A 60,948-nucleotide genomic window follows, 5' to 3' on the forward strand; every position below is an offset into this window, starting at 1 on the left:
AAAAAAAGTATTTACAAACTTCTTTAGGTGCCGATAAATCATCCAAGGTCATTTTTAAAATACTTTTTGACCTCAGGCTGGTTTACATCGAGTTAAACCATGACTGTGTTAAAATGGGCAGGGAGAAATTGATACACAGTCTGCATAAGGAACTGAAAACATCCAGTGTCAACTGCCTGTATTCTTTTTCCATGAAGTAAGAAAAAGTTGATAAATAAACAATCCATCCATATGCAGAAATACTTTCCCTGGCAGCTATTGTTTGCACTTCAGTTTTAATTTTTCAACTTCAAGATCCAGGTAGAAATTCATAATTCTAAAAGTCTTTAATGTTGTAGCAGGATCTTTTTTTTCTTATAACTAAAATAAAGCCATTTTTATGACCACAATAAATTTTCAGCCTACGTAAATTTCGAATTTATTTTTCTTCAAAAGTTCACATTTTTTACAGGACGTCGTTGCTTTTCTATATTTCATCAACTAAGACATCTTGTTGTGTTAGTGGAATTGTTCAGTTTATCTGCTTGAACCTCACCCTGGGTGGTTCCAGTACACCCACTTTCATAGTTATGGTTATTACCCTGCTATATTTCTAAAATGAACTGATCTATCATTCAATTTGGGCAATACCATTTATCATTTGAAGGGGAGTTCATTGAAAATTTCCTGACTGAATAGCAAACATGGATGTGCAGGCTGATCTTGGTCTGTGCTGATCGCAAAGGCAGAACACTTGCCGCCAGCAGCCTAAAGGTTAATTTAGTTCTGCCCATTGTTTTCTGGTTTAGGGCTAGTGGGGACCATACACCCCTATTTTGGAATTTTTGGCATCACTGAAGAACACCATTGTATGAACTCATCTACAAACACATCTCTAAGTTGTATTTTGGTACTTGTTACAAATGTTGAGTCCTGTTCAACCAGGGGCTAGAGGGCGTAACGGTAGCAAGAATTTGTGCTACCAACCATGAACTGGCGGAATCAAACCATGCTTTCAACACTTTCATTTTTGTAACGTTGGGCCACCGGTAGTTTTCACTTTTTCTATTTTACCACAGCAACTCTAGTCCATGAGTTGAACTTGCCTAAAGAGTGTACAAATTGTACAATGTCTGTGAAGAGAGTAATAAACAGGTTGATTTATGTATAGAGCTGCTTTGAAAAAGGAGTGTATACCTCAACAACATATTTTATTGCTTGCAGTGTGCCAATGACCAGTTATTGTGTATGATCCCAGTTATTGGCATGGGTTAGAACAAGGGATGGCAATGAATATCTGAATATTCAAATATCCATTCATTACTGTGTTACTATTCTGATATTTGAAAAATATATAGATTTATGACAAAATTTCTTCACTATACCCTACATAGTGAAATTAACAAAGGGCCATAACACTGGTCAAAATGGTCACAGCCTATCATTTATAGTCATATTCAGATAAGGTTGTGCATCTGTGCAACTTTGAATCCATTCCTTCAAAACTGTATGTGTCAAATTTCTTCACTTTGGCCTATATTGTGAAATTAAGAAAGGGTTATAATTCCAGATAAAATAGCCACAGAAAAAAGTCCATTATTTATGGTCATCTTCAAATCAAGGTCCTTTATCTGTGAAACTATCAAGCACAAATGTGGGGGGGGGGGGGGGGGGCATAAATCTCAATGCCAGAGAAAAGAAACAAACAATTTTTTTGAGGAAATTTCACTTGATGAAAGTCCTAGAATATTTATATGACCGAGCTTTCTTCCCCGATTTATCTCAAAACTGACCTGCTGATAGCTAAATAATCTACCAAATGTTTTCATGACAGCTACGATTCTCAAGGCAATACATGTCTGACACATAGATTTTTTCTGCCTACAATGATGAATAAACATAGCCTTTCCACTACATATGACTTATGATATTGAATTTTATATAATTATTAGTAGAACAAAATCAATGCAGTTTTATTGCTTCTGGCTTTCCAGCCGGCCATTACAAAATAGTAGGAGAAAAGTAGGAATAAATATGGCAAAAAAGTAGGACTTTATGTAACCAGCAAACTTTGAAAAAAAAAGAGCTTTTGGAACAAAAAAAAAGGGCTTTTGGAACTAAACAAGGGCTTTTGCACTGGAATCAACGACATTTCACTGTTCACAATTGAGTGCACTAAAGACACACTTACTGAATCCAAACTACTTTCATAAACCACAGTATATACTTTTCTGAACATTGACAAAAATATTCCAAGGTGTTAATTTACATTCATTTGGAATAGGAGGGGTATCCTCTCCCGCAGGGAGAAAATTTTGATTCTGGGGTTCAAAAAATGCATTTTTACTACTTCTGATATGAAAAAGTAGGAGTAGTAGGAGGTTTCATAGAAAAGTAGGAAAAAATAGCACTTTCAAAAAAGTAGGAACGCTGGAAAGTCTGTTGCTTATTAGCTATGCCCCAGTTCTGCATGGGGAGTTGTTTCGCAGCATTATTAAGTGGCAAAAAAGTAGAGCATGTCTGCTGATGCATGAATTACATAATTATTTCAACTTTTAGACTGTGTAACACTGAAAAGCAGAATCAATGCAAGACATTCATTTTGTTCATATTCTTCTCTTCTCAGTTTATTGAGCCTCCATTGCTGAGTGGTTAGGGTTACTGACTTCGAATCACTTGCCCCTCACTGACGTGGGTTCAAGCCTCACTCAGGGCATAGAACTCTTCATCTGAGGAAGCCATCCAGCTGGCTTATGGAAAGTCAGTGGTTCTATCAGTGTACCTGCCTGTGATGAAATAATGCACTGAGGGTGCGCCTGGGGTCTTCCTCCACCTTGAAAAGCTGGGAAATCGCCATATGACCTATAATTGTGTTGGTGTGACGTTAAGCCCAACAAAAACAAAAACAAGAGGACCATGATGGTCCTGAATCGCCCACCTCTTTCCACATGACCCAGTTTTGAGTATGACGTCGTTTTTTCTATTATTTGACATAGTGACCTAGTTTTTGAGCTCATGTGACCCAGTTTTGAACTTGACCTAGATATTATCAAGATAAAAATTCTGACCGATTTTCATGAAGATCCATTGAAAAATATGGTCTCTAGAGAGGTCAAAAGATTTTAACAATTTTAGACCTACTGACCTAGTTTTTGACCGCAGTTGACCCAGTTTCAAACTTGACCTAGATATCATCAAGATGAACATTCAGACCAACTTTCATACAGATCCCATGAAAAATATGGCCTCTAGAGAGGTCACAAGGTTTTTCTGTTATTTGACCTACTGACCTAGTTTTTGACCGCACGTGACCCTGTTTCGAACTTGACCTAGATATCATCAAGGTGAACATTCTGACCAATTTTCATGAAGATCTCATGAAATATATGGCCTCTAGAGAGGTCACAAGGTTTTTCTATTTTTAGACCTACTGACCTAGTTTTTGACCACACATGACCCAGTTTCGAACTTGACCTAGATATCATCAAGATGAACATTCAGACCAACTTTCATACAGATTCCATGAAAAATATGGCCTCTAGAGAGGTCACAAGGTTTTTCTATTATTTGACCTACTGACCTAGTTTTTGATGGTACGTGACCCAGTTTCAAACATGACCTAGATATTATCAAGGTGAATATTCTGACCAATTTTCATGAAGATCTTGTGAAATATATGGCCTCTAGAGAGGTCACAAGGTTTTTCTATTTTTAGATCTACTGACCTAGTTTTTTATGGCACGTGACCCAGTTTCGAACTTGACCTAGATATCATCAAGGTGAACATTCTGACCAAGTTTCATGAAGATCTTGTGAAATATATGGCCTCTAGAGAGGTCACAAGGTTTTTCTATTTTTAGACCTACTTACCTAGTTTTTGAAGGCACGTGACCCAGTTTCGAACTTGACCTAGATATCATCAAGATGAACATTCTGACCAACTTTCATAAAGATCCCATGAAAAATGTGACCTCTAGAGTGGTCAAAAGCAAAAGTTTACGGACGGACGCACGGACGGACGACGGACACTGCGCGATCACAAAAGCTCACCTTGTCACTTTGTGACAGGTGAGCTAAAAATCTCTTCTCAGTTTGACAACTGTTCCCACCGTAAGCGGTTATTCAAAGAATTGTACATGGACATGACCATTACACAGGAGACTGCTTATGAAGGGTAAGTGTCAGTATAGGTAGGAATCATCATTCAGTACTTTTTTTTTTTGCAAGCTCATTTGTTATAAATTCAAAGCCATCAAACATTTTGCCAAGATGTAAGTCAAGAGTAATTTGACCTGCAATGTGAAATCAACTCCTGATACCAAACATGTGTGTAGACTTTTAACACATTTGGTTAAGTAGTTTCTGAGAAACATGCTTACAGGTAAAACTTTCACAAAAAATAATTGTTAAACAAGCAAATTCGATGAATTGGTATCCCCCACCGAAAGGGTTTGTGGTGAGGAAAGGCAAAAATATATATCCGGCAAAAAGTTAAGGATGTTACTAAGAATACTAAGAAGCAAATAATTTCATTTCTCAAAATCAATTTAACAGAAAATGAATGCTATTTATTTATTTTTTTTTTGGGGGGGGGGGGGGGGGGGTTCAAAACACAAAACATCACATGCTGATTATAAATATTGATTTGGGGGGGGGTGGCCATGACTGGATGGATGTTGATAAATATTCATGGAAGGTTTGAAAAATAAAAAATAAAAAGGAATGATTTTTTTATTTTTGTGTGTGTGGGGGGGGGGGGGGGGGGGGTGACCAAGGCAAGGTGGTGACCAGGTGTGGGTACACAACTTCACATGTTTATAATAAATGTTCATGGAAAAGAATGAAAAAAGTTTAATGAAATTCTACCAATTGGTTGGTTTGTTATGTACAAATCTATAGATTTTTAAACAATTAAAGGGCAATAACTCTAAGGAAAGTTGACCAATTGAAAAAAAAATGACAGGCATCATCAAAGTATGTTGGTTCATATTTATTTCAAGTTTCATGAAATTCTACCAGCTTGTTACTAAGAAATGGCTGCAGACGTGGATTTTTCATTAAATCAAGGGCAATAACTCCAATGGAAATTGACCAATCCAAAAAAAAACTTGACGGGCATCATCTCAGTATGTTGGTGCATGTTTATTTCAAGTTTTATGAAATTCTACCTTATAGTTACTGAGAAATGGCTGCGGATGGACATTTTTGGGCATTTTTCATTAAATCAAGGGCAATAACTCTAAGGGAAATTGACCAATCAAAAAAAAAAACTTGACGGGCATCATGGCAGTATGTTGGTTCATGTTTATTTCAAGTTTCATGAAATTCTACCTACTAGTTACTGAGAAATGGCTGCGGACGGACAGACAAAGCCATTTCAATACCCCCCTCCCGATTTCATCGGCGGGGGATAAAAAGCATAATTTTAACAAAATAAAAAGTAAAAGTTATATAACATATCCTCTGTGGTCATCTCATGATGTCAAAGATTTCAATGGGGTTTGAAAAGCATTTAGACCAGCCCATAGAAAAAACCCAAACATTTATCAAAATACTGTTTTGTGGGATCAAATTTTTGTAGTTTGGGAGAAAAAAAACAGTTATTTCATGGAAATGAAGTTTTGAAAATACAAATGGAAATTTACTTGTTCACAGTGATTAAATTTCATAAAGTGCCGCAACTTAGAGATATAAAATAATTAGTTAAGAATAGAGGAAAATACCTTATTTCGGGCCCTGTAAGGCATCTTTGTAAAACCACTGGGCTCCTATGAAAGAATTGTACACATATTCGAGGTTTAGAAACCTACAGCGGTGAGTAGCAAAGTACTTCCAAGTCAGTGACCTTAACCACTAGGCCACATAAACCACTTGTGTGTCATATTACAAAGAATAAACCTTGCATAGATATTACCTGTCTGCAATATTTCAGTGCATGTCTTTGCAATCAAGAGATTGCTCAGTCAAATTAACCCAAAATGGAGATTCAGAATATCCGAGTTTGGAGACCGGTTTAAAAATACAACCAAACCATTCAGCCAGTCAGCTGCTGGTATCTGTAACTGGTCTACAAACTGGACCAAGGGGAATTATAACATTGATTCTGTAACATGTGAAATGAGATATGTGGTAAAATAACTGCTACGTGAATAATAAACAGTGATTAATTTCCTAATTCTTTCCATTTAGGTAGTGGAATAAAAAATCCCCTCTCCTAGATTTGACCAGTGATCACAAAACTTGTTATAAACGTTAAGATAACTGAGTAACAATTCAGTAATCAAAAGTTTGCAGCAGTGCTTGTTTGATATGTCAGCTTGAGCAGTGAGACTAAACAGCCATTAATGCCTCAATCACAAAACAGTACGATGTCCGTTAAAAAATCGTAGGAGTCAACCAATTTTAAAATCCTTATAGTCTCTGTACAATCGTAGCATCTAGTCACAGTACCTACAGGTCCTGTACGATCTTTAGAGGAAGCAATCGTAGGATATCAGTACGTCTCCACATGGTGTCCTTAATATTGTACGGTAACCATGCGAGTCCCCTGCGATAGCCATGCGTGCATCCGCAAGTCTTGCAGTTTTTCAAAACAGAGCTCTTCTGGGGCCATGTGGTTCCCGTACGAGGCTCATGCAAGCTGCTCCAGACTTCGAAAATCTCTACGAGCTCGTAGAGAACTCGGGAGCTCGGTGAACCATTTTCAACGACTCCCCGAGTCCTCTGCGAGTTCAAAAAATCCATATGACGCTCTAACAAGTCAAAGATGTCCGTACGAGTTTGACAAAAATTCAACTGAAAACCTACACGTAATTTTTTTGTGACCGGGGTATAAGCCTGAATGGACAAACAATATGTCAGTATACAGGTAAAGCAGGTGTCATTAAGGTCAGTTTTAATTTACTGTCAGATTCAGAAAGAGGTTGTGATGGAATAAATGTGATGGGACTTACAGCTGATGTCACTTCCATTATGTGTCTACTCTGACTACATACAATCAACAATTAGTACAAAAACATTTGAGCCGTGCCATGAGAAAACCAACATAGTGGGTTTGCGACCAGCATGGATCCAGACCAGCCTGCGCATCCGTGCAGTCTGGTCAGGATCCATGCTGTTCGCTAACAGTTTCTCTAATTCCAATAGGCTTTGAAAGCGAACAGCATGGATCCTGACCAGACTGCGCGGATGCGCAGGCTGGTCTGGATCCATGCTGGTCGCAAAGCCACTATGTTGGTTTTCCCATGGCGCGGCTCATTTTCATTTTACAACATGAAATAAATTCTCGTCTCAAATACAGTTCTCCAAACATACTACAACTACAACTTTAAAACAATACTCACCAATGCAGATCATTTGGTAAGGTTTGTCCAGTGGCCCCACCAAAAACATACAGATGCCTGTCAAAGGCTACCATAGTGTGACCATACCTCTTCTCTGGAGGGGGTGGGGAACCCCTGAGTATATGTTCAGTTGAGATTCTAGTCCATCTGTCCAATACAAAACAAAATGACTTTTGAGTATGTAATGCATACTTTGTTTTTCCTTACAATTTAAATAAGATTCCTGCTTTCCCAATCTTTTCAAATATGACCGATGCTTTCCTAAACTTTAAATATGACATTAAATATGATATATTTTCCCAAACCTTTGTACATATCCAACGCTTTCCAAACTTTTCAAATATGAATCAAGCTTTTTCTTTCATATATAACCAATGCTTTCCCAAACTTCTCAAACATGGCACATGCTTAATTTACCAACTTCTCAAATATGAACCCTGCCTTTCAAACTTTTCCTATATGACCAATGCTTGCTTAAACTCTCTAAGCACTTCTCAGTATTCAGAAACCATTTGGCTTTAGCAGTCAGACTGACTTTTTGTGTTTTAATTTAACCTGTCTTAAGCAGCCAGAAAAATATCACTTCCTTGGCTTGCTGCTTATATCAGACATGGCTGTAAGATTGTAGATGCTTTCACTACATTTTTAAATATGGCACATACTTTTCTAAAACTTTCTAAATATGGCTCAAGATGCTTTTGCCCAACTTTTCAATTATGACCTGTACTTTCCATAACTTTTGTGAATATTTCGACATATTTTGATCTGAAAGTAGTTACTGTTTATATGAATTTTCCAGGTTAAGTATTCTGTACAGAGGAACACGTTAGAGGTGCGCGGTATTACCGGTATACCGGTAACCGTGGTACCATCTTCCCGTGGTACGATACCGCGGTACCATCTGGGAATACCGGTATTTTATCAACATTATCCCTACTTCTGTTTATTTTTAATTTACATTGTCTATGTAGCCTTCCGTAACAGCAATTGACACCATGCATGATTTTCCGATTTATATCTCTGGAATTCCCATGCTACTATTATTAGTTTCCAAAAATAACCACCCAATGGTGCAATTGAACATGTATGATCGACCGCGTGATCCCCAATCAAAACCTTCGAAAACCTCCAGATTATTCCGTATAGATGGATGACGTCATGGGCGCACTTGTTTTTTTACTTTGAGTCTGGTAAATTCAGCGAGTCCCGACTTCTTGTTTAAATGATGATAGTTTAAAATATCCCAGTATGTACTTGCACATGTTAAAAAAGAAATAAGTAGTATGGAAAATGTTGAGCCGAAATTTATTATTTTTTGTTTGAAAATGATCTGATGAAGCCTTCATAAACGTTACTGGTTTATCAAATGGGTGCACGAATCGAACTTCAAACAAGCGCGTCCTATATACATGTGAACCAGTGCTTCCCTAGAGACAATATGGCGTCTTCCGACGAATACACGCTGGTAAAAAATACTAAGGGTCATTAATCTAACTAGTCATTTATCAAGTTAATATTCCAGTGTATTTTTTTCTTTAATTCTAGTCAAGTAACTAGTCTTCGTTGTTGCTCATAATAAATTAATATTTCCGAGAGTTTTTCAATATTTTTATGACCACTGCCATAGCTGTAAGTCTTACGATAAATATGGTGGTATACCGTGGTATATACCGCGGTAATTAGGAAAAAACCGTGGTATACCGCGGTATTTTTTTCAAGGCGGTACCTAGTCCTAGAACACGTTAAACCTGAGTACTTAGTAGTGGAACCTCTCTAATCTGAGAAAGTGTCTATGTACAGATTAAGTTCCTTCTAAAGCTGAATCTGTCTTAATGACCTCCTGTACTAAGCAGCAATTTGCCTTAATATGGCCACATTTAAAAAAAAAAGTCTTTGTTTGCTGTCTTCCGGGTAAGTAAGTAGGCATTTTATTTTTATTTTTTTTTTTTTTCTTGGTGAGGGGATTATACTTTTACCAGTAGATATATGATCATTTCTTACAGAATATTTCTTCTGTAGAAATAAGACAAATCTGTATTATGAAATTAAATAATACAATTTAAACTTTCTTACAAAATTATTTTGCTTACTTGAAATATATGTGGCACTTGTCATATCGCAACTTAAAACAAGAGCTGTCACAGGAGACAGCGCGCTTGACTATTTCGATGCTGGATAGTGAAACTGGGCACATCTGAGAAAACTAGAGCTGTCACTGGAGTGTTTTAATGACTCCAATTGTGGATGAAGATATTGCACAATAGCCTGAGTCTATGTCAAAAATATCAACTTAAAGTAATAAGAGAGGTAAAGATAAAATGTATCAAAACACTATATAAGTATATCCTAAGCAAAAAGGGGCATAATTCATTAAATATTGGTGCCAGAGTTATGCAGCTTGTGTCATATAGTGTGGGTGATGATGTTGAACAACTATTTTAAGTCTGAATCAAATCCATTCAGTAATAACAGAGACAGAGTGAAAGTGCATCAAAACTTTAACTTAAAATTCTAAGTAAAAAGGGGGAATGATTAATGAAAAATTGGTGCCAGAGTTATGCACCTTGCGTCATATGGTGTGGGTGATGATGTTGAACAACTATTTTAAGTTTGAATCAAATCCATTCAGTAATAACAGTGACAGAGTGAAAGTGCATCAAAACTTTAACCTAAAATTCTAAGTAAAAAGGGGAAATAATTCATGAAAAATTGGTCCCAGAGTTATGCACCTTGTGTCATATGATAAGGGTAATGATGTTGAACAATTGTTTAAGTTTGAATCAGATCCATTCATTAACAGAGATAGAGTGAAAGTGCATAAAACTTTAACCTGAAATTCTAAGTAAAAAGGGGAATAATTCTTGAAAAATTGTGCCAGAGTTAGGCATCTTGTGTCATATGATGTGGGTGATGATGCTGAACAACTGTTTCAAGTTTGAATCAAATCCATTCAGTAATAACAGAGACAGAGTGAAAGTGCACCAAAACTTTAACCTGAAATTCTAAGTAAAAAGGGGAATAATTCTTGAAAAATTGTGCCAGAGTTATGCATCTTGTGTCAAATGATGTGGGTGATGATGCTGAACAACTGTTTCAAGTTTGAATCAAATCCATTCAGTAATAACAGAGACAGAGTGAAAGTGCACCAAAACTTTAACCTGAAATTCTAAGTAAAAAGAGGGAATTATTCATGAAAAAATGGTGCCAGAGTTATGCACCTTGTGTCATGTGATGTGGGTGATGATGTTGAACAACTATTTTAAGTTTGAATCAAATCAATTCAGTAATAACAGAGATAGAGTGAAAGTGCATCAAAACTTTAACCTGAAAATCTAAGTGAAAAGGGGGGATAATTCATAAAATATTGGTGCCAGAGTTATGGCCCTTATGTCAGATGATGTGGATGATGATGAGGAATAAGTATTTCAAGTTTGAATCAAATCCATCAAGTAATTACAAAGATAAGTTGAAAAAAGAGAAAGTGCACCAAAACTTTAACCAAGGTGGGGACGCGGAAAGACGCTGACGCCGGGGCGAGTAGGATAGCTCTCCTTATACTTCGTATAGTCGAGCTAAAAAAATTGACCAGCACTGTCCAATAAAAACTTTTGGGGCGCAGCATTTTCAGCGGGTAGGTAGGAAGACAGCAAACAAACATATTTTTAATTTTGGCCTAAGTATATTAACTTCCAAATATGAATTTTTGTTGTAATTACAAATGAAGCAGTCACCTGTCTTAAGCAGTCAGACAGTGTCATTACCTTGGCTGTTAAATACCTATTTTACTGTAATGTTCCCCTTAACACAGAACCCTTCAAACTGAACATTTCCTTTGGTTCCGGGGCTATTTCATTTGAAGAGTTTCCAGAGTACATAATTATAATCTCTTTTCTGATAAGTTCAAAACTATTTTTAACTCTTCGAAAGAATTACAGTAACCAAGTTTTTACTGACACCAGGAGATAATCATTTGCATTACAAAGTACAATGAGAGATTAAATCCACGCAGTCATTACGAAAAAAATTTATTACTTAGCTTAGAGACTACGTACAGGTTTTCCTTGAAATTAAACTGGAAGAGGTTATTGGTTATTTTGGCGCCACTTTGTCCTGAGAACACAAACATTGCATCTCTTGCAACAGCCAGAGCAAAATTACAGCAAGTAGGTGGAATATCTCCTGTCTGATCAACCTGGAAGCAAAACAAAACAATCATTTAATTTAAACATCAACTCTGCAGGAATAGTAGAAACTTGAAAATACAAATTAAAAGTAACACCAGAATAACTGCAAAATATGGTGGGTTTTTTTGTTGTTTTTTTTTAAGATTGATAATATACATAACAAGGAGCTGCGTTCAATAAAAGCTTGATGCCCCCAGTGGCATCCTTGTCGATAGATTTTGCACCAAAATGAGGTCAAGGTCAAACTGAGGTCAGGTGATGTTTGAAGATGAGGAATGGTCACAGTTTACATCTGTATTAGTATCAATTCATTCTTGTAAGGGGTATTGATGCTGGACGAAACGGTCCCATTTGGTTAACCAAGAGATGGCCCATATAAAGCGACCTAAGTCCAAAATGAGGTCAAGGTCAAACTGAGGTCAGGTGATGTCTGAAGATGAGGAATGGTCACAGGTTACATCTGCATTAGTATCAAGTCATTCTAGTAAGGGGTATTGATGCTAGACGAAACGGTCCCATTTGGTTAACCTCGTACGGACGGACGGACGAATGGACAGGACAATCACTATATGTCTCCCGCATCAGTAGATGCTGGGGGCATAAAAATTATAAATTTATCTTTATTACTTAATCCTATCACATGACATGTTTAAAATTTAGAAACTAGATTACATACTCACTCCCACCCCCTCTGCTTTCCAGTTATAACATATAATAAATTATGATCATGAACATAAACTTTCAAAAGTAGTATGATTTATTTAACAAATAATCATGGCCTTCGAGTGGTATGTCATCTAATTCATCACAGTTCAGATGCACAGGAACTGAACCGTCAGGGTGTTAGCCAAAGTGGTTTGATATCTAAGCATCTGAATGGTAAATAAGATAACAAACCACCAGAAGGCATTGACTTTCATTCTTACATGTTAAATGAAATATTTCTGTAAAAATTATGCTAGGCCTCATTTATTTAAGTAGAAGTGAACACGACATTATGTGGCAATTTGTCGTCATAACTGATGTCATAATGTTCTCTTACCAGGTGCGTGTCAAAAGTTGTTTATCGCAGAATATACAGAGGCTGACTTTTTTCTATGTTTAACTGGCAAATTGCATTTCTACTGTAGCCATTAAGTCCAGCCCATCAAGCAAAGCCTATCAAGCCCTACTTCCAGCCCCTCCCGAAACCCCCTTCCTCTACGATATGTCTTACCTATTCCCATGTTCAAACATCAGCAGATCTAGTAAGAGTTATGGCCCACAAGTCATTTAATCTTGCATTTCCAGTGTAAACACCTAGTCCCACCTCCAGCCCCACCCCCCAAAACCCCTCCTTCTATGACATATCTTACCTCCTCCCATGTTCTAACTTCAGCAGATCCAGTAAGAGGTATTGTCCACATATCATTCAATCTTGCATTTCCATCATACCCAGCAAATATCCACAATTTGTTGTCATATACCGCTGCCCCATGTGCTGCTCTTGCTACTGGACGCCTAGTGTCAGAATGAATATAACAAACATTACATGCTCATTATTAACTTAATAGTTCTTTATCAATATAAAGGGAGTCTTTGGAACAGACATTAGGACAAAGTGGCGCTATTTCAATTCATTTAGTAAAATCCAATATGTTTTATGTTGTAAACTCCATTGTGTATCAACAGACTGTTTCATCAAAACAAACTATTCAAGGAAAATTCATAATTGTCAGTACACATCTTTAGCAGAACTACAAACAAATATATGAATATAATCTTGAAATCATAGGTCAGTTAAGTCATCATAAAAAATGCATTGTTAAATATTTTCTCACATGCACTTCTGCTTGCTTACTTTGGCTGTTCTTGCTTGTATACGTTTTAATAAGGAAAAAACACTAACAAACCCAATAACTGATTTGTTTTATAAACCACTTATTTTAGCCTAACCCACCACTGACCCTCAAAAGAAATATAGGGAGTCTCCAAGTGACCACCTTTAACCAGTGAAAATGATACAAATTTGTGGGAGGTAACACAATGGATATTGGCATGAGTGTTCCAGTAATGTCCACATGCTAAAATAAGTTTAGTTGTGCCAATAACCATCTCACAAACTGCCATTCAATGTATATTACATACTGAAAGCTAACTCGGGTACTTTTGACAAACCATGCTGCTTACCTTCCTTCAAACTTCCACTGTACCCACTGTCCTGTTGCAAATTTGTACTCATATAGATCGTTCTTGTTTGTCAGGTTTGAATTGGAGTGTATATCACCTGTGTATCCACCTTAAATAATACATTAATGAACAATGGTACTAGAGCTACATCCAAAACTTGTGAAAGAAAAAATTATCTATTGTATTTATAGACAAGGAAGTGACAAATGTTTAGTTTTTAACAGCAGGTTTATACTCCTTTTAGTTTATACCGATTTGCTTTAGCTTGGCCATGAAGTACCAGTAATATTCAAAGCAAGAGGAAAGTAATAAATGGTAAGACATCAAAAGTTTTAAGAACTTTTTGTAGTTGTTGTTGGGTTTAATGTGGAATCGACACAATTATAGGTCACATGGCGACTTTCCAGCTTTGTCGGTGAAGGAAAACCCCAGGTGCCCCTCTGTGCTTTATCTCATTTGAGGTGAGCACCTAGATAGAACTAACAACCATAAGCTAGCTTGATGGATTCCCCACACTAAGAGTTCAATGCCACAAGTGAGGCTCAAACCCATATCGGTGGGGGGCAAGTGATTTGAAGTCAGTTACCTTAACCACTCAGCCATGGAGGTCCTTGTTTTTAAAAGTATATAGAGCAACTTACCAAAGACAAACATGCTGCCTTCATGAACAACTGCTGAATGGTGATATCTTGGTGCTGGTGGTAAACCCATTGTAAATGCCCTGAAATTATCCACATAAAATTTGTAGAAAAGAAATTTCCTATTAAACTTTAATTGTTATAACAATTTCCAATGGAATACACTGGTTTCATAGACACACATGGCTGTCAATGAGCTGGATTTGTTTGATTTGGGTTTAAAACCTTCTTTTATAACAGTATTTCTGATACACACTGGCAGTCAAGTTAACCAAACCAAAGCTCTTCTATTCTTTACAATTACTAATTTGTTCTCCACAGGAAACAGATTACTTCTCTATGTGAATACAAAGACTTTAGACACGTTTTCTGTCAAACTGTCCAGCAGAACACTTGCTTTGTCTGGGGATCAAACTAACAACCTTATTATTCATATGAGCCACGCCAAGAGAAAACCAACATAGTGCATTTGCGACCAGCATGGATCCTGACCAGGCTGGATCCATGCTGTTCGCTAACGGTTCCTCTAATTACGATAGGCTTTGAGAGCGGACAGCATGGAACCTGACCAGACTGCGCGGATGTGCAGGCTGGTCTGAATCCATTCTGGTCGCAAAGCCACAATGTTGGTTTTCTCATGACGCGGCTCATATTATTATGTTTTCTTCCTACTAAGCTACCTGGAAGGGCTGATCAACCAATGAGAAAATAGTATCCACTTACTGAATGGTTAGCAGTCAATAGTCAAAACTATTTACCCAAAGCCCAAATAACCAAAAAAGTGTGTTTCATTAAATAACAGCAGTAACTGTTCTGATATAAATTTTTACAGACTTTTTTTTTCAAATCTTGACTTCAGACCAGCAAATGTAAGTTGAATATAGATCAGTCTACAGACCTGAAATTGATATGTCATGAATGGCTTGCCAACACTGCGAAAAATATGTGCATATACGGGAGTATACGGTCCCGTATATGTCTAATATAAGAATATCATATAAAAGGTATCTTTCCTGAAAGTATGATCAAAACCTACGCCTTAAACATACTTTTGGACTTTGACAATCCCTAACTTTGAATACTGACATAAACTGTTGAAACGTATTTATGCTAAGTATGAATGAACGGATCCATGTGAGAAAAACATGAATGTCCAATTAAAGAATATGGGATTCCCGTATATGGAATGTTCCATATACGGGAAAAATGTTTCCGTATACGCCCGTATATTAGGAGTATACGGAATGCGTACACTCCCGTATACGGAACCATTTTCCGCAGTGCAATCAATAGTCAAAGTTTGTAAAAACAAGAACATTTACAAATGGTTAACAAAAATTTAATGACGACAAGAGTTACCTACCTTCCCCATGATTTGTCCTTCACATCAAATCTTAACAAGTCATTCAGCATGTTTTTCCTGCAAAATAAAAGAAATGAGATCTTACTGGACAGGACAGCACCTGCACACTTGACTATGTCAATATTAGACAGTGAAAAGGTGTACTGGGAATAAAACATCAAAATATGAAGACAATGAATTAATTACTTGTATCTTTGTTTCTAACAGTTGTTTCTTTTATTTTTTTTTGTTGGGTTTAACATCGCACTGACATATTATAGGTCACATGGCAACTTTCCAGCTTTGATCATGGAGGAAGACTCCAGGTGGCCTTCCGTGCATTATTTCATCATGTGTATTGTCTCACACGAAGAATTCAATGCCCCCCGAGTGAAACTCGAACCCACATCCATGAGTGGCAAATGTTTTGAAGTCAGCACCCTTAACCACTCAGCCATGGAGGCGACCCCTGTTTCTTTAATACGTAAATCAAAGGCGTAAGATATTGATGAAAGTATAAAGAAACTTCTCACCAATGATGTAGGCGATGATATAGAACAATTTTTTAAAGAATGTAACTATGTGGAAAATCTGCCAAGTACTTTCAAAGATCGAGTGAAAAATGGAAAGTGCACCAAACTTTAAAATACCTAACATGAGACACAGACAATAGGGCCAAAACTTAGGCAGGTATTTTCAACGCTATTAAAATATTTTTCATTACTGTACATGTAGACTGGATATTACTTTTTAGTTCAATAATACATTTATGAACAAAGCGATCTACAAATTCAAAACTGGCAGATATCTTAATTAAGCTAAGCAATACAATCCTAAAGTGATTAAGGCCACTGATGATCAAATCAGGTTAAACCGTTACATAATATTTTACAATAAATGATTTACCATAATTTCATTTCATGAAAACCTGTTTCACCATTAGAAGGTACTCACCCATTATCACCACCAAAAACATAGACAGCTTCTTTGTAAGCCACCACAGTATGTTTACTTCTCCTGAAACATAAACGAGTGAATTTTTAGCAAAAGGTACAATATTTCCAGGGCGATTTCCTTTGAAATTTTACACATAGGAACTTCATTACATGTCAAAGCTACTTGGTGCATGTAAAACATGGAAGGACTACATTTTAATATATATTTACATTCCCCCTAAGGGTATTAAAAATTATGATGTTCATTTTGTACAAACAGCGTTGTCGTAACTTTGGCGCCATTCCTTTTGCTTATTTCAAACAAGTACTGGTAATTAAATACTGTGAAATCATTTAACTTCGTGGGCATGAAATTTCGTGGTTTTGGTCATAACGAAAATTTCATTGGGATATGAATTTGTGGATTTGAAGATAAAATGAATGGGAATTTTACTTGTTCATTGGGATTAATTTCGTTGATTGACTCAACCCTGAATAATTAGTCCCCCTTGAATATTAATGATTTTACGGTAGGTATGGGATATTCCGAATCATCATACTTTTTTCTGTTCTATTCTACATCATAGTAGTTGTTTCTAATTTACTACTTTTGTCTCTACTCCCTTTTATCACTCTTAACTTTTCACCAGTAAAATGTCTTGATCTCATGTCAGTAGGTAGTCTAGACCATTTTAAATGATACGATGTGTTACATTGAATAACTGATTGTTTCCATGTTGAAACTGTAACAATAAATATTCATAGCATTCATCATGGTTTTATTATTTTTTAATCTGAACACATTATTCTGAACGATTATGAAGTTTACACAGTATTCTGAAGCCTATTTCACTAAACTAGTGGTTAGGCGTAAAAAAAAAAAAAAAAAAAAAAACTGTTTTGTTTCCGGTATCCCGACCTACCCTAAATTTTTGGCCCGACCCTAAATGTTTTTATGGCATTGGAGAATATTTTTTTCAACTTTTTAACAAAAAGTTGCAAAACTGCACTTTTTATGCTTTAAACATGTTAAACATTGCCAGTGATGTTAGAAATCATCTTACTGATGCTCTTAAGGCATAACCTTCTTATTTGTATGCATTTTTTGACACAAAAATAATTTCCGAAAAGTCTCCCTTAATAAAAAAAAAATTCAAAAAAAAAAAAATTCCGACCTACCTAGATCTACCCTAATTTTTTTGAGCATGTTACCGGAAACAAAGAATTTTTTTTTTAGGCCTTATAGGTATCGACATCCACATGTAGTAATGACAAGAGTCTGTTACAGTGATTCTGAATACCCGGAAAGACTCAAAAATGCTCACATAGGATTGAAAAAAAACAAAATATCAAGCAAAGTAAGTGATATTACATTTAAGCATGTAAAGCAGATTAACATCTTTTTCAGATAGGGCTGTGGATCGTCAAACAAGTGGCGATCCGATCCGATCCGCGAGTCGGGGCTGACGATTTACAGATCGAACCACGGATCATCATCACCAGCAACAACTTATGGCCTAAAGCAAATAAGGGTACATTTTAGTGAAGCAAAAAATAAAGTTAGTAAGAAAGAACAATCTTTGCACAAATATAGATTAACAGTTGACTTTTGTGATAAGGCAGCCTGAAACCATTTATGTTTCAAATTTCAGGCAAATCGGATGATCGGTTGAAAATTAATTAACATTTGAAGTTACAGAATTTCTCAAAAAATAGCTATTTTCGTGTGACATAATCTTTTTTTGTTTTAATATTTTATTTAGAAAATATTCTGTATCAACTGTTTTACACATTTACCATGTTTATACAGTATGTTGACCATAAACCTATGAATGTAAACTACTAAAATATTCAGATTTAGTTTCCAAAAAAAATTTGAACATGTTTTGAAAAGTACCCAAATGAAGCCAAACATCTTAATTTATACCTTTCTCATATATTTATGTGTTAAAAGAAAATATGTTAACATATTAGAAAGTAAAATGTTCTTTTGGATAGCTAATACAATATACTTTAATACAAACATTTCAGTTTTTGCATACATTTGCATGTCATAGCACATTAAGTATCCTTTTATGCTTGTTTTTTGTCCCAACCCTAACGGTTTAACAGTCAACTTGTTCCTTTGCTTGCAGAATGTTGTTTTAATGAGTTTTGCATACCTATATTGTCTCATTATATTCCTTAAGACTTATTGTTTGCACTAATATTTCAGATATTGCTGTATTTCTACTCAACCCACCATCAGGGCATCCTTAATTTTGTCCCAACCCTAACGCTTTTTTGTCCCAACCCTAACATGCTTTTTTTTACTTGTTTACTGTAACAGGATTAATGATAAAATGTTTTAGAGACATTATTTACAACAGCATATTCAAGCTTTTTCATATAAAATTTCACTTCAGTGTTCTTGTACAAGTCCTTTTACTTTTTCGCATCATATAAGCTGAAAATTTCAGGAAACGAAAAGTCAAGTACATGGAATGACAAAAATAAGGAAAGTGTTTCTGAAATTAAACTAAATCTAGTTAATCCTAACTGTAACTTGTTAAAACAGTGCATTTCAATTCATTAATTTAACATATAGCTTTTAGTAAGTCACTTTAAGCCTTCTAGTCAGTACCGTTAGGGTTGGGACACTTTTTTGGCTTTAATGACAGTTGCTGAATTAATTATGTGTTTTCAAATGCAGGAAAAGAGTACATGACTCTATTAAAAATTAAAATTGAAATTAACAACAAAGTTAACATAAAAAAAGAAATCATTAAGCAAAGAAAGTAAAAGTAAAAGCAAATCAAAGGATGTAGCATACGTAAAATTTAAAGACAATGAAATTGAAATGAGCCGAAAATACGAACAGTAAACTCTGCTTATTACGAACTCCTTGGGGACCTTTCATAATTATGTGCTCCTTACATCCCGAGTTACTTTAGTTATATCCACATAAAATGATTTACTTATAAATGTATGATATAATTATGTAAACTCATTTGTTTTACTGAAGAAAAGGAATACAACAAACAAGAATTATCAAGTCAGATATGATAAAAGTGGTGACCATCAATTTCACATTTATTTTCTACTGTTGTAGTTTTATATTTCCCCTCCATATCTATTTTTTATTTATGAGCAAGTAACTGAACACAGTGACAGTCTTAATGATATTAATTCAAGAAAGTTGATTTTATCTTACATATTTTAGCTGGAAGAACCATATTATAAACTCAAAGACCATTTTACCTCTACAATCTATCTGTTTTCTGGTTACAATCATGGTAAGGCAGTTACATCCTTGAAAAGCGAGTTTATCTACATACATCAAATAAATGCTCACTTTTATTAAGAATCAAATTTAAATCACACAAATACGGTACTGCAGAAAATTACATGTATTTTCGATGTATTTTATTTGCCATACAGATATTAATGCAGGCTAAAATAGATATTCATTTATGCAAGTCTAGCAGGGAAAAATATGATGCAGATGACAAAAGAAAAATCCAAAAACAACATATCTTTTAAAATACTGATACTAAAGAATATGTAGATCTTTATGAATACATGTACAGTACCGACAGGAATACTAATATATTGTTCACTTTACCTAAAGATTTGTTTCAAGCATTTATATGTACATTAAATAAAAAAAATTTAGGACCAGGCCAAACAAATATGTTAGTTATATCCAAAGCTGTTATAACCAGTATTTACTGTAAAATCTAAGAGTGCTCAGTATTAGAACATTGTTTACATTGTGGAATTGACAATACCTTTGAGATCAGTGAATTATACCAGTCATTGCTACAGTTTGCAAGTTTTTAGTTCATATTTGTTGAACATACAGCACTATGTCCCAACCCTAACGCTACAAAGACAATTATCTTCATAAAAAAGTGTTAAAAATAAATTATGGGGGTACTATTAACTATATTAAAGTATGTTTTAAATGTTGCTTTGTTATGTTAGTAACTAGTTATGTTGATATATTTGTTCATTCTTGTGACAATTTTTAAAGCTAATGAAAACGTTTCATTTTAAAACTTCCTTGTAGTGTAAGATTCTTGACAAGAAAGATCATACTTAGCAATTTACTTTAAATAAGATTATTAAGGAACATTTAACAGTAAGTTGTGAAACAATATTACTGTACAAGGAATGTTTTAAATAAATCTAACCACTTAAAAGCAGCATTTTTATGTTACTGAAAATTGTCCCAACCCTAACATTTTTTGAAGATTCCCTCATTTTGTGATTTTTTCTTAGAAAGGTAAAGGGGAGAATATATTTTTATTGTTGTATTGATTAATTGTTCCCCCAAGGTTATGTTAGAGGCACTAAAATGTGAACAACAGTGTTTTAAGCCTTTTGTTATTAGTAAACTTAAAACATTTGATATTTTCTTGATAAATACATGTAGCAAAAATAAATCGAAATCAGGTTCAGACTGTAATATTCTTTCATGTTTGTTGACCTAAGTTTCCCTGTATTATATGAATACTTTCAGTTCTGAAGAAATATAATTATTAATAACACTAGTCATTTCATAAATTCACATGCATATAACATGTCCCAACCCTAACAGTCAAACTAAAACTACTGGCTAATATCAGAAGCTAATATCTTATGGGTGGTGCATATTAGAATAATGAAACTCGACACATACATAGATGTTGCATTGTTTTATGTGTTAAGCTTATAGTTTTTATTCTACATGTTCATAATTACTCAAAATAAAATTTCTATTTGTCATTATTGACTTTCTTCTATTCATTTTCTGAATTATTCTGAAAAAAAAATACTGAAAAGCAAATATGGCCCATGTAAAACACAGAAATCCATTTGTTCAAATCATGTGCACCCTAGAATAAGTTTATCTGCTGTCAATCATCATTTACTTTGTGACTTTTTCAATGTAACTTTAGCAATTTTTCTTTAATTTTTGTATTAATTAGACAACATCCTTGTAGCGTTTTTCAAAAACGGTCAATTACTTTTCTAAAACCTAACATTTTTTATAAACTTTGATGGTTATGCTGTCTAATGAAACTAAAAAAAGTTAATTCAAAGACAATATTTTTTTCGACAAAATGTCACACTTTATTTGCTCTAGGCCTTATAATAATACAAAAATGCAAGCCTGTTATTTTTTGTACTGTTTTCTTTATGGAATCTATGCTTTGCAGTTCTCATAGTGCCCAGTGTTATAGTTTTGACCTATGTTTAATGTTTTGCTCATTAACTAAAGTCAGGTTTCGCAGGTGGACTTCTTTAATGTTTGATGAACGACATGACGTCAGTCATTAATATCACAATATTTAGTAACAGTTCCGCGTTTTTTGATAAGAAAATTTTATTTATTGGACAGAAATTTTGTATCTAATTTTTTATTGAATTTTATTACTTAAATGATAAATGTTTATTCACTATTTTGACAGATTCCATATTAATTTTAGTTCGAAAATATGACCGATGCTAACTCTACCTAAGACATTTGTTTACATCCAGTTTAGAATCTAAAAACGCGTAATCGTCTTAGATGTGCTAGAAAATTTATTGAAGACGTTGAATGAGGCTTTAATTTAGTTTTATTGATAGAATTTTACAAATTGCATGTATTAATGAAAAAGATCGCAATCCAACGATCTTGACAATGACGAATATCCGTACTCGAACTTTTGGTCAAACTCGTGGATATCCGAGTACTCGGATACTCGTTACAGCCCTATTTTCAGAATTTCAACAAATTTATCTATATTCACAAAATTGAACATTGCTGAAGTATTAGTCCCACTATTATTTTATGAAAACTGAATTCATTCTGTGTATTTTATACTTTTTTGATTATTTCTATATTTAGTAAAAATTTCAAAACTATATCGAAACTATCGATTGTTGAATGCACTATCGGGGATTGTTATTGGATAGTGAATTTTCTATCGATGCATACTATCGGGACACTCAGGATCGCAATGCATCGATATTTCAATGTATCGTTACACCCCTAACAGGTACAAATTGTTGGAAATACTCACTTTATTATGTTTGAGAAATCAAATTTAGCTACACTTCTTTAATGTAAAATGTCAGAATATTAAATGTTGAACGTCAAATGACAACTTTTTCATGTCTAATTATTTGGACTAGGGGTAGGTCCCCTCGAGTAGGGCAAGTGTTCCTAACTGCAGGTGTCTGTGTATCTATCTATAGATATGGCCAGGAATGTGCACCTCTGCACAAAGACATTTGTATGTAGTATATGTAAATATGGCCACTCTTTTTTGGCCAAATATGTTTATCTTTTATTATTATTATACCGTTATAATTTATACATTTTATGGCCCTACCTAGCCCCCACGAATTCATCACATTCAGGCATACGTTTCCAACGATGAACGGTTTCAAATGGGCCAAAGTCAAGTGTAAGACATTCTGAACTCTCTGGCCAGTTATGGTCAAATTCCATGCCCCTGGGCCGTGCTATTGCCATTTTAAACGAATCGAAAATTTCAACAATTTTTGACCGGAAATGTCACTTTTCCCGAACTTTTATCTGATGGTTTTTTCTCGTACTATACCGTATTACTCCGTGCATTTCGCGTATATGATGCTATTTAATCATGTTTGGGTGCTTAAAGTAAAATTATAATATTCAATACGCTGGTACATATAACACATTACAATAAGCACACATATAACGAAGCTAATTTAAGGGGAAATGCCAAAGTTGTGTGGGTTTTTTTATGGAAGTGTCTAGGGGTACGGATCCGTACCTCTAGAATCAGATTCTAGAGATACGGATCCGTACCTCTAGACAAGCCTGTTAGGGGTTTTCTAGGGATACGGACCTCCTTTTTCTAGAGATTTAGGGTTATTTATATCTTAAATTGTGTATAAAATGAAATAACAAATAAGTCTTAACCAGTCTTCACTTAAAACTTGGATCTAATTGGTTTACAGATACCAGAGTTCACCCGATTGTTTACCTTCTCTTTCAAAACCTAAATAACCGAGGAACTCCAAATGAATACACTGTTATGTGCCGATTAGTTTGTTGTCAAATAAACTGTTGATAACAGCTAGATTAATGAATGAATCTATCCCTTAAATGAATGCTATTTGAAATTCGATCAGCAAATAAATAAATAAATAAATAAGCCATAATAATATGCACCAATTTATTTTGTTATTTAACAAGGTATAATGATAATTGGCACGGAACTGATTGTTTAATAATCAATTAAACGACATTAAGTAAAAGAAACTGTTTGTGAAAACGTCCCATGTATCTCGTAACGGCTTCCAAATGTGTGAAAAACATAGATACACTAAGGGTTAATTATCAATTAAAAATAGTTTTCCCTAACATATTTAACATTATTTTGTTTAATCTTTATATCTTTTTTTCTGCCAGTTCGAATCCTCGTGATTTATTTGCATGGTGTTCCTCGGTTATTTACGTTCCGAAAGAAAATGTAACAAATCGGATGAATGTTGATTTCTGTAAACCATTTAGATCCAAGTTTAAGGTGAATTCTGATGAAATGTTATTTGTTATTTCATTTTCAACAAAATTTGAAATGTATATGACCCTTAATCTCTAGAAAAACGGAGGTCCGTACCCCTAGAAAACCCCTAACAGGCTTGTCTAGAGGTACGGATCCGTACCTCTAGAATCAGATTCTAGAGGTACGGATCCGTACCCCTAGACACTTCCTTTTTTTATATAGGCAAAGAAGGAAAATTTTAACTAGCGGAGAGAATTTTCTTAAACTTTGCATGATCATAGAGCATCATATTAGAAACAAATTTATGCATAAAAACCTTGGGGTCCCGGTGCTACTTTTTGAGTTATCTGCACCTGAATGCGAGATTTTTGCTCTTTTAAGTCATTTTCAAGGGCAGATAACTCAAAATCTAGCATACGGATACCTTATTTCATTTCACATTATTTTCTGTTATTACGTTTCCAGTCATTATGCAAAGTTTTAAACCATCCTATCAAACAGAAATTTTGCTGTGTTTCAATGAGTAAACATACTGCATTTTTCTTGAAAAAAAGGGGCATAATTGGAAGAAATTTTCTATTTGTTTGCGTAAGCGACTATTGAATACAATCCGTCTCATAGAATTCCTGCAAAATTTGTACAGTTGCAGGAAATAAAGTAACAAACTCTAATCTGAAATCAAATCAAGTGTTACTAACCATTACCTTGAGTTATCTGCCCTTGAAAATGACATAAAAGAGCAAAAAAAAAATCGCATTCAGGGGCAGATAACTCAAAAAGTAACACCGGGACCCCCATTTTTTCCCATAAATTTGTTTCTAATATGATGCTCTATGATCATGCAAAGTTTAAGAAAATTCTCTCCGCTAGTTAAATTTTTCCTTCTTTGCCTATATAAAAAACCCACACAAATGTCCCATTTCCCCTTAAAGCCCTGCTCCGTGTGTATTCAAATTCTATTGTGTGTATGCAACCCATGATTACAATAGGTAACAGTTAACGGCCACGCGCCACACTTTAGCACGCAAAACCACAGGTATTTTATATAGAATTTTATTTAAAATAGACTCTGTTTTGACAGGCGTCACTGTTCATAGTCAGGATTTTCATGCTTTTTCAGTGACAATTTAAGGTTAAAAGGTAAAACTGGAGCAGGTCTTTAAGTGTGAAAAGTAAATGGGTTGGACCACAAGATTATCCAACATTAATGACGGCCCTCCCCTTTGCTATGATGCTAATGGAGCAGTTCTAGGTTTCAGATTCACGGTGGTTAAGCTACTCGGACTTTTTTGGATCAAATAAGCGTGCCCGACTATTCCAAACAAAATTTGTAGACGGTATTTATCAAAATTTTATATGTAATAAAGGGAGGTTATAATTAAGATGCATTTTTATTTTATGTAGAATGCCGCCGTAGAAATATTTATATTTACAAAAAATGAAAATATAAATATGTTTAAAATTCTAATTGAACAATTTTAATAGTGTTAAGAATATACAGAAAACTTACGTAACTGTATAAAACATGTAGTATATAGTTGTGAAAAATATTGTATCAATAAAATCAAATACCCATCATACACATGATGCGATCGAGACACATCTGTTCTCAAGTAAATTACTCTGAGCATTTATAAAGTGTATATTTGAAGAAAACTTTGATGAAGCACTGCGTGTCACGCTATTTCGCGACAACGATATGATCTGCCAATATCGGGCCGATGTCATTTTGATGTTGGCCAAATATCGTTTGCCAATGTCGGACCGATGTCATTATGATGTTGGCCCGATATCGTCTGACGACGTCGACCGACATCATTCCTATTTGCAGCCGATATTGAAGTCGATATCGGGCCGTTATAGACAACGACGTCGGTTTGATATCGGGTCGATATAGAATGCTGGCTGGGGTGTCGTATTCAAGACACAATGAAGAGTATTTGTGTACAGAGGAAAACAAACTCGCATTGTACCGGAAAATAACTCCATATAAATGTCTGACGGAATGCCACATGCATGTCTATAGGAATACACTGTCGTATTCAAGACACAATGAAGAGCTTTTGTATACAGAGGAAAACATACTTGCATTGTACCGGAAAAATATACACAAAAGATGCCCAACCTGTTAAATATTTGTTTTTAACGAACCCTGCACACTTTGAGATGGATATTATTAAACAATGCATAGCAAATTTGTATTGAAAAAAAATGTATTGATATTAAAACAGTTTAGTTAGCTCACGCTTACCACAAAATAATGAATACTAAAATTTCTGTGGCGAAGGACTGTCTATGACCCTGAAATAGGACTACGTATGATTCCAGTCTTGTCAGATGTAGTGAATTTTGATGAGAAGAGACATAAAATTGATTAAAGTCACGACTGAACTGGCATGATAATACTTAAGTACTTCTAAAAATTATTTATTCACATTTTGAATATAGTAGTATTATCGAATGAATTTTCATCTACAAGTGTATTCCGTAAGTGGTTTTGAAATTGAAAGAACAACGAAATAATAAAAGTATCAGCATCATTCTATAAATGATATCATTTTACTCGTTCATGTTTAAGTAAATGATATATAGATATGACATTGCTTGAAATTGTCAGCATGAGAAGGATATTGTCATGGGCCCGAGGTTGACAGTATTTCTCCAAATGTTGACAGTGTTACTATCCATCCAAAAGCAATGTCATACTTGATTTATTATACCTAAAATGGACAGGTTCAAACAATTCACAGACTTGTTTTTATAGCATTTTCCTCGACTATTCTGAACAATAGAGTTCTGCTTAAGCAGGTGCTGGTGTGCGAGGTAGTGTACGTTGTACATTTCACTACCTCTCATGAACAGATCGACTTAATCAAACCGAGTCTGCTATCTTGTTTTTGGCTGGTTCCGTTCTATTTGTTTATCTATCTGTTTGGGGTGCTCTGTGCTTCCGAGAAATCTACCACAACCTTTAATTTTTCTAAAGAATTTTCTTAAAGGATTTATTAACTGTCACAATAGCAGTCTCTGAGTGCTGTGTTGCGGCTGTTATTTTTTCCGCTTACGTGGACTCAGTGTTGTTATATTAACTCACCCTTTTGGATCACCAAGTTCATTCAATGTTTATACATTGATTCTCCGCTAAATATGCAAATTAGTGAAAAGTTTGTCCCACGTGTGTATATACTAATAAAACTGTAACAAAGTATGTTGAACCATTTATATATGCCAATCTATCGTAAAGTGAGTAGAATCAGATTGAAATATAACGTACTTGACACATCTGAGCATATCACATATTCATAATGTGCTTCATATGGGCGATTTTGCCTTGTCCTCAACTCGGATGCATACATTTTTTGTTGTTGTAACGTCACTTTACCCATATATACTTAATTTTCCTACCGACTAGTTTTAAAAACTTAATGGAAAGGCACTTTGCCTGGATAAAAAGGTTTTTGTTTTGCATAAAGTATGGCTATTAAATGTTTGTCCCTCGAACACCAAACTGATACGTTACCAAACTTCTGGGAAGACAAAGAACAACATATGAACCTAATGCGTTTTCACAATATGTTTTAAAATCCATAAGTAGTTATATTTCACTATGCAATAATTAATATTCATACCATGTTATTGCAAATGCAATGATATTATTTCATTGGTGACATAATATGAATAAGTCTTTAAATCTAAATAGATACGTTACCACTATTTCCAAAAATGTATCATTTACCATTACACACCGATATAAAAATTAATAAACATTAACACATTAAACATTCATATGTTTTCTATGTTACTGAACGTTTTTTTTTTCTCTAAATGTGACAATAATAACAGATTTATTTTTGTTTCTGCACAATAGATACGTTATTGACAGATACGTTATCGATTTGAATTAATCGAGTCTTTGGGATTTTGTTATGTGACGTAATGACCTTGTATGATTATTGTTCTGTCACAATATGACAGGGATGCTACATGTTAATTTTAAATTCATTTTAATGATTATTTTACTTAAAACCTGGAGATTTAACTTTATATGAATCTGGATGACATGGTAAATGTCTTGTTTGATACGTGTTTGTATAAAAAAAAAGAAAAAATAATGTTTTCTTTACCCTATGGTATTATGTTATGCATATATATTTTAATATTCAGACTTGATTACCAGGATTTGCAGTTAAATTGAAGAACTGTGCCAATGCCACTATAGGTAGCGTATCTATTATTTATTGTATCTATTCTATCTTATGTAATGTATTTTACAAAAGAATACGGCTGTCAGTATTTAGGTTTAACGTAGATGACACCGATCAATGTGAAAAAAGTCAACCTAAATACTGATTTTATCTACTAAAGCTATAAAGAAATTCTAGTAATTCGGTTTTATACAAGTATCAAATCATAAAATAATGTTCTTTAAAGTTACTTCGTGCAAAGTCCATTTTCCAGTATTTTGATTTGCATGTTTAGTGGAGAATCAATGTATGGATAATAGAGTTCCGCCTAAGCTATTGCTAACGGCATGAAGGGTTGTACATTTCATGACCTCTCATGAACAGATTCAGTCAAACCGAGCCTGCTGCTATGTTTGACTAGTTGCGTTCTTTGCTCTCGAAGAATCTTCTTATAGATTTCATTCATTGCATTTGTTGGTTTACTTAACTCACAAGGTATGTCTGTCTATAGATCTACTTGAAAATATGACAGTATTTTAATCATGAAATAGTTGCATTATAAATTTTGTTATCATAGAAAATGCGCCATATGCCACCGCAACTATTTCGGTGTCTCACATTAAATCAAATTTTAGCAGATTTTATTGTGAGTTAGACTGAAAATATTCTTCTTGCATCACGCAAGGCTCCAAATCTTATTTTGGTTTTTATTCAGCATTTATAACGTTGTTCATAAAATGCAATTCACAAATATCTAAAAAGGGCCACTGTATGTATGCTGCAGCCACTGGCAGTTTTTCAGCATTTTTGCAGAATAAAGAAGGCTAGCTATTTAGTGTGTTTATGCCTGTAAATACGGTGGCCAAGATAGTTCATATTTTCGGTCTGTGTCAGCATAAATTCGAGATTGATTTCCTTTTTGTTCTTCAGAAAATTAAATAAAATCATAAAAAGTCCGGTGACATTTGATCAAAATTAGTCCTGTGACCAAAAAATCAGCTAAAACTATTCATAACTAGTCCTTTTTCCACCAAAAACTTATGCGACGACAAAAAAACAATTATTTCAGACAGGAAGCTTACACAGTTACAGTGGCAAAATCATGAAACGTCAGTACATGTATTTCAGATAGCACAAGGTACCTAAAACTTGATAATCGTCGTAGTATCAATGCAAGGGAGGCAAATTTCGACACACTTGCCAAAAAATAATGAAACATCTCTTGCTTTTCAAAGAACCACACGTTAATTCTATAACTAAGACGGTATATCATGGCATGTATAAACGGCTAATATACTTCATTATTCCGTGGAATTACAAATTTGGCATAGTTACACTTGTTTAAGTTGATATTTCCTTTTTCGACACTTTGTCAATTGTTCTGCTTGATAAAATTCAAAAACAGTCCGTCGCTTGATCATAAACAGTCGGGGCACGCCGATTTGATAAAAAAAGTCCGAGTAGATTAATCACCGTGAGATTGGCTCGAGAGTGGGTATATATATAGGGAACACTTAATATTCATTATTCAATGAGACATCAGCTGACTAGTTAAAAAGGTGTTGCTCTTGATCATGAAAATAAAAACTATATCGGAAAGTAATTCGGAGTATTTATAGCTCTCTGTCTGAAATCAGCAGTCGAGTGAAAAAAGAACTAATATAATTTTCATCACTAAATTCCATGCACAGCTGAGGGTAGTTGTCTTTGAATGGAAATAAAATAAATACTGGATCGGCCATGACAACCTAAAAGGCATTTTTGCGTCTGGAAGGCTATTTGATCGAGAAAATGGCATATTATTGGTCAACGAATGTTTTGAGGGGATATTACACAGTCATTTCTCACAATGTTGTCGATAAAGCAATATTACTGTAACTTAAGGGTACTGCCCTATCTACATCTTCTTGACGCCTATATCTTTAAAAAAATGTAGGAAAACATAGTTATTCAGAATGAATGAGCTGTTACATAGTGAGGTTTTAACCGTTCCGTGGTGCAAAGGTGAACATTCCTGTTTTATTGTCCGTAAATTTTCTTGAACATTATCTTCAGCGTCAGAACCATACACGGGGTGGAGCATTCTTGTGTCATAGGATGCATGGGTCTGTCTCATGTTTTTCCAAATAGTTTTCGCTTGACCCAATTTTGGAGCCTCCAGAGATGAAAATATAAAAACAACTTTTTAATAACTTTTCACGAACTTCTCGATGTATCTTCACCAAACATGATATGTATCTTTATTCAAGTTGGCTTGACCCAGTTTGAGTGTCGATCACCATGCTAAAATAAACTTTTTAAAAAACCTATTCTTGGCCTGTACACAACATCATACATTCTCGTTTCCTAACAAAACAGCCGTCTGTGTATTTCTGTGACTTTCTAAGATGATTTGGCAGATTAGCCGTTTTGCTCAGTTTACATGCTTTCCTTGTAACACAAGTAAGTATGTGATAAACCAGTCAAAGTTTTGGGGCCCTGTATAACTGTGTATACATACGATTTTCCCCCCTGTCATTCCATATGTTACATTGCATTCTTTTGCATTAAACCAAATAAAACAACGTATTGGAAATTTTATTTCTTTTTTTAAACGGTTTATAGCCATATTATTTTAGTTTTACATCTATCTTACATTGATGGTGAAACAAGTTTTTTCTTGTTCCTTACAATAATAGTGTAAGTTGAAAAGTGGGCCTCAGAAATTATTTGTTACCTTTGTCATTTACTGTTCAAAAGTGTACAATTAGTAAATTGCAGGCCTGGGATTTTCAGGACTGGTCCTGATTTCAGGCTTTTGGCTGCCAGAATTTCCCTATATAACTCTATGGAAAAAACACTTTTCAGGCTTTAGAAAGCAGATTTTCAGGCTTTTGCCTCTTGACAGAATCACAGGCCTGAATCACAGGCCTGAAATTGCCATGAACTTCTAAAGAAGCATAAAAGGATTGCAGAAGCGTAGCGGATAGATGTCTAAAGGGCCAGTTTGTAATTCTATGGAGTTGGCCTGTTTACACTTAATAAAATACTAGTATATGACTTTGGAGTGTCAGAATCGAAGCAGCTACAGTTAGCTAATAAGCTGGAAAAAAGCCGTTAAGAACTTCAAGATGAGAAAGTGTACCAGAAGTACCAGAAGTCCTGAAACTAACCAGTCCTCAATTCAAGAGTCACTTAAATCTTCTGAGCGATTTATTGTGAAGGCTAGCCAGAACAAGTCATTAAGTAATTAAATAAGATGTTTTGCTGCTGGTAAACCAGTCTGTCATGAGGAGTTGACAAACCCGGTCTTATTGTCAGGAAAAAGCCATAAAGCTAGTTTGATTGTACGTCACTTTCGTGAAAATTGCAAACACCAAGTGAGATTACTTACAGCAGGATGTATCAGGACCAATGGATTTTGGACTGTAGGAGCAAAGACCCTTATATCCAAGATAATACACCTTTGTGTCATTTGTCGGAAACTAAGAGGTAAAACAGAACACCAGATCATGGCCGTCTTACCGGTTGGTCGACTTACACCAGGTCCGCCTTTCACATTTATTGGTTTAGACGTATTTGGACCCTGGGCAGTTGTATCACGCAGAACCAGAGTTGGTATGGCGTAGTCAAAACGGTGGGCTTTACTTTTGACGTGTATGACCACTCGTGCAATACATATTGAAGTTTTGGAAGAAATGTCAAGTTCCACCAATATGCACATGTTAATGAACACTTTTGACATTACTGACGAAAGTCCTACTAGAAAAACACATATCATCGTGAAATTGACACAAGAGCAACGCGCCCGGGCTGTCGAAATTATACATCAAAATTCAACTTCAATGAATTGTACTTTGGTTGAATTTCGCCAGAAGAGCGCGAGTGGTAGATAACCAACGTTTAAAGGTTCTTGTAAACGGAAATAAGGTTACAAATGGAAATAACCATCAAAGTAACAGCTACAAACAAATTACATCAATTTTTTTTTATGAAAATGCAAAAATAATTACACACGTGTCGTAAATGTGTCACAGCTAGCAACATTCCGACAGCTCGATCGCGTTTCTAATATGTCAATTTCACCATGATATGTGTTTTTCTATTTGGACTTTCGTCACAAATGCCAAAAGTGTAAACGAACACGTGCATGTTGGTGCACATACCCTGCACGTGCAAAATATCCAATATTAGGCAAAACGCCTAATGCGGTTACTTTATCGGTGAGTCGGTCAAAAATAAATTAATAATAAGCTACAGTACCTATTCAAATGTCGGTATGTGAAATTTCGTGTAAATACATGCATTATTAACAAAACAGTAATAGAAATATAAACTGACCGATTAAGAATTTTGTTGAGTGTATATTAAGATATATTACCTTTCTTTCGTGTGTTTTATACTGTCAGGAGTTTTGCAATAAGTTAAACTATTAAATTATATCTAGAAGAAAATATTTCTGAATCATAGAACACAACCAAGCAAAGTAACACCAGACTCGGTTTGATAAAGTCTGTTTATGAGAGGTAGTGAAATATCCAACGACTCTTGCGACTCCTAGAATCGGCTTAATGGCCAGACATTGCTATTGATTTTTCCATAGACTTACACCTTCAAAACATTCGTTGACCCATGAAATCTCATTTTTCATAACAAATTGCCTTTAATACACCAAAAATACCTTTTATATGGACATAGCCGATCCGATCCGATCCATTATTTTGCTATTTTTGTTCGAAGACTTCAATCCTCAATTGTGAATGAAATTTAGTACTCAATACCTTGCTAAATTGCAAATTTCAGAATTTAATCTATAGCTAGATAACCATAACATATTTCAAATATTGCACAGAAAACATTACATTTCAAGATTTTAAACCAAGTCAATACTTTTATATTTTAACAGTCTTATATCATACCTTTTTAACAAATCAGACGTGGCTCATTGAATCTTTCGGGTTTCACTACACGTTGTTTTCAGCCAATGCCAAAAGCAATCTCTGATCTAAGGGGATACTCAGATATTTTTTCAAAGAATAGATCCACGATTTATTTATTATACTAGTTTACTCAGTTAATCAAAGTGGGACCAAGTTATTAAAGTCGTAGACTTCAGATCCCTCACCCATGTGGGCTCGAGCCTCGCTTGGGTCGTAGAATTCTTCATGCGGGGAAGCTATCCAGCCGGCCTGGAAGGTCGTTGCTTCTACCCAGGTGCCCACCCGTGATGAAATGTAAAAGTCGCCATATGACCTATAACTGTTTTGGTGTGACGTTAAACCCATTATAAAAGTTAAACGAATCAGAAAGAGGCTGTTTTTTCTTAGCTCGCCTATCTGTTTATGTTATTATCTCGCAATGAGAAATATATAAACCACTGAAGGTAATATGATTAAACATGACACAATTATAGATGGTAATGAGGCTGTGTGCAGAGCGAAGTAACCATAACTCTATCTTGAATAAGTTTTGAATTATCTCTCTTTTTTTGCTCTTGCTTTTCTTTTTTTTCTGGACATTAACTTAAAAAAAGAGGAATGCCATACAACCAGACATAATGACATAATGGCAGCGAGGCGGAGTTTATGGCGACATGTTTTTACTTCGCTCTTGACGAACGGAGGGAATATCATGATTATAGACGACAATGAGACAGAGTGCAGAGTTCAAGAAATTGAACTCTATCTTGAAGAATTTTCGAATTATTTCACTTTTTATATAATTTTAATTATTTCCCTTTAAGTATTATAATATTTCTATATGTACTATGAAGCTTACATTTGTGAAGGGGATGAACTGGAAGTTAATGTAATGATATATGGTAATAAAAGAAAGTGTATAGGGCAAGTAATAAATCATTTAACTCTCTTCAATAATTGAAAAGGTTCTGTCCAATAATGGAGATAATTAAAAACAGTTATATTGTACAGATTTATGGGTTTGTGCTATTTTCAGTATGTCAGCGAGCTTAGGATTTCCTATTTGCGTTTATTGGTTCTTCTGAGGTTCCATATATGCAAAGGGGAGGAAGAGGACGAATTATTTCTGGGCTTTGTGTCTTTTGGTAGGTGACTGTAGTCACAGACAACTTTTGCCTGGAGTTTTTAGCCAATGGAGTGGGTATCATATTCGTAAGTCACTGAAAGATTTGTAAGACTATGTTTATTGGTTTCAAACATTTTTATTTCGCACAATTTATCTACAGAAAAACAAACTAATCATTGCGTTTTACAATCTTATATTGGCTTAAAATAAACACAATCTTTTGAAACAAGCTAATATATATATCATAAGAGATGTGCACATGGTTAGATAATAATTTACTACAGGCATTACTGGGCATTGCTCTGTTTTATCATATAGAAATGTTTGAAAAATAAACGAAAAATAGAGAGAGAAAATGATAAGCGGACGACAACTGCGGAAGATAAAGAAATCTTAAGACCCTACTACTTCTACTACTACAGAAGTGGGATTATTACACAATTTATCTTTCTTTATGTATGCATTATCATATAAGGCAACTTAATTAATATTAATTTAGATAATCATGTTTGATACGTTGAAATGTAAATAACCATGTCCGAAAGGGATTTGTTAAACCTTCACACAGTAAAAGAGGATATTGACAGAAAATGCAGTGTACGAGAAAATTTACTCAGTTTCGCTTACTTTGAACTATTTCCCTTTATTAGATTTACTCGTACCTCTTTTGTCCTGGGCATAGCTCCAAAAGTACTAAGTAAAAGTGGATTTTGTTAATGCTTCAAAACAGTGACTCAGAACATAGAGAGAAAGTGATGTGTATAATAACCGTAACTCTGTCTTGCTTAATTTTTTTATCTGCCCTTTCTATTTACTCATCACTTTTTTGTCCAGAGCATAACTCCAACATTTCATTGACTTTTGCTAATACTTTACTCACTGGCACAGGATGTAGGGAGAAAGAAAGTGTAAAGTACAAGAACCAAAACTCGATTTCGCTTACTTTTAAATATCTCAATCTGTTTGATTTACTCATCACACTTTTGTCCAAAGTATTGTTGCGAGCCGGGGAGCCCACCAGTTTGCGATTTGGTAGCGTCAAAATATCAGGTGAGTACAGACAACCAACCGATGATCACTGACGAAGGACCAGGAGGAGGCTACTTGGCAGATTAACAGACGATAATACGCGGTCTTTACATGCGCATGCTAATCTGCCAGTGCTCAACTGTAAATGCCTTCTCGGACTACAGTATTCTCGATTGCTTTTGGACATCCAGAAATTAAAAATACCTACCCACATGTGCCAGTGGGAAAAGAAATAAGATGCTCTAAAAAATTTACTGCTTTTATTTTCATATTGCCCTAACACGAATGACTTGAAAATTCGTAGGAATAAAGAATAATCAATCAAAAAAAAAAATATGCGATACTAGAATAATAAAACAGAAGGTTCCGTGACGAACCAAAATCAAAATGCGTGAACAGGGCTACCTGTGACCGACCCGGAAAATAAACGAGGAAATTCCCTACGTCAAAATGTGCTTTCTGGTGAAAGGAACAATTTAGAAAACAGCAAAATATCTCTGCTAAAGATACGGATTTATTGCTAAAAGAGGCACTTAGAAATTACTATAAAAGTCTATTATAAATTTTATCACAAAGGATTATAAGTGCGAAAAACTGATCAAATTGCTGCTTAAATTTACTAAAACAGCGATGAACGTACTAAATAGAATTTATCTACCTTTACTGGGTCCTTTTTTCCTATTAATATTAAAATAAATTAATAGAATTCAAAAATCAATGAAGCTAAAATTATGCAACTAAATGCTTTCAAAAACAAAGTGGAAGTCCCTCTACAGAGGTTAGTCATGGGTATATATACACGAACGCTTGTGTACATGCAAACAATGTGTGCAGGGCGCGCAAGGGTTGCCCGCCACTGCGTGCAGATGCTCACATTGACGTGTGCACAACAATACAGCAATAAAACACATGTACAATACTACGGCACACGGATGTTGCATTAATTATTTTTAACAATAAACTAGCATCCAAGCCTAAAAATGACGGCCCAAACACATTTTAACAAGTAACAACAATTTTGAATTTAGCGCCTAGAAAACTTCACGGTTAAAAGCGCCCCGTGTGCACCTGCTAGAAAAGTGATGTCATTCAAGGTAGAACGTCCACCGGAAATAAATGTCTGACACAAAACACTTCCTGATTTAACTTTGAAACAATTATCAAAAATGTACGATGCAGCAATGATCAGAAAAGGTTTTAGACTTATGAAGATGAAAATGGTAATTAATTACTTAAAATGAAGTATGATTTAAACAGATAACTTTACATGCAAAATATACAGCAATAAAAATAGAACAGGCGCTATGCAAAAAATAGGGGTTGGGTACCCGTTCACTATTACCCCCGCCTAAAGTGTCAAAATTCCAACTGCCACTAGATTACAACGAATGATTAACAAAAATGAAAATAACCCCCTTAATGACTATTGACATGCTTACTCGAGTACTCACGCGATATGCTGGTTAAAAATTGTAAAAATGCAATTTGTACATGAAAGTTTCTCAAAACCTAATACACATCAAATAATACTATTACTTTGTAACACCTATACATTCAATTATTACAAATGCAATACAGAGTAAATTGATGGTCCGTGTGCCGAAAAATACAAAGTTTAACGAAATACATATGGGACAAAGCTCCTTCTAATCCCTCTCGTTCCTCGTTCCTCGTCCTACTAAACCCGTGTCGTCCTTCGTCTCTGTTGTTTGGTCGTCTGTCTGTTCTGATCTCAACGCTACTCCGTCTGTCCGTGTCGCTCCTTTTGTCCTCTTGTCTGCCGTCCGTCCCACTCCTGTCTGTCCTCCGTCTGTCCGTCCTACTTCTGTCTGTGCTACGCCTGTTCGTCCTGTCCCTGTCTGTATTCCGCATGTCCGTCCTACTTCTATCTCGTCTGTAGTCACTCCTAATCCTGTCTTGTCTAACCTGTCTGTCTCTACCCTGTTCCGTTTTCCTATCCTCACACTCATCCGTGTGTATTTCCGTATCCCTCGTGGCCTTAGTCCTGTCCATCCTATCTAACCTTTCCGCAAACCATCCAAGTGCTTTATTCTGGTCCTTGACCGTATCCGACAACATCTTTACCATCTCAACTGTGCGGTCAACCAACCGATTAACTATGTCGGTGGACTGCTTCACCAGACCCGACAGTGCCTCTATCAGCTGTTTCTTAGTGGAACTGGCTGAGGACACTGACGAGTCAGTCTGATGAGTCAGAAAACGAAGAATATGAAATTCTCCTAGCCCGCTTACGTATTCATATGACTGGAACCTTGTCTCTTCTGACGACCTCCTTCTCCAAGATGTTCCGGCAGGATGTCCTCTTCCGCCGCTCCTTCCCCACTCTCAGCCTCTGTCTTGCTCTTCTCCTTAGTGGTGGCCTCCGATACTATATCAACGATCGATCCTAAGCTCTCTCCCGGCACTCCGTTCCGACGTCCTCGTCCCTCCCCTTCTCTACACTTCCCATGCTCAGGTCCAGGACCCCCTTGCAGTATCCCTGTCATCGCGTCAAGCATGCCTGTATCCCGATCTTCTTGCGGCTGTACATCATATATCTATATCAGGACGTTGTCAAGACCATCCTTCCCTTCATCACCATACACAAGCTGCTGTTACCCCTCGTCAATATATGCCCCTACTCCCTTGGCCCCACCTTCGCTTCCGTCTGAAACTGAAAATGAAACTGAATAATTTGATTAAACGCCTATTTCTATAAAATAACATATTCAATGGCGTTGTACATAGTAATAATAATAATAATAACAGTAATAATAACGACAATAATAATAATAACAATCATAACAGCCTTATCTAAACAAAATGTCATGACCGCACCCTTCCCCCTGAGGTTATTTTACCTCTATTGCGAATACCAGTGCTTAAAGCCTTACATGGTACGCCCAGACGGGCTGCATATTGAGGTTCAAATTCCCCTGGTTAATGGTGCTATCGCAGATTATTTGAAAAAAAAGAAATACTACACAATATAGAGCCTGTACCAACAATTACGTTTAATTAAACAAACCTTGAAAATATAAATGTTGAAATGTAAAACTTTTTACAAAAATTTAAAAACTATCATCTGCTGCTATCGCATATAAAACAGTTATCAAAAAAAATTATAACAATGACACGAAGTCTCTGAAATACAGTGTCTTAAGATTTTATTTGAATGTGTCAAGTGATTTACTTTTGCGTAGTTCTAACGACAGTTTTGGACCAATAGTACAGAAACTTCTATCATTGAATGTTTTGCTCTTGTTGTATGGAACAACATATCGACATTTAGAATTTTCTCAAACCTTGTCTACTAGGAGTATACTGTGTAAGCAATTCTGTTAAATACATTGGTGCTCTGCCCATGTGACAGCTATACATGAAAGAAAGTATCTTGAACTCAATTATTGCTTTCACCGGCAAGCTGCTTTTGTTAAATATTTTCGGATGTTCTTAATTCGTAGGTAATTCAACATGGCTGTAAGACATTTGCGATTTACATGATCTTTAAAGTTCAAGGTTTCGTCAAGAAATGCACCGAGATATCTATTTGTGCTTTCACGTTTGATATCATCACCCGCAATGTTAATCGAATATGTAAAACATTTCTTCCGTCCTCCGATCCCATTTCCTCATAGTCCAGTGGAGATGGTGGTGGCGGTGCAAGTAGTGTTTGCTTCGCTGCGGTGTACAGTAGGTCCTCCGTCTCTACTGGCTCAGGGCTAGCCGCCATGCTCCTTCTCATTTTCAAGAAATGCTGCGCGGACTCCTCCTTCGTTAGAATCTGCATATCGTCCTCTCCTACAAAGTATGGGCTCTGACTGACCAGGGGTAGGTCCTTGGCATTTCTCCTCTGATTGTGCCATGAGTAGGATTTCAGGTATCTCGTGTACTGTTCTGTCGTAACGCAGTGCAAAAAGGCAGTGGATACAACTATACGGGACATGATCCAGCTGAACATGGTGCTTGTAAACATTAGCCTCGACACGTCCCTTCTTCGCCACATACTCAGGCCGTCCAATTTTCGGACAATGGAGGCATCTGTAAGCACGCCCTCTACGGTTGTCTGCATGGATCAGTTGTTGATGTGCCATCTAAAGAAAAAAAAGAACGATACGCATGGTAAGGATACTATTTTAAAGGCGGTGTTTAGCAAATGGGAGGTCACAGGATCCGATAGTTTAGCGGAAACGATTGATTCTACTTGACACGAGTACTCACGCGACATGCTTCACCGGACAACGAAACTGCCAGTCGCACTTCTTGTTCTCTGGGTTAAACGTGCGCTGTAAAAATGTATAGGCGGTAAAAAATAAACAACAAACATTTGATCCTCTTCCTCTTTTTGCATTAGATTATTTTTTTGCACGATTCACATTGTTCCCCTGTTTACTGTTCTCGAGCATCATCACCTTGACATAGCAAAAATCATCAGACAATATAACCTGGAATACAATAAAACATAAACACAACAGAATATTAACATAATCATGACTGCTGCTTAATCGACCTGTCACTGTGCCGCTTTCTTCTGCATCCTGATGGTCCATCTCGGGGGTTTATCCCCTTCATACGGCTTTAATTTGTCATGATGCACAGCTTTCCTGTATCCGTCTTTGTCAAGCTGTACTACAAAAGTGACCTGTGACAGCTTAGTCTTAACGATAAACGGACCCGTGTAGTTTCACTCTAGCTTTGATGCTGAGCCTGGCTTCTATGTTTCATGTAGGAGCCACACTAGATCTCCATCCTTGTACTTGTTAATTGTCACCTTAACATCGTAAAGTTTCTTGCTCCGGTTTGAAGATCTCTTTAAATACTTTCTTGCGACCACATGCGCCTTCTGCACCTTTTCTTTTAACACCTTGACAGTGTGTCCATATGAGGTTATTTCCTTATCTCCTCTGACAATTATACTGAATATCAGTTCTGAAGGCAGACTTGTCTCGTGGCCCAACGCTAGAAGATTTGGTGACCTTTTTGTTGTTTCGTGGGGCGTTGCACGATACGCTCCGGCTATGCACCGAGGTACAAGTCCCATTCTGTCTGATTCCATATGTACGCCTTGACCATCTTAATAAGAGACCGGTTCCAACGTTCCACTTGACCGTTACACCTTGGATTTCTCGCGATTGTCCTCGTCTTTCTGACTTCGAGCATCCTGCACATCTTTTGAAAAGCCTTGCCTTCACAGTTCCTACCTTGGTCGCTATGGATCGTTAGCGGACATCCCCACCTCGGTACAACCTCTGACACCAGATACTGGGTACAAACTTCAGAGGTTTGGTCCGTTAGTGCTGCTACTTCAACGTATTTCGAGAATAAGTCAGTGAGAACTAATATATAGCGGTTTCCCCGTGGCGTAACCGGAAGTGGTCCAACGTAGTCCATGGCCAACACGTCACATGGTGCCCCTGTCCGTATGGTGCCGAGTGGTCCTCTCAGGATCTTATTAGGCTTCTATGAATACATCTGCGGATGTTTCTTAATTGATTTTTGTACTTGTAGCATGTGTAAATGTTGAGGTCTGCTCAACCCGGGGCTAGAGGGCGTAGACGGTAGCACGCATTTCCACTACCGTCCATGAACAGGCTCAATCAAACCGAGCCTGCAACATTTTCGTTTTTGTCGTGTTGAGCGACCTGTGGAGTTTCCACTTTTTCTATTTTCTTATCCGACGCACATAAATCACATTGATTCAACTGATACCAGAAGAACCGCTGTAATATCGTTTCTTTCGTTTACTTCAGTCCTGCCATTGGTGTATCATGCATCTGTTGGAGTACATGTTTTTTAACTTCTGTGGTACTGTGACATGTTTGTGCTCCCCGTGCCATCATGTCTCTTGAAGATCTTTATTAGGATACCTTCCACCACGTCTACAGTGTCCCAGAGCAGGAAGTAGTGCCTCGCAGCAGGGCTCAGACCAGCTACAATCTTATCTGGAGGTTTCGTGTGTGCAGCTTTTGCATTAAGAACATCTATAATATCAGGGTCCTCCTCTTGTGCTTCCTTGATTTCACGGTATACCCAGACAAAATCCCATGGAAACAACGAACTCTTGGCTGTGTGGTCCCTTCATCAATTCCCGTTGACTGCATCAGTCTCGTTACGTATCACTTCACTGGCATCTGTGGTGTCCGCCGTGTCCTGTTGAGTGCATCGCAGTGCCCTGTTTGTTTCCAGGCCGATATTCAATAAAGAAGTCGTACTGTGCCAAAATCTCGAGCCATCTTGCGGTTTTTCCTCGTGGTTCCTTCAGTTTGAACAGGTATACATGGGCGCGGTGGTCAGTTCGTACTCGAAACCTTCGTCCTAATAGATACTGCCTGTAATACTCGACGAAGTATCGTATCGCCAAAAGTTCTTTCTCGGTGATGCAGTAGTTTTTCTCGGTTTTCAATGCCCTGCTGGCATACCCAATTCTCTTTCTCTCCCTTCCTGTATCTGCGACAGCACTCCACCAAACCCTAGGTCCGAAGCGTCTACATCCAATATGAGCTCCCCGCCTTCATTCTGTGGGTAACCCGTCACCTCTGTGCCTACTAACGCGGTCTTGATGTCATGAAACGATTTCTCGCACTCGTCTGACTATACAAACTTCTTTCCCTTCTTTGTAAGTTCCACCATCGGCCGGGCTCTCTTTGCAAAGTTCTCAACGAATTTTCTGTAGTAGCTGCCCATGACTACAAACTGCTTCACGTTTCGAGCATTTTTTGGTTTCGGCCAATTGAAAACCTTGCCTATGTTCCAGGGCTTGGGTCTCACCCCGTTTCCTGAAACTACATGTCCAAGAAATGTCACCTCCTTTTGTAGCAGTTAATATTTCTCTGGTCTCAGCTTGAGGCCTGCTTCTTCCAATCTGTGTAAGTCTTGCTCAGCTTGCTAATATGGTCATTTATATATCCTCCAAACACTATGACATCATCAATGTATATCAAGCACGTCCCCAACTGCAACCTTTGTAAAGCCAGTTCCATCGTTCTTTGAAAGGTGCTTGCTGCGTTGTTTAAACCAAGCGGCATCCTGGTCATCTCATATTGTCCGAACTTACACACGAATGCGCCGCTTTTCTTGATGTCCTCCTCCTTCAAAGGGACTTGGAAGTAACCGCTCGTGAGGTCAAAGGTACTGGACAGACTTGCTCCTGCCATCGCATCCAAACAGTCTTGTACACGCGGCATAGGGAATCCATCGGGCTTGACTAGTGGTAATCACTGTACCGTTCCTCTTCCGGACGATAGGAGATGACAATGGTGACGTACTTTTTCTGATCACACCTTTAGCCAACATCTTTTCTTCTTTTTGCGAACGCTAAGGGCACCTTCCTTGGTCTTTGTTTTACCGGGGACGCATCTCCAGTATCTATACTATGTTATGTCAGACAGGTGAGTAAGTCTTATGTCCCACTCATTTTTGGAGAAGACATCCTGATGACGAACAAGCAGCTCTGCAACCTTTGCACATTCAGACGCTTCAAGCCCCATGCATGACGACTCGATTAAAGTTTTCAGGTGGTCAAGGACTTCATTGGGGGATACCCCAGGGCTGCCGCTTAAGTCGCTAATGTTTGTTTGGGCCAGTTGTGTTTGTATCCGTCTCACCGAACAATTGTTTTCTACATCGTCTGTTGATTCACGCGAAGTAAGTACATTTACTTCTCCTCCTAATATTTCTGCACCGCCCAGTACTGCATCCTGTCGAATCGTGACTGGTGTTGGATATGGGTTAATCAGTGTAACTTGACTGGTAGCACCACGGCTGATGTTCACTAGCGCTCTTGCCATACTTAAAGGATATTATGACATGAAATTCTCCGTCGGTTCTATCAAAAAGCGAGACTCTTCTGTCGAATCATCGATATCATTGCGTTCAATCAAAACATCAATAACGGTTTCACCATAACTTAGTATATCACGTGTGTCCGCTGCCGTAACTTTTCTCACACTGTCAGACAGTCCTATCTGTGTGCAGGGAATCTCGTGCTCCTGCAGCTTTATCATCCCTCTACTAAGCATCATCCGCTGGTCCTTTATCACCATTCTGCAAGACATCTATTCCCAGCAAGCAATCATCTTCTATGTCGGCCACAACCATCTCTTGCTGCAGCTTTAATGAACTCATCTGAAGTGAGAACGTCCCCTGTCCTAGCTCGTGCAATGTGCTCCCCCCCCCCCCCCTCCCCCCGCTCCTTTAAAAATTCGATTTTTATGCTGGGTCTATCATTTTCATTCAACCGGTTGAACAATCTAATCGACAGCACAGTTTTCGATGCTCCCGTATCTGCTGTGAGTACCGTGGGTATACCTTCTATGCTGCCCCGGATGTAAATACCATCGCTAAACAGCTTTCCTTCTAAGCACTACCGGTTTTGATGTCCCCCTCATTTCCTGCAAATTTTAGCCATTATTTTGGACCCCCCTCTGGCCTCGAGGATTTTATTGACCGTTTGAGGCGGCGCTGTTCCTGATGCGTTGTCCATTACCTCTGTCCCATCTCTACATATCTCTTCTTTGTGCTCCTGGATTCTCATTTCTGTCATGACCAGTTCTTTTCTGTGGGCACTCTCTCGAGTAGTGACCCTTCTTTCTGCAGCTAAAGCACGTGACTTCGTTTTTGATCTTTTGCTCCCTAGATCTTTAGTTGCTTCTATCATTTCTTTCAATTTATCTTTCATGTCTTTCATTGCTTTCTCTTGCTCCATCAACCGTTTTTCCATGGCATCTGTCTCACTTCCGGTTCTGGCGGGCCTCTGCTTGTTTCCGTTACCTGTCTATGTCTTAGGCTTGTGTGTTGCATTATTCATTGCTTTCAAGTGACTAGTGTGGCCTTCGTTCTACACTTTATCGGCGGCGTCATTCTCAGACAGGTCTTCTCTTGCTATCCTAGTGCTCTTTCTGTTGCCTCTCCTGTCATGGTACCCATCGGTTGGAACTGCCTTTGTTGTGTATATGAAATTTACAGCATGGTACACAGCTATCTTTATCACTTGGTTCTTTATGAAATTCTATATTGAATCTAGCTTCATCATCGTATAATCCGTAAATAAATCCACGTAGTAGGTTTTCTTGTCGAGTGTGTCTATCTCTATTGAAAGCGCTTTTGCGTCAGGATATTGTTTTCCTGGTAAAATCTTCCAGTCCTATACCGGTGTATTAATTATAAAATGATACAAGTAATTGACAAAAAATACGTCATTAATTGACAACGCAAATACCGCAAAAATTTAAATTACAATACATGTATATGATAACGTGTCAGCGGTATGCATACATACAGGGATATGTATTCTTAAAATACACGTTAAAGAGTTGGGTGAGATTAAACCCATGAGGTTACCTCAAACTTGGCACGGGGCCCTCATGAGGCATTCTGAACCATCAGCTGTGGTCGGACACCCGCAAACCCCCTTAACAACGTCGTATAGTCTCTTAAGTTCGGCAGCATAATCTTTTGCAGTTTCGCCGGACTTCTGAGTTCTTCGGTTAAACTTACCAGCAAAAGTCTTTGCGGTCTCAATCACCCTATATCGGTTGTTGAGTTCTTGTGTGAGCTCTTTGTAGTTAGAATGCACACTGCGTGGAAGTTGCGTGAAAACAAATTCGGCTGCCGGTCCCGGAATTCTAGACAGGAGCTTGTCGCTGTAACATGCAACTGATTTTTTTAAGAGAGTCATCCTCTCTGTCCCTTGTGGGACTCTGTGTGGCTCTACGCGGACGCCAGCTCTAAATTCTGCATACTCCTGTATTCCGCTCTGACTGTCTGTAGACCGCCTCGGTGGCCTAGTGGTAGAGCGTCCGCTTCGAGTGCGGGAGGTGGTGGGTTCGATCCCCGGCCATGTCATACAAAAGACGTAAAAATGGTACTAGTAGCTTCCTCTCTTGGCGCTCAGCAGTTCCTGCTACCTAGCTGCTATCTGTTACTTGCTACTAGTAGCGGCTAGCTGCTACTTTTTCCTGCTACCTTGCTGCTATTGGTAGTTTTTCGTATGCAAATTAGTTTTCTTGCTACAAGTAGCCGCTAACTAGTTGCTACCTTTTTCAGCTACTGAGCTGCTATCTTTGAAATTCTTGCAGCTTATTTGGTGGTTGTCATCTAATCATGGCCTATCAAGCTATTGAAATCTGTGTCAAATGTGGTTGTCAAATAAATTAAATCAAAGCACTCGGAGTACTGTAAGAAAGTAAGCATGAAATGTTGGTTCAAATCTTACCCTTTTAGTGAACATGAAAAAATATCTTTCAGATTAACTACAGCACTATTTTTTTTTCTTTTTGAGTATGTACCGGGTAAATATTTACCTAAGCATAGAACACATAGTTTCTAGTATACTGCTGGCACAAATTGTGATTAACAATTTTCTACATTAGTGACTGAAATACAGTATATTTGTGAAAAAAAGAAAATAATTACTAATAAAGGCTACATAGACATAACACAGATGATACGTTGTTTTGTGTTATAAGTTTATTTTTGAAACGGTCATAACTTTCGTAAATCAAAAGAATTCTCAACAAGTTTAATATCACTGGAAAGCTAATGAAACAAACACATTAGATATATACTTTGATTTCCTGTGAAAAATGAAATTAATAAACTGTGAACGCTTAACTTACATTTTTTTCTACAATTATGTACAATAAGCCCGATGCCGTGATAAACACAAATGCCATTAAAACAATTAATCATTTAGCTAGATATTTTAGAACCAAAAATTGAAAATTTCAGGATCCCCTGACCCCCTCCCCCCCCCCCACCCTGGAAATTTTGAAATTTAGCACTTCATTTTTTGCATTCTGGGACAGTTTTATGGACTAACCTGTTAAATTTGGGAAAATGATAAAATCAAGCTTTCTTGAAGGTAAAATTCTTAGTTTCTTTTAGATAAATAATATGAATTACTTTATATGCAGTCCTAATGTTGCCTTTTTCGAAAAACATTTTCTTTCCTTCTTGTCTTCTTTCCTTTTTTAAAGATTTTCCAGAGGGGGTCCGGACCCCCGGTCCCGCCCCCCCCCCCCCCCCGGATACGCGCATGGTGACATGTCATGCTTTCTGTTTATGCAGGTAAACTTGTGTTTGGTTAAATTTCAATAGAGCACAATTGTCTGATTTGTTTGTTTGTTTGTTTTGGGTTTAACGCCGTTTTTCAACAGTATTTCAGTCATGTAACGGCGGGCAGTTAACCTAACCAGTGTTCCTGGATTCTGTACCAGTGCAAACCTGTTCTCCGCAAGTAACTGCCAACTTCCCCACATAAATCAGAGGTGGAGGACTAATGATTACAGACACAATGTCGTTTATGAAATAGTCACGGAGAACATACACCCCGCCCGAGGATCGAACTCACGACCCCGCGATCCGTAGACCGACGCTCTACCTACTGAGCTAAGCGGGCGGGTTACAATTGTCTGAACAGTGTACAAACTCATTACTGTTTTTTCAGGCAAGGGTGGAAAAAAGTGGTAGACAATGAAAGCAGTAACATTTTTATTAAAAAAAGCAACAATGAGACAAACATTTCCAACATCTTTGGACGGTTCAAAAATCCCATGTTAAACATACGATAAAGCCCGAAACGCGTGAAAATGTTCCGAATGTAAATCGGGTGAAGTAGGCGCTCTATGTATAGAGTTAGATTATGCGTCTAGATTGATTAAACTGGGCGAGTCTACTTACTTATTACTTGAGGATGAAAAGAAACGTGTTTTTTAAATGTTGCTCTTAAACAAGGGTGGCGGTTGAACTACTAAAATTACAACAACAGTTAATTCACAACAAATCGTACAGTATGTTTTATAATCAGTAGAAGGTAGTCGTATTTACGCTTATGAGACCTGTTTCACCCATAAGTAAAGAATTCACAGGTCCATCATGAAATATTTTCCCCAGCGCGCATATACTTTACCTATTCAATATGATCATCGGCCGCGATCAATGATATATCATTAAACATTTATGCATTTCCCATGTACTGCATGCACGGTTCTAAATAAGTTGAATTAATTCAAATATATATATATATGTAAGAATGAATGCTCTACAGTTTTGCATTGCTTAAATGACCGAATACCCCCGAACCCGCTCTATATTTTCAAATATTTAATGCACATATTAGTTACGATTCTAGATGATAGAACTCAGACAGTAGTCCGGGAAGGTGAAATGTCAAAGAAGATGTCTGTAACCTTTGGTGTCCCCCAGGGCATGGTTCTGGATCATATCCTCTCTTCAATGATTTTGCCGACTATATAAAACACAGTGCTTTAAGACTATTTGCGGATGATAGTATAATTTATATGGAAATTAAAACTTTAAATGACTCTATACTTCTTCAGTCTGACTTGGAACTTGCTAGTAAATGGGAACAGGTTGGTTGATATATTTCAATCCTGATAAATGCAATATCCTTAGAATTACACAGAAAAGAATCCTATACAATTTAATTATGAACTACACCATCATACTCTAGAAAAAAGTGCAGTCATCAAAGTACTTTAAAACAACTTGAAATCGGAAAAGCGCCTATGCTAAATAACTAACAAATTTAAGCAAATGGTTCTCTTGGTTTTCAGCGTAGAAATTTAAAAGTTAACTTTAGGCTCTTCTTAAGTTAAAGAACATGCACGGGTGATTCTACTTTTTCTTTGCTTCTTGTGTCCCTCCGATTTACAGGCATGTGTTTTTTTTTCTGAATTTCTACAGAATTCACATAAAATCCATGGAAGTAGACCTAAAAATTATCAAAAGTATATAGTGAAACTACTGAAATAAAATAGCAGATGATAAAATTGTTTTAAGTTTTCTATCATGCCTCCCTCAAATAAGCTATGTCCCGATCATTACTAGTGCATCTGTTGTTTTGAAAACGGGAAAGAAAACATACTTTTATACAATGAAATATGGATGAATATCTTATATAAATGTCTTAATTACTGTCTTGTTACATGAGTTTTCTACTAAGATCCAGGTAGAAAAAAAATATCTAAAAAAATGATCTAAAATGTTGTCCCCCGAGTTTGTGTCGTATCCGTAACTAAGTAAAAAGAAAAAAAAATACGCATATATACACACAGTTTTAATCATGTAAAATTTGGAAAGTTTTATTGCTATATGTAAAAACACCTAATATAAGTTTAATCGACGCCTACACATTATCTTCAAAGTTATGAAGAAGTATATGTAGTTTCTTGAAGAAGAAGAAAAAAAAACTAAACATTATAAATTTTAAGTGATTTTTGCTTGACAGGTGGAAATAAGAACATCAAAATCACCTTAAATCATGGTGACGACGATGATGATGATGACGATGATCATTATCATCATCGAAATAACAACAACAGCATATATTGCCACGCTTTTACAGAATATCTTAATAGTACAGCGAAGTCATTTTGATCCTCAAAATATTGAAAAATTGCAAATTTCTCCTATTTCCACAACCAGCGGTGGAGTTGTTTTTGTTGTTGTTGTTGTTTTTTTTTGTTTTGTTTTTTTGCGGGGTGGGGTGCTGTATATATATTATTAGTGAATTCCAGTGTATACATTTGCAATATTGTATATACATCCTACGTAGATTCGAAGTCAGGGCCTACATTTGAAAAATGAAAATAGTATTTGCTCTTTCTTTGCTTTATTTGTGGGTCACGGTACAGTGCGTGTGATGACAGTAGTCGAATCGATTTTTCAGCAATATGGCGTTTAAACAAGATAGTGTTTAGAGTTTATATATACTTATTCGGTGGTTTCGGCTAAATAGCATATTCAAGTGTTTAATTTTTACCAAAAATTTAATAACAGTTCTGTTTAGCAGCAATTAATTGGATTATTTAATCAAGAATGCGTATGTCTACCGTATTGTTATATTATATTTACCTGAAAATGAACACTTACGAACGAAAGCCATTAATTATTTATCATGTTGGGAATTTGTTCTAAATAGGCTCTAAGCGAGTTATTTTTGAATTCTATTCAAACTGATAATGTTCAATTTCTTGTGATGGAACTAAAATTTGAAGGTAAAATTTCAGTTACAGTCTTATTTTTTACGTGTGTTGTTTTGTACCGAAGTATAACACTATTATGTAGTCAACTTTTCGTTTCGTTTCAGTTAATAGCAGCGTGGAATACCAATTGATTTCATAAACATTCGTGCTGTTAATCATAGCCTTTTTAAAGTTGATCAGTTTTAAGATTTCTCATAATGATTTTCGCTGATCTGCAGATCCAGGCAAAGAACTTATTTGAAGAAACTTGGCTATTGCATCATATATGTATTTACATGTTTACCATTGGATAACGTGTTCTAACTTGACTGTTTTTTTTTCAATCTGCATTTCATTCGTCCTTGAATTAACATTCTTTTCGTTTTGTTTGCCACTTTTCTGTCTTTGAGAGATTGTAAAGCCGTTGGAACAACGTCGGATTCTGGTCACCGACGTCGCGACCCAAAAACAACTATAAAAAGACGTCTTTGCGACGTCGTGTGTTTGCCGGGTATTTTCCTAAGTAAGTTACTGTGCTGTTGAAATGTGAATATTTGAAGTTACGACTTACTGTCTACAAACTTTCCTCAATTTTGTTTTGCAGAAAAAAAAATGACAAAATTCTTCGTTTTTAAAGAACTAGTCTAGACGGCTGAATGGGTGCAAGAATCTCAACACGAAAATTTGCGACGGAGCCTGTTTCAGTCTTTCAGTCCAATCGGGTTGGTATAAGTAAATGCATTTTAATAGTCCTTTTTGGAGTCCTGTCTGTATAGCTTTGTATTCTATTCTTCCTGATAATGTTCGCACTAGATCAAAAATGTAATTGTAATAGCTTTCAGAATGTATTAGACCATCAACTTTGTAGACCTATTAATAAAATAAATCAAGCGATGGATTATTTGCAGAAGAAGCACTAAGCATTAAGCAATTTATATATAAATATATTTTTTTTAAATTTAAGATCTCCCAGTACTTGGACTCAGTGTTATAATATTTTCTATTTCTTTGGGATAGTGGAGTCCAGAGTCCTTTCAATGTTACTATGATAGAGTTAAGCTTAAGTTAGTTTAAGGGGAATTGGGGGAGTGGGGTGTGAGGGGTGTTACACAATTCATTTACCTGTTATGAATAGACTCAGTCAAACCGAGTCTGCTATTACTTTGCTTGGTTGCGTTCTACGCTTCCGAAAGACCTTTAAAAAAATATTTGCAATACTTGAAGCATTCTCGATACATCTTGTCAAGTGATAGGATGGTGATGAAAACAGAAAGAGAAGGATTTACAAAACAAAGAGAATTATGGCATACTATGTATCAACCTTATACACATTGTCCTGCAAATTGTTTTACAAGCATCATTATCATGGTTTCTATTTTTCTGTATTTTAGCAGCGTCAATGGAAAGAAACCAGACCAATACCAAGAAACTATGGACAGGTAAGAAATATTATTATCTTTGTTGAATCATAAAAGTTCATATTCACATGTGAATTACCGATTACTCTATTACTGACACATTATCATACTTAACAAAGCCGAACTTTAGACAAGTATACAAAATGCCATGTAATTTTGCTTTTGATCATGTAATATTCGCTATTTAGCATATTTTACAATAGGGATGTTGCATAATGTCGTACATACCCCAATGTACAGAATTTTAGAATATATCTATGATGAGTTTGATTAAACCGATTCAGATTATTCCTATTTCCAAACTATTTTTAAAATTTATTCCTGGTGTCTGAGGTGGACTTGTCTGGCTACTGACTAGATAATATTTCTTTTATTTCTTTTCAAAATTTCTTCTTTTCGCTTTTGCTATCTCAGAAATTTTCCGGTTAGCTCTGATCCTATATTTTGAAAAGAAGAAATGGGACATAATTATACAAAATTGATTTGCCTTATGAGTTATCTCCTATGAACAAAACAAAGGGTCTAAATACAGTTAAGGAGGGTGGCTTGGTTTGCAGTGTGTATGTTGGTCTTATTGCAGCCAGGGATTCTACCATAGATTCATTTTGTTCTATATGATAATTACATTATTCAGGTTCAGTGATACCAAATAAGCTTGACTATAATGGTTTTGCTGTGAAAGGCTGTGGTCAAGTGTTCTATGAATATCTGTCTTTAGTTTTGATTGCAAGGTTTGCAAGAAGGACAAGAAAATCTTATGGTTACATTAGGACATTACGCGTCATTGAAACAAGAATTTCCACCTCAACTTAAGGTAGTGGACCGGTGATGACAATCAGCAACTTTCGTGCGATTTCATATTATGGTCAGTTATTCTGGTATTTTTCGACAGTAGATTTAGCTCATATGAGCAATGCTTTCCGTAGCAACCGAAGAAATGTCGAAATCACAGACGGAGAAAACGTAATCTTACGGAAATTGCCGACTGTCATCACGGGTCCACTACCTTAAGAAAAGTATGTCTGCGACTGTGAAAGGACAACCTTTGAAAGGTATGTGGAATTAATTGTGTAAAATGCCGACTTTGTTAATTATTCAAAACCGTAATAACACTTTTAAGTTTCAAGATATGTGTCTACAGGAATATGCCAAAGACCACCATAAGTTCATGTAAATGAGGACTTGAAAAACTATACTTTCGAAAATAATATTTTGACTAATGTATAAATACTAGCCAGTTTATATATAAAAAAGAGATGAAACTTATCGGGAAGTAGGACCTATTAGTATTACATGATCAAGTACTTGAATCTTCACATGACGAAGGAAACGTACATGTTTATACACTTGGAGAGCTTATGCACTTACATGTAGTGACTACATACTTGAAAAGCTTTTATCTCTTGAAAAAAAAACACTTGTTGATCATATTCAAGAACAAGAACCAAGCATTCACTAAATATTATTCGATATGTATAAATCCCGGACAATAACACAAACGATAACATGTTTGATAAATATGATTTTCCTTCATTAAAACCTTTCAATACAAAAAAAAAAAACTTTTATATAACATTACAATATGCACTTAATTCCTATCATTGACAACCTTTTTGAGTTCAACAATGCATGAGAACCATTGCAATCAAACAATAATATAAACATGCTGTCGTTTAAATTATCGTGCGGGAGTAGTATACATATATGTTTGTTATTTTATGCATACACACTATAAGATCAGTGGAAATGGAAGATCACATGTGATCTTTAAGCAATTGATAAAAATAGTTATTATAAATACATAATTAACAGGTTAATTCATCGTCAAACACTTCCAACTGAGGAAGAATTGGCCATATGAGCGATGTGACAGAAAATAAATATCAGTTCATAAAAACAACAGCTATATGGTAACGGTTACCAAAAAATGTGATGAGTGTAACTCCAATAACTTGATTCCCTGATAACTCAAGAACACTTTGTAGACCAAAAAAAATTATTCATTTCCGGGTTTTGCTCTTATAATTTTACATAACATAACATAAAATTACCATAGATTGTCCAGACAGTGATTACTCAATTTCCAGTCCAAGCATGTGTTTCCTTTTTTCCCCGATTGTATGTAATGAACATTTAAGAAAGAGAGACTTGCCTTGAGTATATTTTCACATAAAACGCACGCAAATGATATCGTGTTTTATTAGCATTTATACTTTTGACATCTTCTATTTCAGGTATTCGGCGACAGCCGATACTGGCATTTAGGTGTGTATACTCTTATCAAAAATAAATAGTATCCGGTCCGCCATTTTGAAAACTTTTCAAAATCCATTGCACACTCTAACCAAATCAAACGCTACTATACGCAAATCAATGCACCATCTCTATTTCAGTTGCACAATGTATCAGATATTTAAGCCTATATTTACATTTTTTCTGAATTTTAACACATATATTGACCGTTAGCATTTAAAAGGATGAACCAAGTTTGCATCCCGAGCATACTCGGTATTTATTCTGTTTTCTATGGTGGCATATTGGTTATTCATTTAACTAACTGTATAACACGAAATCGTAACAAGTTATTCACTTAATCAAAGAAGTATAAACTACATTTATTTTTATAGCTCTTTGACTTAATCATCTGTTTGAAAAGTTAGAATTTCGCGTTACCAGATATTAAGTTGACATTTAGCTAAAATACCGCGTTATCTGCTTAACTAATAAGATAACTACAGTTAGTCACTTAATTATCTGTTTAACTGGTTAACATGTCATGTTGCTATTGAGTAGGTAACGGTGTGTTTTGGGTTTAACGCCGTTTTTCAACAGTATTTCAGTCATGTAACGGCGGGCAGTTAACCTAACAAGTGTTCCTGGATTCTGTACCAGTACAAATCTGTTCTCCGCAAGTAACTGCCAACTTCCCCACATGATTAAGTTGGTAGCAAGAAAATAGTTCTTGTTACAAGATGTAACACAATGATAGCTCGCAGGTCAGTTTTCAGTTAATTAATCATTGTGTTTATTTTATCTGTTATTGATTTTGGTAGATAATCCTGATAATTCTTACAAATGATACGCATTCTGTTTACATGCGTAGGTCATTGTTGGTATTTACTACTCAAGCAAATTTCGTAACATCGGAGTGTTTTATCCATCACGTTTTGGCCTAAATGACTTTGTTTACTATTATTACCGATCAGATATTGCGAAATTCTCAAAAGAAATTGATTTGGTCAGCCTTAATTACTTTATTTTTGTTTTCGATGGAATTTTCATTAATTGGCCAGAAATGTTAATTACTTTGTTTACCTGTTCAGCATATTGTTGTTGTTTACAATTTATACAAAATGGATCACCGTTGAATGTTTTATCTATTAGATTTGACCCTAATTATTTTGTTTGTTTCGGTAACAGTCATTTATTTACGAAAATACACAATGCTGATTGATTCTACATCTGTTGTTTACTATTATATGAGTACATAATGGACGTTTTGATTGACATGTTTTGAAATGGCTTCGAATATTTTGAAATACTTGTAAACATGTTATTGCGTTTTGTAGTTCGTAAAAAGGTATAAATACTCAGTGAATTAAGAGAAGATAGGAGAATAGGGAGAGGAAGACTGAGTCAAGAAAAGAGAGGACGGAGTTTAGGAGAGAGACAGAATCAGGAAGTTAGAAATGTTTTACAAAAATGGGATCGGATAATTGGAGTTCGGATCGGTTCAGATCAGCTCGGTTAAGTTCGATTTTTGGGCTCGGGTTTAAGAGCGGGTTAAAAATAACTGTGGAAGTTTTAGAACTGACTATTATGTTATAGAACTTTTGGACTTAAGAATAAAAATTAATTAAAAGTTTGACGCGGGAAAATACTATTTAAAAAGCTGATGTATTTATACCTGGATCGACTATTAGTATAGTTGTTTTTTCTGTATAACCTTGTAAATAAAACCGAGTGTGAAAAACTGCTGACTTTCTCAATCTATGCAATCAGTGGTGGTGTTACAAAGATACTAGTAATGGTAAGTTAAAACACGAAATATTGCGTTATCCACAATAGTTAAATCCGTACAACGTTTGTTGGACATGATCTTCAACCAATGTTGTAAGGATTAAATCCAAAGAATCCCAAATTCAAATATGACAGAGAACGCGACAATTTTCGTATTATTGACTTATTATGTTGTAACACGAAATGCTTTCTTGTTAACTACTAAATAAGTAGAAACGCGAAATGTTAACTAGTTAAACAGATAGATAATTAAGTGAAAAACTACTTAAGGTTTCATGTTACCTAAGTATTTAAGTAGAAAACACGAAACATTATCTAGATGTCAACTTAATATCTGGTGACACAAAATACTTTCTTGTTACTACCTCTATAAGTAGCAACGCGAAATTTTAACAAGTTAAACAAATAATTAAGTGAACAACTAGTTAAAATTTCGTGTTAATTAATTCGATACCTTCATAATTCAACTCGTTGTCTAGTCATGTTTTCGCGAAATCTTAACAAGTTAGTCACTTAGTTATCATGGAAAAGTAGATAAGTGATGGCAGTTTTGGATGGAAGGACACAATTCATGTTATGTTATTTATCTTGCTCGGAAATATTTCACAAAAATATAACTAGATATCCAAATGAATATTTTAGATATTAAGTGGATATCTAGATAATTTACACGAAAGAAAGTTAAATAAATTGTGACAGTAATATACCACCATAGTTTTCTAATATCACATGCAAATGATGGATGTTACAATTGGTAAGTATTCTTGTCAAATTCTGCAAGAAAACATACACTGCACTACCACAGCAATGCAGATTATAAACTTGAAAATGCTAGACACCATTTTCTCGTGCAGACTTTGTTGGAAACCGGTTAATATAAGAATAAAGTAATCAACACCAGAATTAAAAATGTTAGTGTTTGTTTATATTTCAGTCTTTTAACATTAACCATACCACCTTTAAGTATGAAATACTGCCATATTTCCAATATATATTGATGTTAAACAGTTTGATTGGTTTCGCCCAGACGTTCACACATTGAACAATCACTTTTGTTTCAGCGCTGTATCACGGTCGACTAAGACAACAGTAAAAGAATACTTATTTTCTTAGTTACATCATTTTCTATCCGATGATCATGGTTTCATTAATTGTTTGATGCAGAGAGCAATATTGTGTATAGGAATTATAAGGTCCTCTGGTCTTTATGCATGTGTAAACCCTGCCTTTAAATTAATGAACATATCTAACATAAAGCCCCGAAATTCAGTGTGAGCCTTATTCGACAGGATTTAAACATGCATGAAAAAGTGATGTAGGCTGATCTAATGTTGTTATATTTGGGATCATTAAATTAAGTCCATTCAATTTTTTTTCTACGATAGAATTCCACTGAAGCGGTGCTAAGGGTGGGGTGGGGGCGTGAAGGTGTTGTACATTTCATTACCTGTCGTGAACGGACTCGGACTAACCAAGTCTGCAATTATTTTGCTATTCTTTTACTTCCAGAGGATCTTCAGTCTATTTTATAAGTACAACAACACTGTTGACCCATCTAAACGAGTTGTACGAAGTCGGTGCTTACAGATTTTAGGCGATTTAATGTACCGCATTTTATAATAAAATACGCTGTAACTACATAATAAGCCATTTTTATCGCTTTTCCTTATCTAATAGGAGTTCCTGCTCTAAGGTTTATTTCGAATGGTATGAGTTTATTAAATGTCATAGTATTACATGCTTATCTAAGGAGAACACATTATTACGGAAAAAAATAAGTTAAAAAATGTCATTGTGAAACTTTATTATGTATATTTCTGCAAAAGTCATAGTTGGTATCAATACTTAGAAAGCATTAATACAAGTGTCTAAAATAAGTCAGCAATAGAAATGTTTGAAAGAAAGATATACAGTTTTGAAATGTCTAACACAAATGTTAAATCTATAAAAAAAATTGTTTAAACATGGGAGTGCCCCAGCAGGTATGCGTTTCAACTTCGTACTGGTCGTCAATGATTTTTTAAAAGAAATCCTAATTGCGTCAAGTAATTTCAGCTATAAAGTTTATGTATCACTTTTTTGTGATGCATAAATCTTTTTGATGTTTAATGCTCAATATTTGATTCTGTTTCGCAGTTCCAGATGAAATTGGTAAAGGACCGTATGAGCTGAGTTTATATTTGTCTATACTGAAAGATGGAAGTGTAACAGACAAGTCCATACGTGTCCACGTTGTTGGTAACTTTGCTCAAGGGAAGACGTCTTTGGTGAAAAGACTAGTTAGGTCAAAGACAAAAGGAACTACAAGTACAAACGGCATTGACGTAATGCGATTACGATCAAATGGTCCATTGTTATACACTGAGACAAAATCTAAGTCAGAAGATGGACAAAATGCTTTCACTATCGAACAAATGTTTCAAGACGAGGAAACGTCCACAGAGTATGACATATGGGATTTTGGCGGACAATACGTCTTTTATGCAACCCATGCGCTCTTTCACAGTAACAGAGCAATATATCTTTTAGTGATGAATTTGACTAAAGACCTTGGACAAGTTGCTCAAGATGCGAAATGTCCAAATGAAACAGGCGATAGAAATGTAGAATACTTTTTAAGGTTTTGGATGAATTCTATCCATTCTTTTGCCGGATCATTAGATGGATTTGAACCTCCAGTGATTCTTGTTGGAACTCATATGGATAAAGTAAGAGGCTTACGAAAACGGACAAAGCTTAAGCGTGCAGAAAACTACTTTGAAAATGTCAGACGCCTCTTTGATGGAACACAAATTATCAATCATATCTATAAAAAGGATTTTGCTGTCGATAATCACAGACGTAACGACGCTGCTATAGACTTACTACGAGAGGAGATAATGAGTATTGGAAAATCGAGGGCCAGAGCCATTGAGATACCGACCAGGTGGATTGGACTTGAAAGCAAGTTGAAAAATAGTACGCAAAAAGTCGTAACTCTTGATGAAATCCAGGACTTTGACATTAAAAAAGGATCCACAACAATGCCAGTTGCAGAATTGAAACTTTTTCTGCAGTATCAGCATGCAAAAGGCAGATTGTTTTATTTTGACAGAGAACCAATTGCAGACTACGTTGTGCTAGATCCACAGTACCTTATTGACGCTTTTAAATGCATAATGACCTCTGAGAGGTTTTGCAGGAAGGACCCCCAAATTCGACCACTGTGGAAGAAGCTCTCTGTTGAAGGCAAATTAGAAATGAAACTTATTGACAGTCTCTGGAGTACAGAAGAAGGATTCATCAACCATAAAACGGTTCTCTTAGGGTACCTTCAGCAGCACCATATAATCTCGGAAGCAATGCAGTACGATGAAAACGTTGAAAAAGCTCAAGGTCTTGGTTGGTTTGTTGTTCCTAGCCTGCTTAAGCACCAAAGCGCGCAGTCAAAGATGAACGAATATGTCACGGGAAAAGTACTCGTGAAGGTTCGGTTTCTGATGCGTTTTGAATACTCCTCTGTTCTGTCATTGTTGTTTCACCGTCTTGTTGCCGCGACACTAGGAAGGTGGTCTATCGCTAACTATGATAGAGACAATCTCATGTACGAAAATTTATTTGGTTTTCGACTGAACATTGATCACGATGGTGTTATCCAAGTAAATGACAATTTGATAGAACTGACTGTACTAAATTTATGTCCAGGTGGAAAAGTGGAAGGAAGTGTTGCAGACACCTTTCGTCGTTTTGTGGAAAATGTAGTATCGCGTGAATTTGCTGCGTTGAAAGGGAGCATCGAAGAGAAAAATGCAATTTACACACCTTGTTACAGATGTAATCATATAAGCCATGGACTGAATGGAAGCAAGCAAATTCAAGAAATATCACAACTTCCTAAGAATAAAAATGCTCCTTGTCCAGACTCTATGCCGCATGAAATAGACACACTCACTGCTAGATCTGAGTGGTTTCAAGAAGACAAACTACCATCAGATATACCAAACAAAGACATTACTGATAAAGAGTTTAGTCGATTTGCTCAAGCCATTGGCAAGAACTGGCAATTCCTTGGCCTGGAACTTGGACTAACAAGCGTACAAATAGATCATGTAATTGAGGACAACCCCCACAGTGTTGCTATGCAAATCTATAAAATGCTGATACAGTGGAGACTGCAAGTACAAGACGAAGCTAAAATGGATATTTTTGTAAAGATCTTGCAAACTTGCTCGAACGTAAATGTGGAATGGGATGAAATTAGAAACATTGTTGATGATGTGAAGAGAGAATTAGAAAAGTCAGACATTTGTTCATGAGTCTAAAGTAAACTGAATAAAGTTACCTCGACATATGTTAACTGTCATAAATAATCACATGTGTTAATATATCATATCTGACGGAATTCATCAAATGTAGGAAACGGCATACATGTACGACGTGTATATGGTTTAACTTTCGAGCATTTGCAATGAGTGTTGCAAGAATGTTAAATATCAATGATTAAAGTCAAAAATACCATCAGATCTAAGACCACGAAGTACCTTGAAGCTCATTTCAACTAATGATAAGTTATTGTTTCGGATTACAAAATATGAATCAGCAAAAAAAAATGTAGTTTCACTTTACTTAGCAATTATCCATTGGTTCGTGAGTCTTGTATTGTAGAATATGTAAAATAGTCAAAAAACGCAAGAGTTCATGTTCACTTTCTGTGTAAGCCGGTTCTGGTATGTGTATGTGTGTAGGGGGGCGTTAGTAATGTTGCACATTTCACTATTACCGAGTCTGTTATTTTGTATGCTTTTTTCGGCGACGCCGTCTAAATTCGCTTTCGTTACCTATGCCACGTGACTTCAGTTTGCAAATCAAACTACTTGATAACGCATTATAGATAATTTATCAAAATGGAAGATTTATGCAACACTCTGCCTGACTGGACGAGAGTGTCAATTTCTTTCACTCTGTTGATTGTGCTACGCTGAGTGAAATGTAGACAAAGCGTTTATCCTAAACGACGCTGTTCACAGTTTTAAAGCTAACTCTGGCTCAGTATATTTAGCAAGAATATTGATATATCTCAAAATGATAAGTAAGTTTAATAAATATGATAAAAACCTGTTCAAATACCAACATATATCAAATTAAAGAAAGAGCTGAATACGGTGTGCGTAGCACATGAATAAGGGTGTGATAAGAGTCTTTTATGTAGAAAAGTGCTTTTTAAAAGATTTTCCTTGTTACAATTGTCGTCTGTATATGAAAAGGTTTCTTGCTTTTGTGACTTATTTAGATTGCATATTAAAATGAGTACTTGTTTGCATTGATATATTTGTTATAAATTTTTTAACTGATTTATTATATATGAATATTTTTCTTAAGTATGGTATGCAAATATTGAACTCAGTTGAAATCTGTTTTATTATATATATGCTATATAATGACTGAATCTCATTACACTGAAATAAAGGTACGCTGCATACAGTTTATCTATGTGATATGACTGCGGTCAAACTTTGCTTATGAAACAGAAATATTGAAATAATTACAATTGTATGTTTTGCTTGACCTTCACTTTTTTATAGGTGTGACGTCATTGTCCAAAGATTCATGAATAGCGAATATGCATTTGTTAAAGCGGATCAACGGTTGGCCTATTTTAGAAATAAATAAAAATAATAAATAAAAAAATCCTTTAATTGATTTTTTCTCATGTATTCTAATCAAACTTGATTTGTAGCATCTTTATTAGACTCGCAGTCAACTTTGTTCAGCTGGGACATTTAACCCCTTTTAGGGGCTGCTAGAGCTAAAACTAGAAATGCCTTTATACAGCGTCTCATGAACAGCTTGGTGGATCTTTGTCATACTTGGTCTGGAGCATCATTATAAGGTCCTCTTCCAAATTTATTTATATAGTAACTTGGGCCCTATTAGGGACCACTATAGCTAAAAGTAGATATGCCTTTCTTCGCATTAACCACTAAAATGTAAACTTGATGTGTAACAATATCGTAAGGTCTCCTGCTATTTTGTTACAAATGGGGATAGGGACCAATTTAGCTAAAAATATAAACACGTTTAATGACCTCTTCTCATGAACCGCTTCATGAATCTTCATCAAACTACTGCTGTAATTATTCGTCTAAGGATAAACGAAATAAAATTGCAACCCTACGAAACCTTTGCGAAAAATTAAAAGAGAACCATTTAAATT

General features: G+C 35.9%; 2 protein-coding genes across 6 annotated transcripts in view; one reads left to right on the forward strand and one right to left on the reverse strand.

Annotated features, from left to right (window-relative positions):
• The window catches only part of LOC128547212 (leucine-zipper-like transcriptional regulator 1), a 69,063-nt gene extending 45,916 nt beyond the window's left edge, over nucleotides 1-23,147 (reverse strand). The window contains exons 1-8 of the mRNA XM_053519150.1: nucleotides 22,935-23,147; nucleotides 16,610-16,672; nucleotides 15,677-15,733; nucleotides 14,317-14,396; nucleotides 13,676-13,784; nucleotides 12,862-13,006; nucleotides 11,375-11,514; nucleotides 7,323-7,469 (exon numbers count right to left, since the gene is read on the reverse strand). Coding sequence (XP_053375125.1) covers nucleotides 7,323-7,469; nucleotides 11,375-11,514; nucleotides 12,862-13,006; nucleotides 13,676-13,784; nucleotides 14,317-14,396; nucleotides 15,677-15,733; nucleotides 16,610-16,672; nucleotides 22,935-23,077 — 884 coding nt within the window. The 5' untranslated portion in view covers nucleotides 23,078-23,147. The remainder of the gene's footprint in view (nucleotides 1-7,322; nucleotides 7,470-11,374; nucleotides 11,515-12,861; nucleotides 13,007-13,675; nucleotides 13,785-14,316; nucleotides 14,397-15,676; nucleotides 15,734-16,609; nucleotides 16,673-22,934) is intronic.
• A 25,753-nt stretch (nucleotides 23,148-48,900) lies between these two features.
• Nucleotides 48,901-60,058, forward strand: LOC123533560 (probable serine/threonine-protein kinase pats1). Of its 5 annotated transcripts, none has more exons than XM_053519151.1 (5): nucleotides 48,901-49,350; nucleotides 49,922-50,039; nucleotides 50,709-50,756; nucleotides 52,970-53,000; nucleotides 56,892-60,058. In XM_053519151.1, the coding sequence occupies exons 2-5, from the start codon at nucleotides 49,974-49,976 to the stop codon at nucleotides 59,048-59,050; spliced, it is 2,304 nt and encodes a 767-aa protein (XP_053375126.1). In that variant the 5' UTR covers nucleotides 48,901-49,350; nucleotides 49,922-49,973; the 3' UTR covers nucleotides 59,051-60,058. The 5 variants fall into 5 exon arrangements, with proteins under 5 accessions (XP_053375126.1, XP_053375127.1, XP_053375128.1 ...); XM_053519152.1 differs by having other exon boundaries at nucleotides 48,901-49,175; XM_053519153.1 differs by lacking the exon at nucleotides 48,901-49,350 and adding an exon at nucleotides 49,441-49,840 and having other exon boundaries at nucleotides 49,955-50,039.
• The last annotated feature ends 890 nt before the right edge of the window (nucleotides 60,059-60,948 follow it).

Source organism: Mercenaria mercenaria, chromosome 12, assembly GCF_021730395.1.
Source record: "Mercenaria mercenaria strain notata chromosome 12, MADL_Memer_1, whole genome shotgun sequence".
In the NCBI taxonomy this organism is placed as follows: Eukaryota; Metazoa; Mollusca; class Bivalvia; order Venerida; family Veneridae; genus Mercenaria; species Mercenaria mercenaria.

Coding starts and splice junctions, on each gene's coding strand:
- LOC123533560 (XM_053519151.1), top strand. CDS start 49,974: ATGGGTGCAAGAATCTCAACACGAAAATTTGCGACGGAGCCTGTTTCA. Junction 50,040..50,708: donor CAGTCTTTCAGTCCAATCGG/GTTGGTATAAGT, acceptor TCTGTATTTTAG/CAGCGTCAATGGAAAGAAAC. Junction 50,757..52,969: donor TACCAAGAAACTATGGACAG/GTAAGAAATATT, acceptor CTTCTATTTCAG/GTATTCGGCGACAGCCGATA.